Consider the following 72,089-nt stretch of genomic DNA (forward strand, 5'->3'; position numbering starts at 1 on the left):
TTTGTATGAACTTGTACCAATTAATCTCAACTGTTTATTTAAATTGAACAATATTTGCTTTTGTTGTTTATCATGCAGATGTCCTCCCTTTAGTTGTGGGTTTTTTTTTCCTCTTTCTTTTTAAGGTTTTAAGGCTTTTTATTGCTGCCTAATCCCTTTAAACGTACCGTATATCACATTTATGAAATGTATGGGTACCAGAGAGAAGCAGACAACTTTGTTTTTAAACAAAGACCCCAGGATAAGGGGCAATGTTTTTCCCCTCACAGGTGATGGAGTACGTACAAAGAATGCAGCGGATAATGGCAGTCCTGTCCTCTGAACAGATGGTGATGGTCCTGTTGCTAGGATAAGGCCTGAAGAATTTAGTTTTTAATTCCACATTATTTGCCTCAGTGCCATGAATATCCCTAGGTTTCCTCAGGCAAAAATACAACAAATACACAGAAAGAGAAAGAGAAGTGACATGCGGATAGAAAAGGAGACAGAGCACGGGAAAGGACTGGAGCCAGGTCAATAGAAGCTTTTGGGAAAATGTCTGCTCAGCTGTCTGCAATCACCTGGGTTTGAAAGGCAGGCAGGAAGGAAGATTGGTTTGGCATGAGAACGAGGCCTTTGATGCTTTAGATACCACAGAGAAAAATACGCATTTCTTCCCATTAGAAGTCTGTTGACTTTCCTAATTAAGATAAACATGTTTCTGAAGAAGTTAGCTCTCACAGTACTACATTTGTAAAAACAACCATGCTTTTAAAATATATACACAGACAAGGACGTGTGCCAAGAACTAGTGCTGGTGTGGTCTTACAAATCACTTTACAGGAATATTTTTAAATCATTGCTTTATTTAAAAGTGAGCGGATTTCATTCCCTCCAGTCAATTAAATATCTAATTTCAACTCAAGTAGATAATAACCAAAGTATTTTTATATAAATGAATGAACAGTTAGAAAACTGTTAAACACACAGCCCTCAAGCATGAAAAATATATTCGTTTAACTGTTTTATTCTTTTATGACTAATTTACTACAGAGATTTTTGCACTTACATCATTTTCAATTTTGGCACTGGGGGAAAGAAATCTTACTTAAAAAAATTAATTCAGATTGAAATTCTCAAGGATCCCTGTGCCACCTGAATTATTCCATCAACCATATTAAGGATGTGGTTGATGGTGCTGGTGGAGTTGTGATTTTTCCACATTTTTAAGAAAAAAAAAAAAAAAAACTGTGAAAACTTCCAATGATCCAGTTCCCACAACAAAGCACTTGTTAAATATCAAAAAACATGTTGAATTTATAAAGGGACACAATGCCCATAAAATGTACAATATGTGAGGTTTGGGGGATTTATTGCAATATTCTCCCCTTTCTAGGTGCCTGCACAAAGCCAGGCTGTTTAAAGTGATTCAAAGGAGCCCCATATCAAATGCTCTGGGATTGGTTGATTTTCCTGATTCTGGCAATTGGGACATGATCTGTGCTGTCCTTATCACCATTTATCACACAACAATATAGAGAGAAAGAAATTAGATGATGCAAACATCTCATATTTTGTGCTTAAAAATAAGTTGAGGAAAATGTAGATGAGATCATATGGAACAGAAAATGCACTGTGAACTAAAATACATCATATATGTTATTTATATGTGTGTGTTTATGCATATATGTAATTCATGCTTTTGTCCTGAAGAACAGGCAGAATTTAATTTTATCAATAATAGAATTTTATGTTTCAGGAAGAATTTCATAACCAGCTCAACTGGAACAGAAACTTTTCCTGGTCTTCAAGCAGTTTCTATTTTCATTATCTATCCATAAGTATTATGAAATAAAATAAAATGGATCAGGATTTACTGATATTTAATTCTCTGGATATCACATTGTCTTGGAACCTCATAATCACCCAACAGACAAGAAAATAATCACTAACACACTCTCACCAATATATTTTATTTCAAAGCACTCCTTTATTTTCACCTCAATTTTTGGTGAAATTGGTGATCGGTTCATAGAATTCCTTCTCCCTCATCTTCATCAACTTGAAAAATATTTAACCAGCTTGTTGAATATTTGCTTTCTTTCTTGGCACCTATAGGTGCTACCTGGCTGTTCTCAATTCTCAATTTTTCGGGGCATAGTCACTTGTTCTACCACATTCAGAGGATTAATAGAATTTTGCTTAATATTAGATGTTCATCAGAGGGGTGTCTTGGGTGCAGATGACATCTGACTACATACAACTCCAACCTCTACATGTCTTGGTGAGGCTGCTGAGTGGATACATTTTTCAATTCATTGTGCAAAATGATGAGGTGAAATTGGTTCACAGCCCTTTGTGTGTAAATAAATAAAAATACCTCTGGAACTTGATCGGAGATGAAAGAAACCATTTCCGTAGGAGAGAGGGAGAAGTGGTTTCCCAAGCCTTGTGCTTTGGGATTCACACAGAAGCCTTTGTGGCTCATCGTGTTTATCCTTCGTATTCTAAGCAGGAGCCAGACACATGCCTTAAAATGGGATAATGTGTCACTTCTGACATTGCTCTTTTTCTGGAGTTTGTGTTCTTTCCCTAAACACTGGCTGTTCTTTTAGAAGCCCGTTGTGAAGAAAGATGTGTGTGTTATTCTTCACAATTCCTGATTCATAAAGTATCTTACTCTGTGATCCTTTCAGATTATTAGAATGGAATCCAGATTAGAAAATGTTTTATGTTTTAGTCTCTTCACAATGGTACACAGATTTTTCTTAAAAACTGAGTTTTCTTACTTTCTAACCTTAGACCATTTTTTTTAATACAAAAGCAAAAGGTGCCAGTGGCACAGCTACCTCATGTAATGAAACACATAGATTTCTCTTCTACTTATTTTATTTCTCGCATTCATCATTCATATTTAATGCCACAGGCATTTGACTTCTTAATTCCCTATATTGAATTGAAGAGGCATGCACAGCATGCACTCCAGTTTAATGACTTGTAATTCTTCTTCATTGATGACACACTTTTTCACCTGGAAAACTTGTGGTGCCAAACTTCCTCTCACATGTGTGATGCAGTCAGTACCCTTAACAAGGTGGTGATGGCTGGAGAGTGGAATGACTGGAAAGTGTAAGGTCCTAACCTTAAATGCCTCTTGGACTGAGAGAACATTGGCCTAAGGGTTTTTCTGCTGATATATATGTATATATATATATTTTTTTTTCTATAATTGAACTTCACTTGCTGACTTCTCTCTTGCTGAATGTCTAGAACATTCATCTTTGCTTCTTCCTTCTCATTTTGTGAGCCAAATTTCGAGTAATACCCAACTTTCCCACCCTAAGCTAATTAGCATTAATCTACTGAGTGGGTTTGCCAACAATATTTCCAACAGAAAGGTTTCGTAGACTTCAGCAGGACTAGAAGAACATATGAATGATAAATTACAGTGTCTGACGTCAGTATTTTGGACTAAGAGATGATGGACTAAGCATTATCCTGGATGTTATTGCTTGTTTACAGACATCTTATAGGACTGCTGTAGTTAGGGTTAGTTACTTGTAAAAGCTGAAGATTTTGGAATAAAATATTCTGTAGAACGACAAAGCATTCAGGCCATTATGAGAACATTGCACCTTTCCAGGTTTTCAGAGCACTTTAGATGCATTTGCCAACCCTCACAGCGCTGAAACATGGGAAGTCTTATCTTTTATTGATTTCCCAAATGGGTTGACTGAGACATTGAAGGGTTCTGGTTTGCTAACTGTGAGCGCTCTGATAGTCAAATGCAACGTCTGAAGGAAAACAAAAAATGACACTGAATTTCCCCTCCAACTATTGCAGGGAAACCTTTTGGAGAGCTTCCCTCAGGAAAACAGAAGGAAAGGGACAGAGAGGAAGTTGCCTGGTTATTCAGGCAGAGCATTCCTGAATGAGAACAGGAGGATGTGGAGGAATTTTGCAATTAAAGCCAGCTCCAGATTAGAGGAATATCCTTCATTCAAATTTGCTCAAGATGTATGCTCTTCATGAGGATGGGTGGCATGTGGATGGAGGGGGAGAAGATTTTTTGGAAGATGAGGACTAGGTAGGAGAACAAATCCAGTTTGGCTCCTTAAGTTCCAGGAAAGGTGGCTGTTTCTGGTCCTTTTCAATCTAATATCAAGTTTTCAGCAAGCTCCAAGAAGTAAAAGAAGTTATGCTTGAGTGAGTGCAGTGATCACGAGAAAATGGATGTTATTCTGTTCATGAATGGTGATTTAACTGTAGTCTTAGTAATGGCCTTGAAATTTTCCTTTGAAATATATCTTAAAGGATTAAAAAATAAATTAATGGTACATGTTGGGAAAGACCTTCAAACATTTTAGCGTAGAAGTACGAAGCTTATGTCTGGGAGAGATTTCAAAGGTCATCCAGTTCTAACTCTAACATTTGTCCCAAGGCAGGAGCAGCTCTACCTAAAATGTACTTTGGTTGTCAGGTGGTTTTTGGCCTTGAAATTTTCCATTATTTTCATAATTTTCCAATAGTTCTCGCTTCCACCCCCCGCCCTTGAAGATCTCAATGTATTTAGTGTTCTGATTTCTCTTTAGCAGTTAGAAATGTTTCAGAAAGTGGTTATTAATAAATCATTAAAATTTTGCATCTCATTTCATTTCCTTGCTGCTCTACTACTCTTTATTTCCAACCATAGTACAAAATCATTTTGAAAACAGAAGGAAGAATCTTCCACAACTGAGTCAAATCTAAATGATGGGGGTAAACCCAGAGATATTTTTTTTTCCTTTACCTGGAAAACTCTTTGTTATTCAAGTTATTTGCTTGGATTACAGATTTCTTAGCCTGATCTTGCATTATCTGGCATTTCTGGAGAAGAAATGATCTTGCGTGCAAGGCTTTACAAGCTGCATGTCTTGAACATGGAGTCACTTCACCAATAGGGCTTTCCTGGGAATAGGGAATAGCAAGGTTGAATATAAGGCTTGATAACCACAGATATTTTCAGTAGCACCAAAGGAGGTATGGGAAGTGATGAAAAAACTTATGAAAGGTAAACGGACTATAATTCATACTAAATATCTCCCCTTGTGCAGAAGCTCTTTTTAAATTACTCAGATAAATGAGCTCATTTATGGAATATTTTGTACTGCATGAACTTATATGGGCACCTGTCATGTATATATATTTTTAATACTGAACTCATATAGATGGCTTAAAGTCCCCCTTGCCCTTTAGTAAATTTAAATCTCCCACAAAGCTGCTGTACAGTAGTCATAAAGAAACATTTATGGTTCAACATAATTTCCCTTCATTTCTTTTTCTCTTTCTTAAAAAAAAAAAAGGCAGTTTAAAAGTAATAAAGCACTTCCTTCTGTAAATCTTTGATCTTTTTTCTTCCTAAGGGAAGATTAATTTGTAAATATGCTAATGGATTTGTATAATATGAAACCTTCATAAGAAAAACTACATTAGTTCATATGAATGAACACATCTATCTTATTCAATTTATAAACTAATGGCTGAGAGCATCAACAATGCATTCTGCTCAGTCTCGTGTCCAAAATCACTGCCTGTGATTCAAAGACAACACAGAATTTCAAGAAAAAATATAAGTTTGACCAATTTTATTTTTCCTTTTTTTTAAAATTTAATTAATTTGTTTGCAAAAGTGAGATTTGCTGCTGCTCCAACCAGGTGAGTACCCTGCTCTGAAGAAGTCCCGTGTGATGGGAGTTGCATTTCGTGGATTTAATGCACGAAGCTGCATGCCTTCCTGAGGAATGCTGGTGGTTTCCAGCAGGGTGCTGAGCCTGTAAGCACAGTGATCCCCCAGACAGGCACCGCCAGAAGCTGAATGACAGCGAAGTGTCATAGCTGAGAAGCTGAACCTCACCAGCTCCTCGCTGGGATACTGATCCTGCCACTTTCCTTGCAGCTGGAAGCTTTGGAGGACTTTGGCTCCACCACCGGAGGAGATGGATTCAGTGATCCTTCAGGATACTGTGTGCGCTAGTGTCTCTCCACTCCCCCAGACACTGTGGCTGCCCTGGGCACAAAGTGTCCTCTCTATCCCATGGCAGGAGGAGAGGGGACGCGGGCAAGAGCTTCATGGGGGGATTCAACCCAATGCAAGTGCAGCTAAAAGTAGGGCACTGGAAAGTTTTCACACTCTGTTTGTATCCTGAGTGCCTCTAAACAATGCAAAACTCCTTCCTCACACCCCTTTCTCCCCCCAAGCCCACGTCTCACCTCTTCCCGTGTTTTTGCCTTTATTTGATTTATTCTGGTGCTTAGCTCAGCAGCCAGAGAGGGTTGAGGTTTGCTCCAGCCCTGCCTGCCAGTGAGGCTGTGGCACCTCTTCTGGGACAATGGGACTGGCAGTGGAGAACACAGAGAGGCTGGGGCAGAACCTTCTGTGTCCATCGCTTTCTTACTATTTAATTTTTCGCCGTGATCTTTTTCTCTGGGTGTTCCTTTGCCTCTTCAATTTTCTGAGCTAAACAATCCTAATAGAATCTTGACATTATTAAGTGAATGCGAAAAATCAGAGTCTGTGTGTTGACTCAGAGGGTTTGTGCTGTATGACAGCGTGCTCACACCATGGCACCCCAGCCCACAGGGAAATGCTGCTCTTTTTGGTCATGGGCTCATCTCTCTGCCTCTCCACAAGGAAGAAATCCACGTACTTCGGTTTGGTTCCCTTCAATATCTAGCATATTTTAAAATGAAAAGTGGTGGTGGGGAGGATTTAAATCGATTTTGAATGTACCCCTAATTTTTGATCCAATTTTGTTTGCAGAACAGAGCTCAGCGCCGGAGGAGCCTAAGCATTGCCCTTGTACCTCTAAGCACCTCTAAGCTTTATACGGTGATTTTTCAGGCCTGGTTTATTAAGGTAAGCAGAGATATGTCGAACTTCAAGCCAGCATAGCCAATGAAGGATTGTTTGATGTGCTCGGGGTACTCAGCGCTGCCGTCGTTAGCAGCTCCTTTTCCCAAGGGCTGACAGATTTGTGTCCAGCTCCAGCTCGTGGCTTTCATCCTGCTGCCATAAACAAAAGGTGTGCATTTCTCCAGGCGTGGAGCTCACCCAGGCTCCTTCCCTCGTTTGATGCCGTCGTGCTCGGGATAAGAATAGAATTGTAGAATTGTAGAATTGTAATGCGCACCTTGGGGCTGGAGAAAAAGGAGCACAAGGAGGCAACCCACTGCTGATTCCTAATAGGGGTGGGTGGGAAAGAAGTGTCAAATGCTGCTCGGAATAGATGAATATTATACAGGGGTCTGGAAAGATCAGAAATAAGAGAGATTCAGCAGACCTTTTTTTTTTTCCTTTTTCTTTTCTGTCCCAGAAATTCTTTCCAGGGCTTCTCAATAAGAGTGGGGTTGGAGGGTGAGCAGAGGAAAACTGGTGGGAGAGACATCGCTGCTGTAATGAACAGAGCTGAGCCTGCAGTGCCAGAGAGTCTGTTCTCTTAAAAAAAAAAAAAATAAAAAAGGCAGGGGGTGGAGGGAGGTTTAGGCTTTTCTCTAGCAAAGTTTTCTCCCCAACAGTCAAAAATAATAGAAAGTAGACATGGAAGAGATCTGTTAATTGATCTTGTCCATATCTTGCCCAACACAGGGTTATTCCCTGCAGCATATTTACTAGTGCTGAGTTCAGCTTTGTTTTTAAAACCTCCAGTGACAATCTCCCGAGGGAAGTGGTGAAAGCCTGACTCTACAGCCTGCTACATCTCCTTGTCGATCTGCTTTGCAGAGGGAGACTCTCACAAACCAGGAAATATTTTCTGACGTTCAGCCTACACCCCTCAATTTTTTTTTTTTTTCTGTCTTATTAATTCTATTTATACTCCTCTCTATCATGCAAAATAATGTCCTTCCAGGAGCATATCACGAGTTCTAACACCAAAATGTTATGTTCTTGAGAAAGAAGAGCTTTGCCTCATGTTGATTCTTTCTCAATCAAAGTAAATGCATAATTTAATTCCCTGATCCATTGCTGGCTCATAGGTGGCTGTTACACAACTGCAGGTAAAATTTTAGGCAAGCCTCTAAACCCAAGATATTCTGCATGAAAAGGGCAAATAAATCAATAGGATGAATCCTTAGTACTTTTTAAAATTTAATTTCTAGTATCTTTTGTGTTTTTTGTTGCTTCACTTCATCAGTAGAAGACTTTCTGCAAAGCATTCTCATTGCCTTTCCCCCACTCCTAATCTTAGCACTAGAACATGATTTGGTCAAGGTCCTATTTAAATAGTTTTGGGATTGCCAACATGGTGTGTTCTGATATTCAGATCTCATAATCCAATTTTGAAATTAAAGAGCTCGGGGCAAAAACACTAGCACAACTGAAATGCATGTTTTTGAGCACTGTGCCAGTGTTTTCTTAAGAAGACTATACCAAACCTCCTCTTTCTCTTCCCAATTAATACAACAAATGTCACGCACAGAATCTCCCTTTTTAACTCGTGCCCCGTGTGAACAGAGTAAATGTAAGCTGGGCTTATGATTTCAGGGAAGGTATCTGAATTCCAGCTGAATGCAGAAAATATGCAGAAGAGCAACTGATTTATAGTGACTCATTTGCTGTCTTAACAGAACGATGCTCTCTGTATTCCCAACAATAAAAGCAACAGCAAGGAAAAAATAAGTCAGAGTGTCTCCCCCTCCATACCAAGGCTTTTTCTCCCCTCTGCCCAAGTCATTATTTCAAGTTTCTCAGTATTAAATCTAAAGGTTCATCAACTCACATCTTTACAGCTCTGTCTTTCTGTATACAGGACCCTGTCTGCCTGTTTCCTCTATTGCACTATTTTGTTTGTACTACTGTAATCATTTTGCTGGCCCAGATCTGTGTGGGTGTGCTGGCAGCTTTACAACAAAGTTACATGGGAACTGAGTTAAGGTTGAATATTTATTAGAAGAAGCCATCTGGCGTCAGGCTGTCTGTACAGGGGGGCTTATTTCTTTAGTAGTCTCTCCTTTTTCTTTCTAGCTCTTCCTCCCTCTCTCCCCGTTTCTCATTTACGTGCCGCATACATGTGAAAAGTGGAACACACATCTTGACATATTGATTTGATTCTTGATATTTATAGCAATTAACCCCACTCATGTGATTATCCCTGTCGCCTCACCCCATACCTCTCTCTCTCTCTCTCCCCCTCTGTTTTCCCGTGGTGGTGTGGGGGATGCTCGGGGTCTGTTCCCATGGTGGCAGCCCCCCGGATGCTGCAGGGTTCCCACTGCAGCCCCTTCCTCTCTTGTGCTGCTTCCCACAGGCAGCTCCAGTTCTGCTTCAACATCTCTCTCTCTCTCTCTCTCTCCTGCTCCTTCCACACTTTCCCTCCTCCAGCTCGTGAGCTCATAAAGGGAGCGCAGCGCTCCAAAAAACTCCCGACTCACCATGTTAAACAAACTAGCCAGCAGAAGGGTGTCCGTGCTATTTCACCATTTGTGTGACATCGCCAGGCTTCAAAGTGCAGCACTAAATTGCCAAAAGATGTTTACTTTACTTGCTTAAGAGCTCCTCGTAATTCAATTGTTCTCTCTCCCGCTGTAGAAACACACATGCATCCTGAGCTGTGCTCTTGTGAGCTCCCACTAGTTATTTACCCACGGGCTTTTCCTCCGTGTTTTTTTTTTTTTTTACACTGTGCTTGGCTTTTTTCATTTTTTTTTTAGTTTTTTTTTTTTTCCTCAGGGGCCTCTGCCTCAAGATAATTTGTTTTTTCTGGGGTGCTCAACTGCAAAGACCTTGAAACATGCAGCTGTCTGGCTGCCTTTTTTTTTTCCCTTCAGTGATGGACATTTACTGGTTTTTTCCCAAAATAATATTTTTTTTCCTTTTTGTTTTGTTTGTTTTCTTTTGTTTTGTTTTTTTGTTTTTAAACATGCACAAAGTTGGACATCCAAAACTGTTGGTCACCTTGGAAAACCTTGACCTATTTTTCCTAGCAGGCCAGGGAAGCTGATGCAGTCAAGCTGGCAGCCCTTTCCCACCATTCCTGACTTTTGTAAGTTAATATTCCGACCTCACAGCCTTGCATAACCTCCTTGCTCGTCGGTGTGGTGGTTTTGGTGGCGATGCCAGGTGGGAGAAGAGGAGCACTGGGCAGCAGAGATTCTTTCCGCTGACAGAAACAGTGAGTCACCACTGTCCTGTGATTGTTCCCTGGCCTTTTCTTTGCCAAAAGTTGCCTGTGGGGATGAAAGGAAAGTCCTTTCTCCGTGACCTGTGCCGGGGGTTAGCAGCCTCCCAAGCCTCTGGCAAAGCACAGCACGTGGGCTGGTTTTGAGCAGTGCAAAGTGCTGGGATGAGGGCTGGGAGCCTTGGGCTCCAAGGACACAAACTGGGAGGTGTGGTGGTTCCCAGCTCCAGCCTCCCACTGCCTTTCTGCTGGCTGGGTGATTGGCAGCCTGTTGTCTCCTCCCCCAGGTGGTGTCTCTGGGCTTGTTGGTGCCTTTCTGTATGTTTAATCTGGAAAAGAAAAATATAAGCATTTTTCCATGTGTGATAAGAATGGATGAGCAGCAGCCCTGATTGTGGGAAAGTGGTGGGAAGTGAGGCAAGGAGAAGGTTGTGAGGGATGGGTGATGAAGGAGGCTGGAGAGAGGAGCTGCTGAACCCACCTTCCTTCCTCTTTTCTGAGTTTAAATGAAGGAAGTTGCTCATCTTCACTGAAAGAGTGGTTACTCTTTCATCTGTAATATGAAAGGGGGCCAAGACAAGTACTTTGATGAGTGGTCTTAGCTCCTGATGTTCCATCAAAATGGGAGGGAGTGAATCACGCAGGCTTTGTTTTCCATGCCCCATCCACAATGACATGAGTCAGCCCTGGATCTGAAGCCCACCAGAGTTCCATTGCCCAGCAGACCAGAAGGGTTGTGCTTAAATCAGTGGGCAAGAGACATTGACTTTGTTCCTGCTGTTAATTAATTTGTCCTTTGGCAAATGAAGACATCTTAAGCCATCCTGTCTCATTTGTAAAAGCATAATGATGATTGTCTTCTACAAGACTACTGTTGGTAGTAAAATTCTGTGAGATGCTTAGAAGAAAAGTTGTGTCAAGGTGTGTAGCCCAGTTTCCTTTGCCAGGCCTATGAGTTTGGCAGTGATGCTTTCTCACTGATATAAACCCTATTTTATGTGCCAAAAAACAGGCAGAACTTCTCATTTCTGGTGCAAACAAAGTATATAAAAAGAGGGTTGAGTTCAGGTTTGCTTTAAAGCTTTTTGCACTTATCAACTTCCCATGCTCTCTGGACAGAGAGCCTGAGTATTAATCTCTGGTGAAATATGTCAGTGCTTGCCCTGGGCTGGTGTTACACAGACCAGACCAGATAATGCCTGAGCAAGGACAGTGATGAGGCAGCAGCTTCTGACAGGGATGAGAAAGCAGCCCTGAGACGGGATGAGTGCTCAGGATGGAGTAGGACATGGGAGAACCTCAGTGTGCCAGACTGAGTACTTTCAGCAGTTGAGTACTGTCACCAATTAAAATAACCATAAAAAGCCAGACATTCCTCATTGGAATAACTCATAACAGGGCCCCAGCACTGTGTTACCTTTCAGCAGAGCTCTGTGAGGGAGCCCTGGCCTCTGCAATGTGGAGATCTGGTCAGGAGAAGAGGCAGAGAAAAGCTTTTTCCCATCCCAGACCACACCATCTCATTAGTCTCATCTCTGTTGATGGCCCTTCTCAGGTTCTTTCCCCATTTCTAAAACCAGCACAGCTTTTCAGCAATCCCATTTTTTAGTGTCCTCTTCCTTTCTAGGACAGACACTCACAGAGAATAACCCTTCTGGCTGATATGGGGGTAACGCACAAAGCTGCTGATTGGCAGCATTACCTGTCAGCTCTCCTGTCCTACAAAACCACCAACTTTGGCCCACTGTGCTCCAGGCACAGATTGGGAACTCCCCTAGAATAGAGGCAAGGGGAGACAGAAATGCAGACCAAGAGAGCGGGAGCACTGAACCCCCTTAGCCCTTTGTTTAAAAGAAATTACACCCAGAAATCCCCAGAGAAGTTAATCTAATGTTTAAGCACAAAGTAGGGGAGTGTGTGTTTTAATGTGTGCCTTCAAGCTGACAAGCAGCTTGATTTCCAGTACCAGCATTGAGTAAATACTTTGAATTTGTCTGTTCCCACCTTTCCAGGTAGTCATTAAAAAGTTAAGCCTTTTTCTCCATTTGATCAAATTTGCCTGTAGCTAAACTTATTACTTTTGTTTTTAAACACATGAGTATAAAGCTGCTGGCATGCATTTGAATGAAAAATACAAGCCGAATAATAGTAATAATAATAATAACAAGAGCAGCAAAGCAAAATGCAGGCTTCAAAACATGAATGCAAGCACTGTGATTTGTCTTGGAAGAGCTGAGGGTCTGAGCTGTAGTAGGACCACGTGGCCCCTGTGGTGGAGCAAACCCTCCCAGCCCAATGGTTATTCAGGGAGAGAGCCAAGTGACACAGTTAAATAACAACTGTGCTAAAATCCTCATTGCTCTAGTGCTTTGCAGAAAGGGATGAGGTTGTGACAAGAATGCATGTATTTTGAATTTTTGTGTGTGAAGTGTTTTGATACCAAACCCAGGCAATGCAGTATCCACATTCTGTTCTAATGGCTGTTTTTTTTTTTTTTTTTTTTTTTTTTTTTTTTTTTTTCTTTTACAGCAGTGAAGCATCCTTGGGATCCAAAAACTTATTTTTTCAGACATCAGTGTGCCCAAACTGGCCAGCTACAGATAAGACCCTTTTATTAGAGGGACTTTTGCTGCATCCCTCATCCCTCAGAGCACCCTGGCTGCTTCCATGGGGCTGCCTCAGCCCCAGATATTCCACTTATGAAACAGAACACAGTTTAAAACCCAGACACTTCTCTCTGCTGCTCGTTCAGTCCAACAAATTGTGTTTTATTGTTGTTTCTTGACTTTTTCTTTGCAGACACAATTCCTCTGGGCTATTGTTATTTCAACAAAAGAGAGGGGGAGGATAGGCTCAGCAAAGTCACTCTGTGGCTTTCTGGTGAGGAATTAAGAAATACTCTAACAGTTTAATAATGGTAATCTCCAAATAGTTCATAACGGCATTAAGGGTAATTAATGACATTTGAACAGTAAGAGTACTTAATCCCTAGGGAAATGTGATAGCCACAATTTTATTTACATCTGAAGTTGTTTCAAAGGTAAAGGGAAAAGAGTAATCTGTTTTTAAAATGGTTTCGTACTTGCACTCTTTCAGATTTTATCTTAATTTGTTATAAGTGAATAAAAATAATAGCTTTTTTGCCAATAATAAAAACTGCATTCCATGTTAGATCCAGCATTAGGTTAAAAATAAAGAGGAACTCTTATATGTTTCCTGTGGGATTAAGATTTTCTGAAAATTATAAATCACCAGTGATACTGTGGTTTACAAAGAAGGATAAGTTCTTCTAAAAGACCCACATATTTACATTTTAAAAACATTTTTCTTAGCCTTTAGGGCCATTAAAAGAACTTAAATAATTTTGAGGATAAATGCTGTGTGCTTTACCTTTTATGTTTTAGCAGCACTTCTTATTTTCTCTCCACGCAGCTGACCTCCCTAAACCTTTGAAAAATGCTGTTACATCCTTTTTACGTTTTCACAACTTTACAATGAGGGGAAAAATAACTCCTGTGATAGTTTTCGAGATAATACTCGAAGCAGCCCTGATTCAGATGTTTAGCTTTCGAAAGTCAACAGAAGGAAAAGAGTTTGGTTGACCTTGGGTTCTGAGAACAAATAGGATAACACCTGATTCAAGACAGGAAGCTTTAGTTGGGGTAAATATGCAGAGCAAAGCAGAGGGTGTCAATCCAGTTTAGCATTTGAATGCAGCCTCTGCTCTTTTGGTTATGCTCTGGAGCCTGTTTCTACTTTTGGCTCTTAAATTCCACAGAACTTCTGTAAAATCAGCAGGGACAGTGCTAATAAATTTATAATGTTGTTTTGTATTTCTGAACATAGTACCTCAGTAATTAGGTGAAATATTTATGATGAATATAAAACAATGCAAATTCATTTGTTTGCCTGAAAGCCAGCTTGTTATTTATTTAGATTTATCTTTGAATGATTCTTAAATTGAATCACAGTGTGAATGAGGGTGATATTTAAAGCAGAGAAAAATTGCTATAGTGTATTGATGCATTACACTGTATTAGCTAGTGTTAAAGTTATGCAGAGGATGATTAAAAAACCCAGAAAACAAAACAAAAAAACCCAATTCACTTTGATCTGAGAATATTTCCTTTTTTGTCTTATTTTTGGTAAGAATTCCACAAGCTGACTTAATTCCCCATTGCTGAAATCTTTAATAAATCTTCTGTTTCATTATAGCAGCCATACATATGGGAACTGGATCCTGAATTACAGGGCAGGTAGGAGTAGGTTCAGGGTAATGTAATCTAATTTTCACCTCAGCTGGTTATGTTTTCCTTCACGGGCTACTACTTCCAGTATTTTTTGTCATTTACTATTTTCAGTCCTCTAATTCCAATCCAATGGATGTAGTGACCTATGAGAGGAAATGTCTGTGCAAAGTGTCCCTGTGTTGATGATTATGAACTAAATTGTTTACTTCGTTTGGAATTTTTTTTCCTTCCCTAAGTGAAAAATATCTTCCAAAAATAACTTCCTTTGCAAGCATAATAATGTTGTTCTCCTCAGCTTTCTGCTTGACAGTCATCATTTTCATATCATGACTAAAGAAGGTTATCTTAAGGCAAAAAATGAAAAAGGAAAATATATGTATTCAGTTTGAAAAGGGTGATATTGAGTATTCTGAAGTCCTTATGTGAGAAAGTGTATCCACTAATAGGAGCAGCTATAGATTTTTATGATATTTTGTCTAGTTCTGGGTGGACTGCTAATGTGCTGAAAAATTATGGAGGCTCACAGGTGGGAAGACTTCACTGATAAGCACTTTAGCAGTGTGTGATTTGAACATACCTTCTGTTTCTTGCTTGATCCTGGTTTTGTCAAAACAACCCTGCGCAGTCAAAGGTGACCAACTCTTACACAAATTGACCAAGTTCACTTTCCATAAGGTTCTGTCTCCCTGGCAGATCTACAGCCAATACCTGGGAGTTTGGGGAACATATGGCCATTACTTGGGAGCTTTCTTCCTTGGCTTTATCACCATTTTACGTTTATTTTATGAGCATATAAATGGATTTTAAAATGGGTTTGCCACATTATACAACGACATCTAGGCTGTGATGTTCAGACCGAGAGCAGGGCTCCTGGACAAAAGCAGGGAATGAAGTTTCTACCTTATGGTGTCTTATGTTGCCACCAAATGTGCTGCCACCAGAGCACATGGACTGTGATATGTGAGCAGGTGGGGACACAGGAATGAGCTCTGTGTGCCAGTGCTGATCTGCGACATGTTCAGCCCAAGGTGGAGGGAGGCACCTGCGAGGGTTTGCAGGTTGGTTTTTCTATTTTTTGTTGGCTTCTCAATATCTTAAGAGGGAGACAAAAAGAGGACTAGAGAACATTTGGGCCCTCTCCATAAGGAAGTGGGAAATCTGATTACCTGGGATATGGAGAAGGCTGAGCTACTCCAGGATATTTTTTGCCTGAGTTTTCACTGGGAAGTGTTCCATCACACCACCCAGAGCGCAGAAGGCAAAGGCAGGGACGGGGAGAATGGAGAACCACCCATTGAAGATCAGATGTGGGATCATCTGAAGAACAAGAAGCTGCACAAGTTATGGGACCTGAGGAGACACATTTATGTGTCTTGAAGGAACTGATGGATGGAATTGTTAGGCCCCTGTCCATCATGTCTGAGAAGTTATAACAGTCCAGAAAAGATCCCACTGACTGCAAAGGTGAAAAACAGAACCTCCATTTTTAAAAAGAGGGAAAAAGGAAGTTGCTCACCTGTGCCCAGCAAGATGATGAAGGCATCCTCTTGGCAACTGTGCTAATGCACATGGGAAACAAGGAGGTGATTTGTGACAGCCAACAGAGATTCACTACAGGCAAATAGGGCCTGATGTGATATAGTGCTGTGGATAAGTAAAAAGTGACTGACACCATCTACCTAGAATAGTGCAAAGGGCTTGATGCTGTCCTGCAGGACATCCTTGTCTCTAAACTGGAGAGATTTAAAGGACTGCATTTTCAATAAATCATCCATGCCTGCTGCTCACTTTCTGGGCTCTTAAAAATTATCTGAAACATGCTGAAAACATAGAGTAGTGCTCAGTAAATTTAGTTGGCTTGAAATGTGCTACTGCGTGTTACTATGAGAATGCTGTTCGGAGTCTCTTGCTGCCACACGCGTCTTTTTGGAAAACAATTTCCTTTTTGGAAATGCAAATCAGGCACTATGGTTTGATGCCACAGTAGGACTGGGAAGTTTGAGTCTGATACAGAAATATTAATCACAGAAGAGGTGATTTGGTGCTGTGCTGTAACATTGGTTACCGAAGAAATTTCATTTGTGATTCTGCCTTAGAAAATTAAAATCTATACATGATGGGAGGTCCTTGTCCCTTTTCCTGTTCCTACATTAAAAGGTCTTGTTGAAATCTCCTTCTTTACAGGCATTCCCAGGAAAAAGGATGAAGTTGTCAGCTTCAGTAAGTACAGCAATGCTCCTCCTCTTCAAACCTCAGTGGCATGAAATTTTCAGCTTTTTTTTCATTTTTAAGTTATAAAAAATTATTTCTCCTGGTGAGTTGCCCATATGGAGAGATTTAAAGAAATATATGAGGCATATTCATAGCAAAGAACAAGCAAACATTCCCACTCTCTCAATTACTTTTGATTAAAAAGAAAAAAAAAGGTATTTTTTAGCAAATCTCATAATTTTAGGGCTGTCTCAAGGCTGCAGAGCCCTGAGCTGGCAATGGCACAGAGGTGGGAGTGTGTGCTGGGGAATGGTATGGGAGGTGAAGTCCTGTGTTCGTTTCCATCCAGCTCCAGAAAGGAGGCTAAAAAAACCCTCTTTGAAGGAATATTTTGGTTAATGTTTTATTTCCTGATATTCCCGGATCACATGTGCCGCGGAGTCACAAGACTGTTCAAAAATCTAAAAATAGAGCTCAAAATACTCAAAATAGGACTTCAAGTGGTATAAATAACAATTTAAGCCAGGGTGCAGAAATAGCTCGTGCTCAGCTCCTTGTCTCGGTGGCAGGGCAGAGGTGGCAGCAGGGTCCCCCCAGCCCACGCTGTCACTCCTCAGGCTGTGCTCCTCCTCTGGGCTCCACATCCCACTCCAGATCCCAAACTCACCATGACACCCATGGCTGTGGCTGGAATTCACAGAATCATAGCTTGGTTTGGGTTGGAAGGGACCTTAAAAGTTGTCATTGCAACACCCTGCTATGGGCAGGGTCACCTTCCACTATCCCACAGAGCTCCAAGCCCCTTCCAGCCTGGCCTTGGACACTTCCAGGGATCCAGGGACAGCCACAGCTTCTCCGAGCATCTTGTGCTAGATCCTCACTATGGTCATAGTATCTTTTTTCTCTATTATCCAGTCTAAACCTATTCTCCTTCAGTTTGGAGCCATTCCCCCTTGTCCTGTCACTCCAGGCTCCTGTAAATAATCTCTCTCCATCTTTTCTGTAAGTTCCTTTGTGGTTCTGGAAGGCTGGAATTAGGTCACACTGAAGAGTCTCTTCTCCAGGGTGAACATTCCCAAAACTCTCAGCATTTCCTCACAGAAATCCATCCATGGCTCTAATTTTCTCCTCTAGACTCACTCCTACAGCTCCCTGTTCTTCCTGCCCTGGGGACACCAGAGCTGAAGGCAGCACTGCCTGGACTCACCAGGGTGGAGCAGAGGGGCAGGATGACCTCCCTTAACTGTTTGGTCAATATAAATAGTAATAGTTTATTGAGCAGACATACTGAGTTTTTGGCCTTGTTTTGCTGATGTCATTTTAGAAAAGTTGTTGGAAGTGGCCCATGAGAAGTTAAAAGTGCATTTATTCTTAGAAAATAAAATAAAAATAAAAAAAGGAAAATTAACAATTTTTTTTTTATTATTATTATAATGCCTTAAAATGTCAGATGGGTTTTGCTGTTAAACCCTCAGTATGTTTTTAGTTAGGGGACTACTTGTTCTCCCTTCACCCCCACAAGAAACCCACCCCAAACCCACATTTATGTTGTTAATATCATAACTGCCTGAGCCCTAAGATGTGATTCTCTGCTGTGGTTGACAGTGCTGGGGAAATAGCTAGCTAAGTGATTCTTGGATTTTAAACCACAAAATGCTGATCACGAGTCCAACATTCACTTTTCAACTTTGGGAGGAACAGGATTTTGACCTCAGAAAAGGCGCAGTGCCTGTACTCATTAACATCCTTGTGGATATCTTTTTCTTTAAAGGAAGGTCCATAGGAGTAGTGCATAAGACATAAAGAAAATAAAAGTTACAGACTATGGGCTAGTGAAGCCATGGTAGTAACCAAAAATGACAAAGAAGTAAAAATGAGGACTCAGAACCCAAATTTTACCCAGAAATTGAACTGCAGATATTTTCACTGCTCTAACTGGCTTTCTGAAAGCCACTAGTGTTAAGAGTTTTATGTCCAAACATTTAAATGGAGATCAGATACTATACCAGTAGCAAAAATTTGCTTTAATTACAAGATGAAAATAATTTTTAGTGGAAATTGAAGTCGTTTAGGTCTCAATCCTGCAAAGAGTTTCATGCTTGTGTTTAATTAGAGTTAATGTCTCTAAATAGTCCCATGATGAATCCTATTGACAAAAATGGTGCTGCTCAGTTTGGGTACAGCTAAACATAAAAATATGTCTTTGCAGGGTTAAAGGTTTGATTTGCAATTTCACAGACTGATTTTTCACTTGAGCTCTTAAAAAGAAAAGCTTGAATTCTGTGTTACAACTACATTTTGATTTCACTGTTTTATTGCCCTGGTCACTAAGGGAAAGGCTGGACACAGTAACCTGTTGATTCAGGTACTGAGCTACACACAGTCTTTGCTCTTGTTCCTAAGAAAAAGTTTTAAATCTTTACCATTCCCGTGGTCTGATTCCCACCCTCTCTTAGCCTGCCATTGCCACTAATAAAAGTATTTCCACCATCCCTCAGAGTAAAGCAAAGCAAGAGCAAATTATTCAGAGTAGCCACCTGCTTCTGTAGTTTAGATCACGTAATCAAAGGACAAGAGCACTACAGTGAAAGAACATTCATTTCAGATAGCAAATAAATTATCAAATATTGAGAGGAATAGTGTCCTCAGTGTTTTGGGAAACAGTGATCCCTGCTTATCCCTGGTTACCATGAAAAGGTCAAATATTCTGAATTTTTATCACACACTGCATTTGTTGTAACTCAATACTTCTCCCAAATTAAAAAACAATTGAGGCCAGAAGATGTTTGTCCCATTAGCAATGTGTAAGTGAAAGTCTGCAAATAATTAGATATCTAGGATACAGTAAACTGGTAAACATTTTAAATTATTAAAGATATTAATAAGGAGCACTGAGGAGTTATTTTTCCAACGAAGAAATGATTTTATGATGAAAGGGAGGAAAATTATTCTGTGTCAGTGAAAACTTTGTACATGCTGATGCTGAAAAGCCCACGAAATTTAGTAAATTTCCAAGTGATAAAACTTTATTGTCCTGGAAGAACATATATATACATATTATATATATTTGAGAGGCATCTGTTCACAGCTATTCTCATCATCTCTCTCAACATTTTGAATTTCTATTACAATTTTTCTTAAAATTCAGACTATCAAAGAGACTCCTTTCACTAGGAAAATGGGGAAGGCAAACACAAGGTTGAGAAGCTTTGGGTGAGGATGTGTGTCCGTGGCTATTTCATCATGAGCTGTACCAGACTAAAAATAGAGGTTTTGCCTGATGTTCTATTTGCCTTTGTTCTGAACATAAGGAGAGATATTAACTTCCTTACATTAAAAAAAAATGTGTGATATTCTTGTTTTGCTCTTTGATGAAGGCTGGAAAAAGCTTTATTTTATTTTCCTCTTGGCATCTTCCCAGTGCTATTTAACCTATTATTTTGCAAATATTTTGCTATTTTGCCTATTATTTTGTTAATAACCTAATATTCTGTTTTTTCAGTGTTGATTATTTTTAACTACTTGCTTCTCTCTCCTTTCCCTCAACCACATCAACCAAATCTACAGGAGTTCTTCAGAATAAACCCTTTCAAATATAAGCACCATTGTTTCTCTGAGACTCTCCTGACGGACCTGCCCCAAATCTCCTCTGTGGTGAGGAAAATTATTTTCTTTACAAAACTGCAATACTGCCACTGCACTTATTGCCAAAATCTGAAGGCTTCCTTGCTCTTTCTTGGGATTTTACTGTCCCAATGCAGCCTGTGATGGTGCTGGAGAGGAAATGTGGATGAGCTGCAGAAACTATTGCAGATGAAAGGAGAACCGGGTGAAGAAATGGGTGGTGTCTTCATCAACAGAAAGCAAAACATAACTAGAATTTAATGTACATCTGCCATTGATGGTAGAGGCAATGTAAAGTTATGGATCTTGACAAGAGAGATCATGTCCTGCCTTGGCTGGCAGGTGAAGTCACAGAGACAAGAGTTGTACCATCAGCTTTGGTTCAGGTATTTCAATGTAGCTGCTGAAAAGGAAGAGGTGAAACTTCAGTGCTGAAGACAAATAACCTTTCTTACCATCTCTGGTTACTGGTATGTTGGAAAAGAAATTTCTCTTTTAGGTAACTTCATCTGAAGTGTGATGTCATCTGTTACATTTTTTAAAATTTATTTTGTAGTTAGAATAATGTAGTATATTGTAAGCATGAAGCATGTTAGAGCTGCACTTCACTCTGTTGGCTTGTTTTTAAACACTGAGTTAAGTTGAAGAGATCTGTGCTTTTCTTCTAAGTCTCCAGCCAAGATTTTAAGCTGAAATCAATGTTTCAAACCAAGCTTTTACACTTGATTCTTACATTTCAGGTAATAATCAGTGGTTTATGGGCAGTATAGAATAAGTTGCCTGAAAATTGTTTGCCTTAGTTACCAGTTTTCCACAGTTTCTACAAGAATGAAAAAAAAATCAAAGAACATGAGGTTTTTTTTAGTTTTTAATTCCTCTAAGTGGTGAAAATAGTACTCTTTTCATCTAATTTAGAAGGGCATTGAAAAGACAAATATCTTGAGTCTTGCTGGATATTAAAATCCTTCCTTGGGCAAATAACCAGTGTGTCTTCACAGAGGATTTCTGTGAAGGCCTGTGAAAAGGCTTTATCTCTTGATTGCTGCTCTCCTATCACATCCTACACATCCTGTCCTACCTTTGCTGACCACAAGTACTTGAAATGTGTTTTTAAATCCATTGCCTGACCAGTCTTCATTTGCTTGTATTTTTGTGCAAGAAGTCTCCCCACCAAGGGCTGAATTTGGTACTTGGCAAGGTGAAGGATTTGAAGATCCCCTGGTGAGATAATTTCCTTGTGAGCAGAGTGAAAATCAGGAATAATTCTGCCAGAAATTTGGGCTGATTTAAGGAAAAATCTGTGGAGATGAGGAGTGACCACCTCTGGGCTGCAGAGAGACAGAAGGGCAATGAGATGCTTAGGGCAGAGGGGATAAAACATGAAATAACAGGGTCAGAACCATTATATGTCACAAGACTTCATGTTTAGCCAAGCATTGTGGGCTGTGTCTTCTCCAGCACAATGTGTGCCCCCTTCCTTCCCTCACTTGGTGCTCAGCCTTTCCCTGCGATGGTGACTTCACTGCCCCAGATGTCACACACACTGTGGCACCAAACTGGCTCCTGGTCCTGTGACTCCCAGCTCCTCCTGGCTTTATCTCAAGGAGCTCCCTCTGATCTCAATGTCTTCAGCTGTTGTCCTCCACACAGGGCACCCTCGTGTTTGGCAGCCACTGCTGGGTCAGGCCCGTGGAGCTGCTGCCATGGCTCATCTCCTCCAGCTTAGCTCCAGGTTCTCAATCTGGGGATGGAGTCGAAGGGCTTTGATCCCCATGGAGGAGCAGTGCATGTGACAGCTGGAAGGCAGAAGAGGGACCAGGAGATGTTTCACCAGGAAAGGAGCTAAGAAGTAGAGAAGGAAATTGTTGCACTGCTGGTTCTGAGAGAAAAACGCTCTCCAAATGACAAAAAAAAAAAAAAAAAAAAATAGTTCTGTAGTTGATTTATATTTCTATTATAGGCTTATCCTGTTAGCTTGTTCTTAGAGAAGAGCTGGTCCCTGAGGTACAATTTATCCTTTTTAGAAACTCTCCTCCTCCCAAGAAAGTTGCAACAGTGGAAAGAACAAAAGTTGGGACCGTGTTTGAAGGAGGAATCTAAGAAAAGTGATTGAGCAGCTGGATTCAAGGCTGCATGCAAAGGAAAACTCTCCTGGGTGCAGGTACTCAGTGCAAATATTTGGGAAACAGTTGTTTCTCAAAGAGAAGGACTTCATGAGAGTCATAATGGTCATTTTAGAGGTTTCCCCAATGACAACATTTTGCACCAAATGCTTTTCAGGTGGTCTTTTGAGAACTACAAAAAGAAAACCAGGAATGGTTCTGACTAGTCAAGTCCTTCTGGTTTACTGCTTCTCCATGGAAGCCATGGGGAATGCAGAGGATGTAAATGTATCAGGGGATTGGATGGGTGCAAGGGCCATGAAAGATAAAGTGGAGTGAAGAGCTTGCAGAATATAGGAGACCTTTGCATCCATGAAGACACGGCTGCTGAGTCAGGCCCCTGGCTACGTGCACACTCAAGAAATACACATGTGCTGATAGAAAACAGATTTAAAAGGTAATCGTGAAATTGCTTTAGAGCTCTGGATGTGTTTGGAAGTTTGTGACTGGTTGTCAGTGATGTCATAACCATATTTATTATAGCTCATAAATGGATGGGTCTGACTGTTTTCCTTATTTTAATGTATAAATTGCAGTTTATAATGGCAATAAAACACGCCAGGCTGTGCATTTCAGGGTGATTATTGCATTTCTCAGGTGGTTAAAGTTACTCTAACTGCCTTTTAGCTCAGATTTCAATAGTATTTGCCCAGTGTTCAGGCCATTTTTACTTGTACTTTTATGTACAAACCTCAAATTAAAGTGTTTTATTGCTTTTTAATTAAAATGTTGAAGTGTAAAGAAGGAATGGTCACAAGGCAGATAGAGAGGCACAGTAGTAGGTGTTTTGATGTAAGAGGGGAGTGTGTGAGGAGGGAGATGGGGAGAGGAGAGGCTGCAGAGCCTGTCACTGTGTTTGGGTATTTCACAGGTACCCACTACTGGTTCCAGTAAACACAAAGCTGAATGGAAACATTTGTGAGCCAAAGGCATCGGGTGTCTGCCTCGTAAAATCTCAGACTGAGAAATGAGGGATTAAATGGCTGTGAACCCTTAATTAAATGCTCAGCACCAACGTGCCCTCCTGCTGGAGGCTCAGAAGCGCTGGTAGTCCCTGCACAGGAGCTTGTGGGGAGCTCAGGCTCGTGGTGCTCCTGATTTGCAAGGCAGAGGAAAGTCCTGCACTGTCTCTTTTTGAGACACCACCTCATGCGTGGCCAATTCAGAGGGCAGGCTCCAAAATCAGTGACAATGGTGGGTTTTTGGTGGAATGCAGTTATTCTGGGAGAAGTGGATTCCTGCGTATGTGAGTGAATTAATTCACAAGTTTGGGCCATGTGCAAAAGGGTGAAAACTCTGCTCTTGAAATCCTTGTGGGTGATGTCATGTCTAAGGGCCTGCAAAGCCCCAAAGCACTCGTGTCACGTGTGTGTGTGTGTGTGTGTGTGTGGAGTGGTGGCCTCTGTCTCTGTGTGAAGGGAAGGACAGTCCCATCAGGACACTGGGACTGCTCCAGTGATGGATCCACCACCATTCCCTTCCTCCACACCCTTAATGACACAACCACACTCCTCCTCTTACACCGAGCCCTGGACCAGCCCACCAGTGTAAAACTGGCAGTGCCAGGTTGGTCTCAATGATCTAAGGGCTTTTTTTTCCAGCCCGAGTGATCCTGTGATGCTGCGGGATGCTGCCAGTGAGGCCCCTTCCACCTTGGGGACTCTCTCAGAGGGTGTTGAAGATGTGTGGCACAGCAGGTCACAGCATCCACAAGGCTCCTGCTCCTCTGTAAGGCGTCAAATCTGAGAAAAAAATATGGATATGTCTCAGGTTTGTGGTTATATTTCAGTTTTAGTAGTTTCCTGCTTGAGGCAGGGCTGCTGTAACACTTTGGGTGTGTTGCTTTTTGCAGTCCAGGATAGGTGAGGGGGTTGTACGTAGATGTTCGGAATCATTTAGGCTGGAAAAGATTTCCAAAACCATTGAATCCAGCCTGTGACTAATCCTCACCTTGTCACCCTGACCAGAATGCTGTGTCCCTTGGGCATCTTCAGGGATGGGGACTCCTCCACCATCTCCCTGGAAAACCCCTTGCAATGCTTGAATGCCACACACAGTCCAAGCTCTTTAATTGGGATCTCTTCTGGTGCATCTTTACAGGAACGAGTGTCAGAGGGCTCTAGTTTGTATCATATTGGTACAATTTTAAATAAAAAATAAAATCATGACTATTCACGTGGTAAAGGCATGAATATTATAAATTTAAATTAGGGATTGAGCCTTTCATTAATGAGAAAAAGCCCCTCCACCCGAACAGACCAAAACCCAACTGGTCTTGCTGCCTAATTTTACACAAAAAATGTACATAAAATAATTTTTTCAAGGCAGGGATTTTTTCCCCCCCATTGTTTCCCCATCTTTATTTCTATTTCTCCTGTGCAAAATATCCCTCTTGCATACCTCCCCTCTCTTCTCATGCAAGAATGGAAGAAAATGCTTAATGGGAACCAAAGCACATTAGGAATATAAGGAAAAATTACAGTATATACACTATGAAATGAAATGCATCTTTTGTGAATAAATCCCCCCAGAAATCTTATATTTCCAGGCATCCACTTACATACCTTCATGTAACAACTTATACATTCGTAAAACATTCATTGAAAGCAGCTCTGCAGTTTTATAGAAAACAACATGCCAGGGATGCAAGAATCTTGCCAGTTCTGTGAAAAATGACACCAATTAAAGCTTAAATTGCTTGTTTTCTCATAAGGTACATATTTTCATAACTTTGAAATCAAATAATTGCTGCTTTTATATTAAATACAATAAAACAAAAAGGATGCTAGTTTAGAGGAACTGCTACAAGCATTTTAATATAATTTTCCCACCATTTAAAGTCACAAAATATGGAAAACAAGTCAAGTATGCAAAGTTCCAAGGAGATAGAGAAACTCCTTCAGATTATTACATCATTTGTCTTTTGTGTCAGGAAATGTGTATGTGATTTCATTGTTTGATTAAATGCCAAAAAAAAAGGCATATTGCACTTATCTAACTGATTACAGATTTTATTCATCTGAAAAAGTATTTGTTCGTACTTTGACATTAGAAGGCAATATTTTTTTTTAATGCTCCAAACAAGCATTTTCAAAAAAAAAAAAATTATAATCCTAACTTCCCAGGCTTGCTTTTTATTTTGTATTAACAATGCACTGTACTAAAATTTCCCATACTGGAACACAGTCCCTAGTGGTTTTCAAGCTATAAACTGAGTAAACAGTCCCTTTCTTATTGAGTGTCTGTGTGAGTGCATGTTGTTTCTGGAATACATCATATTCATTTGCAGAAACCCCGTGTACGGATCTTTAACACTTTTATTCCCCCTCTTTTTTGTTTTTTCTTTTTTTTTTTTTTTTCCAAGGTACCTCAAATAATAGCTTTTTAAGACAGTAATATAGCCGTGTGACTTGTGGGGAAAAGCACACTGTGGCTCACAATCTGAATTAAAACGTGTGTCATTGAGGGTAAGTTTCATTTAAAATACCTATTTCTGCTAATTATTCAAAATGCTAATGTTGTGCTGCCGTACTAGCTCTGATTTGTGTTAGCGTGTTTCTGGCAATGCTGCGCTAAGAATATAAGAAAAATCAACTAAAAATATTTCCATATTGAGTTCCTTGGGGTTTTTTTAGTAAGAGCATCGAAAGGTGGCACTTATTGGTGACATTTTTTTGGACTCTCACCATATCAGGGTTGACAAACTAAGCTTTACATAATGAAGAAACCTTAAAAAACCTCAACAGAAATAATTTGAGGAGAAACACGAAGCTTCATCTGGGGACTTCAAGGTCAGATACCATTGGCCTGGCCTCCATTAACCCCCACAGGAAATCTTCCAGAATCCTTATTTTATCTTGAGTGGGTGTTCCCAAACTATCAGTCTTTTTCTTCTTCTTTTTTTTTTTTTTTTCTCCACCAAAATAGAGACACAGTTTCCTTTAAAAGACATGAATTTCATCTGGTAGAGCATTTTAACAATGTTTACATGCCACGGAGAAATTTGCAGGGAGAATGGTGATATTTTAAATTGCTCTATTAACAAAACTCTGCCTAAATTTGGAAGAGGGGAAAAAGATTTGAAAACTTAGTAAGCGATTAATAGTAAGATATTAAAAGACAGCTAAGTGTTCTCAGTCACTGGGGAAAATAATCTGGGATGGTATAATGAGATCCCTACAGTCTTGTGATCAATCCAAAGTAGCAAGAATGTAATACCAACGGGTTAACTAATTATTAGAATATATTTAAAAAGTCTCTCAGTAGTCTGAATCGTGTCCAGTGTGAATGCTGAGGATTACATGATCTATTATTAACCCATTAGTACTGTGCTTTCGATGTTCTTGGCAAGGAAAAAATCCAGCAGGAATAAACTGTCAAAAATATGTGTCTTTTTAATAAAGTGGACTTTTTTTTTTTTTTGGTGGGTAGGGAAGAGTGTATCATATTTATAGTGTCATTTTAAACTCAAGTTACAACGTCTTGGATTTAAGAGACAGGCCAGCAATGCAGGCAAGGGTGTCTCCTGCAAGGAGACAGAGATTAATGCCATGTGTACTGATGATTCTCCACCACAATTTAGGATTCTGGTGGCGCCATGACGCCCGTTTTTTATGGTGGTTTGCCAAGAGAAAATTACTTAAACCAATTGTGAATGCATTCCTGTTATACTTTTACACAACCACATTTCTGTACATAAATAGCATAATGAGTATTTTTTAAATGATCTCTCGTTCCAGATTCACCTACTTTGCATAAAACGTCAAGCACAGGAAGGAGGGGAGTTGAGGTTTTGTTTGTGTTTTTCTTCTTTTTTTCTCTTTTCCCTAACTGAGAAAGGTTTTCACATGGGAATATACTTTTCCCCCCCCTCCTTCTTTCTCCATGACAACTGACCACAATTGAAGCAGATTCTTCTTAACATAGTGTAATGTGAGAATTTTCTTCAGCTGGAGGGTGTTTTAGTCCCTAAATTGAAAGCTGTTCCACATCACTGCATAAAATGTGAACATGAATGTTAGGATCAGTCCCTTTGCCAGGTAAGAGCTGGGACAGGGACAGCTTGAAGGCCCTCAAAACCAGAAGTTTTTAAGACTTTACACCTCTGAGGATGAGAAGAGTTTGTAAGCTGAAATGTTCTAAGCCCAACATGACATACTGATATCAAGCAGAGTGTACGTCAGGCAAGCAGAATATTTTAAAGTTTTTTTTTTGCTAACTTCACAATTGGTTTTTTATCAATTTACTTGTTTCAAAATTTTGCAAAGAATGCAATTTATACTTAAATTTATACTTCTTTTGCCTCAGTCTATGAAGAAGGGTTTGTGAAGCTGTCTATTTTATGGTGTTATTTTTGTGAGCTTGCTGTAGGTCAATAAAGCAAGATTTATTAGTGGCTTTTAGAAATGTTGGTATTCTAATCATTGCTATATTTTTAGGAGTGAGTCTCTTTGTTGCCTGAGCCACTTAATCTGTCTCCACGAGTTTGATTCTTGGTTGTGTTCCTATTTGAAGGCAATTCTCAAGTGCAAGTTGTGTTCATGCTGGGTGAGGGAGCTCACAGAGCTGCTCTGTCCCTCTGAGGGTTTTGAGAACTCAAAATGAAATGAAGTATCTAGTGTGATATTTAATGGGAGGAGAGGATGATGGGCTTGGAGGCCGCCTTTGCTTCTGGTTTTGCTGTGCTCTGAAAGATTTGTAATTCTTTTAAAGTCAGTGGCTTCCTACTGTGACTGTGAGAACTATGGTAATCAAGCCTGGAGCATTTGAATGACAATGTTGTCATGTTTAAATATTAATCTGACTGGAGCAGATAGAGATATGATGCTGGGAGAGAATAATGTGTGTTTATAAATAAGGTCTTTGTCCAAGGCCAAAGGGAGCACTCTCCCTTCATCCTTAGGCATAGAAAGTTCTTCCTGGTCTGACAGAAGACTTGGAGAGGTCTGATTAAAAAAATCTTTAGTCAGAGTTGTAGTTTTCACGAAGAAAACATCAATGTATGTGCTGAGGAGAGAGGGTTCTGCTTCCTTTCTTTCAACAATTGCAACAAATAACAGGGAGTTCACACAAAACACAGCAAAGCACCTGATCTGTCCATATTTTCAGTTTTATGGTGCTCATGGCAGAGAGGTGTTTATTAAGCAGACCTCTCCAGAAAAAAAAAAAAAAAAAGGCTGTCTTCAGTACGTCTCTATGTGTTCATTAACATAATATTTTGGTTAGGAAATTAGAGATTGACTTAAAATTGCAGCACTTGAAAAATAATTTCCTCTTGATGTGCAATTAAGTTCAGTGTTTAAGTATAACTTCAGTGTCAGAATAACAGATTTCTAGTGCTCTGTGTGGTTCCTGCAGTTAATACATCCAGTTGTATCAATATTAGCTGGTACACTGGTGCAAATGCACGGGGTGATCTTGGAAGTACAATTGCTCTGAAAACTGGAGAAATATTCCAGGGAAAATGAAGAAGAGGGGCTAGGAGATTAACCAGCTTGGCAGTCAGGCCAGAAGAGGAGGTTTTCTGGCAATTTAGGGGCAATTACAGTCTGGAAATTATGAAGGTCTAGCAGTGTGGAAGGAGAGAGAGAGAGAAAGAGAAAGGACTTTGGAAAAGAGATGGAAGGGCCAAGTACACAGGACAGAGAGGTCAAGAGGAAGATTGGCAGGACAGCCAAAGAGTTTGCCTCCAGAGAGAAGCAGAGAGGGATGACTTCCTAAAATAGAAAGTCCAAAGAGTATCATCAAAGGATTCAGCTGTGGGAAACCTGTCCAGCTAAAGAGGCAGCAAGCCTCAGATGTTTATTATTTTTTTTGGAAAGCTGCAAGATGTAAAGCAGTCAATTTCAATTAAAATAAAAACATGTTTAGATTCAGACGAACAAATTTGCCTTTCAGACTTTTTTCAGAAAACTTCTGCTGCAGTTCAAAAAGCCCCAAGTTATCTCAGGGTTCTAACATGTCAGAAACTGCCCAGCTATTTGAAGCACAGTTGAAAATGGGGGTAGGGGATTGCTTTGCAGAAATATGAAGTCTTATAATAAGAAAAAGTTGGAAATTAAATTCTCTAATATAAAGTGTAGCTCAATGTGACTCTTATCACTGGGTGACATTTTCAGACTTATTCCTTTTTTAGCTGCTCAAGTACCTTTATGATCACCTGTCATATATATGTCACTACTTTTGTCAGCTTGAAAAGTCAGGGCTTGCTGATAGAATTTTGCTAGCAACAAATAATATCTGTTACCTTTGTCAAGTGTATGAGTTAGTACAGGGTACACCACCTGCTGCTGATGGAGAAACATTGACTGGTGATGTAGCTGTGCTTGATAGCTTAATTATTCTCTGCTTTGTTACTTTTTGCTTTTACAAAATTGGTTCCTGTCAGGTTTGAAGTATGTCAGCTCAAGACCCAAACATGGATCATACTTGCAAAGTCAGCTGTACAGAAGTCCTCACTTAATGAACACGTTTACTTTACTTTTGTGCTTCTATAAATAATGTATAGTGTAAATTTCTAAGGTCCAGGGTCCCTTTCCCAGGGGAGGTAGTTCTGGTGCAGGAATTGAGAAAGTTAAATCGTTGCTGCTTCTGCTGAAGGCTCTGCAGCTTTATATGAGAAGTTCTCAAGAACACCTTATTCAAGGAAACCTCCACTTTTGGGTTCCAAATTTATGGAGAGGGAACATATATAATAAGGCAAGGGTTGGGTGTTTGTGGAAGTTATACCCATGCTTATCACAAAGAATTTTTCTACAGGCCTCTACCTTGTGCCCTGCTTTAAGGGGAAACTAAAAAATTCTACCTCTAATGCACAAATGTTTGTTTGACACTTGTCATGTTATCAGGGTAGCCCCATAAAAACTTGATGCTATGGTTTTAATCAATTTTATATCCAGAACCAAGAGGAAAAATTATTGTTTTGTCAAAATACACACTTAAATCTTCAGCCTTTTGGTGAGAGTTGTGACATTTCAACTCTGGTACGTAAGAAGGAAAGAAATTCAAAATGCCCTTGTAAGGAAGCAGCTGTTTGCTAATGATGCTTGGCTATCCCAAAGTCAGCCCTGTGTACTGAGCTGATTATAACAGGATTTCAGAGGAAGAGAGGCGGAAGGTTTTGGATGAATTTACACGAATTTAACAGAAGCAAATTTTAGTAGTGAAGACTGGTGTGTGTCTGAGTTTCTGGGAGCTGCATGAAAACTGTGCTGTAGAGGAATAATCCTAGAATAGTGATACCTAGGTTGCTTCAGTGGGACCAAAGTGCATATTTGCTTAATTAATCTACTAACTAACTGTGAGGTTTTGGACACCATCTCCCCACCAATCCAATGCAGGTGTTAACCATAAGCATTGGTTATTTCTTGTTTGAGGAGCAGAACTTTCAGGGAGGGCTCTGGGAAAGGAACAACCAAGCCACATTGTCATGTTCAGCTGACACAGCTGTTTATTGTCCAACCTCTCCTCCCTGCTTGGACCTTTGCCATGGATGATTAAGTGTTTTTGGAGTCCTGCTGGGTGCAGGAGCCTTGCTGGGCCGTCTCTACTGGGACCAGTGACAGGAGAGGGCATCAGTCGTGCTCGCTGCTTGGCAAACCCATGCAACGCCAGGAGTGAGGAAATTAAAATCTAATGCTCTTCAAATGGGCAGCCTGACACATAATGGAGCTGGGGCAGCGAGCCTGGGTATGTCAGGAACATCATTTTAACCCAACAAGACACATGTAACCAGGCATGACACGCCACCGTGCTGACACGGGGACGGGTGCATCTGAAACAAAAACAGTTTGCTGAAAATCTGATTCCCCCTCACCCTAAACAAATTCAGTTTGCAGGATTGTATGATTTCTAGGTTTCTAGGATATTTACAACTTTCTGGGGAGAGAGCCTTTTTTTAAAAAAAATTTTTTTTGGTAAGAAATAAGTTAAATGGAACACACACATTGCCTTTGAAATGTAGCCATAGGAAGGTCATATATTTAGGTGTTACATATTAAAATATTGATTTTTTTAGGATATAAAACCCCTGCTTACAATAAATACAATGCAAGTCATAACCTTATTATAAAAATATTCCAGTGTTCCACAGTAAAGGATCATTAACATTGGTATACTGTAGCATTTGATCATTACTGGAGGATACTATGTTTTGTTTTTAATCAGGCACTGATTTATATAGAAACTTATTAAGAACCAAGATATGGCTCATTTCTGATCTCTGTTTAAAAGATGTTGCAAATTAAGGGATTGATCCTGTAGATCTCTGATAGGAAGAAATGCCAATAAGCAGAGTGCTTGCTCTGTCACTGGCCTGGCCTCGCACATCAGTAGATGTGCAGCACGTGCTGGGGGAAACTGAGATGCTAAAGCTGTCCTGATCCCAGCCATTCCAAAGTCCCTGCACTTTAGGGGAGTGAAGTACGTGATTCTTTCTTTTATTTTAACTCTGGATGAAGGGTGAGTGTTGCTTTTCCTTTGAAGTGGAGAAAGTCTCACCCCTAAGAGTGCATTGGGATGTTTTCATTTGAGGTGTTGGCTTGCATCCCCTAGTACTCAGCCATCCTCTGGTGTGTGGGCAGACTTGAGGAAAGGGACATCTGGGGAATGGAGAGCTTTGTGAAGGGCTGATGGTGAGCAAGGGGCTGGGGGCTTGGCTGAGAAGCTGAGATGCAGCAGGGAGATAATGTCCATCACACAAAGATTCTCCAGCTCCTCATGGAGAGGGCATGAGCTCATAAGCCTCTTTAGTGGAGAAAATGGACTTCGTATGGGGTTCTTCCAACTCAATGATATCCTGTGATTCTCAGTGCTGAAAATTCAGCCCCACAGTGACAAGGGGAGTTCACACGAACAGCTTTATGTGGTAAATTATCATGCTTTCAGTTAATTAATTTGAATAGTTGAGGCTGCATTGCACCAGTCTCCTGGAGTAGTTCAGCCTGAAGGTTTGTGCTGGGTTACTCTTGGCTCCTGTCAGCATCACCAGTGCTCACAGAGCCACTCTCAGTGATAAGATAATAATGTCCTCTACCTATGGCACAGACCACCTTCCTGGCACGTGGATCTGCCTGGGACGGGCATTGCTGAGGCCTTTGGGATGGCAATAGCAGAGCCAAAGGTGCGGAAGGGAGAGGGAAATGCCACATGGCAATTAAAATTACTGCTGGAAATGGAGAGTTCCTAGCAGAAAAAACACTTGCCTTCATGTAAGTGCCTTTATGTGAGGAAATCTGTGAGCAGTGTGATGTCGAATGTTACCCAAGAAAATTTCATAGAGAGGAGCAAAATCTTCCTGTGCCAGAATGATCCTGCTACACATGCATTACTTATTAATGCGGGGGGAGTTTGGTTTGAAGGGCTTTTTAAATTTTTCTTTTTGGTTTTTTTTTTTAGGTAGTGAATGTTTTCCATTATTTTAATTGGGGAAAAGCCTGATAAAAGCAAATGTACACTTCACGTGTCGAAGAACCCGCTACAGCATTTTTATTCACATGTGAAACCTGCTCATATGTCACTTTATATGATTTTCTTTTTAAATTTTATTAGCTGAGTTTTAGTGCTCTTTAAGTAAAAGTGATAGCAACCAGGTGCATTATGGGGTAGATGACACAACCTTGCCAACACACCTACGTGAACAATTCCCACATTTCCAGGCTCTGCATTTGTGCAGGAGCAGACAGATGTTTTGTGTTGTTAATACACAGAAGGCTCTCAGGCAGACACCAGCAGTCTGATTTTGAGAACTATAATTATAAACATAAACTATATTTCATTCCCCCAAAGTGAAATATAATTAATTAAAAAAAATCTTCACTGATTTTACATTTTTGTTCACATGTTTCTCTAATGTTTTTCAGTTCTGATGAGAATTTAAAAAGTTAAACAATATATCAAGCCCCTCTACTTTACTTGTTTTCATCCATTTGAAGCCTTCCCATGGCTATCCAAAGTAGAGAGAATTCCAGTTTGTCTCTTGAACAACCAGTAATAAATATACAAATTTTTGAGGACTGTGAGAAACACAGTCATTGTTGCCTGTACCCATACCAGCCTGTTACTGCTTAAAATTTTACATGGTTATTTCTTTTTAAACACCTCAGCAGATTGAAGCAAAGGCTTTTGCAACCTGAGTTTAAAGAAAAAAAAAAAAAAAGAAAAAAAAAAAAAAAAGAGGAAAAAAAATAACCCAGGATAAGCCTTATATTCTTTTTTTCTTCTCCTTTGATCCTGGCTCTCCAGTCGTGGGAACCAGGAGAAGTCATCTCCTGTGAACTGTGAGTAGGAAGCTGCGAGGGAATCAGCAGATGAGTTTGAAGGTTAGGCCTTGTTTATGCTGGGGATTAAGTCATTTGTGGTCAGTACCCAAGGCAGCTGGGCTGCTGCAGGCTCCCATCAGATGACATTCCTGCAGGGACAATCAGGGGCATTCCACTCCCCACCAGAGCGGGCTGAATCCAGACCTGTTCCTGGTCCTGCTGTTCCCAATATGTTGGATGGGAGCAGCACTGCTTGAAGGTGAAGGGAAAACATCAGGGAATGAAAGGGTCCTGGAAGGGATTGATCAAAACCATAATTTTATGGGTGTAGCAATAAACAGCCAAGCCAAGCCTGAGCTGCAGAAAAGCTCAGTGGCTGCTACTCCATGATCCTCGGAGGTCCTAAGGAAAAAAAAAAAAAAGACAACCAGCAGATAAGGAAGTGAAGGGGGAAAAAAATTGCTGCAATGCTCTGTCTGTGGGACCACTTCAAATATCTGCCTGCATTTGGGGATATCCTGGCTTGTGCTCTGAAAGCTGAAGACTTTTTCCAAAGGTGGTTTTATTGTCAACCACTATTAGGGTAGATTTATTTTTTTCTAGCAGGCACATGGTTAACATCTTTCTGTGCTTCTAATATAAACTGGCTGCTCAGTAGTATGATCCAGGTCTCATTCCTCCTCCATTTCTCTTCCTTTTTTTCTGTTCCTCTCCCTCTTTCTCCCTCTGTCACTGTGGATTTGATGAGGCTCCAAGTTACGACTGGATGCTGTGAGGATGGATTGCTGATGAGATCTGTGCCGAGTTGCACCAACACTCTCTATAAAGTTTTACTTTCGTGGAGTGCTATACAGTGACTTTTATGTGTCTAAGAAATGGAAACATTTTGTCTCGTATAAAAAAAAAAAAAAAAAGAATATTTTTATACTGTGCTCCATTCACAGACCACATCAGAGGTATTCTAAGAATAGAATAGATCAAATATATTTTATGGAAATATAATGAGAAAAGGATGTGTTCCCAAAACTCACTCTGAACAAAGGAATGCAACATAGTCAGGAATACTTTAATGCGCCTAACAATTTTCTCATGTGAAAGGCTGAAGGAACAGTCTTGGTTTGAAGAAATCTTCCAATTCTCCCCAGGCACCCTGAACTTGAAATCAGAACTAGGAAAGCTATATATTACAAAAAAAGAAAATGTATGGAAAAAGTGACTGAGGGCATTAACCATAAAAGACGTTTTGAAAAGAAAAATAACATCAATATGAAACATTTTGTCATGTTTCATTTCATTGATCATATATTTATTTTATGTGCTCTGGAGCACTGAAGCTTAGATGTAACTACATTTCAGGAGCCTCATATTAGAGCTGTCATTTCTTTGTGGTGAAAACTAAATAGCAAGGAAAAAAATATAAAATAGATTGCAATTATTAGATTTGGGTTGGATTCCATTGGATTCTGCTTAAAAACTTCAAAAAAATGGAGCTTGGAAAAAGACATTACATTAACAGCTATTAAAGGCACTGCCTGTGTGACAGATAGAGAAGTAGGAGGTACACCTACAATGTAAAATAATGCATCTTTTCCACGGTAATGCAATATGTTCACCTTAAATAGGCTTGTAATTAAACCTGCCACTGTTGATTAGATCAACCATGCAGGAAAGATGCATTTGTATTAGTTCTAATTAAATCTATTTAAACAAGTTGGAGTTAGGGATTGGTTTTTCCACTTCCCAATACAATAGCATGCATTTCAGATGCTGCACGTGGCTACCCTGGAGTGGATCTCTGCTTAAAAGCCTTTTCTGTAGCTGCTGTCTGATTCCAGGTTTCTTCTGCCTCAGGTCTGAACTTCCTTTCTAGGCAAAACCCTCAATGATTTAAAATTTAAGTTGTTACAGGAACACCATGGATAGAATCAGGCCAGCGCGAGCACAATAAGAAATTTGGTTTTAGTGTTGGTAAGGAAAGATATTTATTATAGCTCAGGCTTTTGAGTCTTAATGTGTTTTCCAATAAAGATAAGGTTGGTTTAGATGTTCCTAGTGGAGAGAAGTGGGGTAGGGAAGGCCTGAGCTGGAGGAGCTCTGGCAGGTTCTGGCACATTATTGCCACTTTCCCCAGTGGTGGGTGGCATTACTCACACTCAGCATCTTAGAACGTTGCTGGTGTAAAGCCCTGTGAGATCCACTGTGTTCTCATAACCCACTGCTAGAGTCTGACACCCTGTTAGAGATAAGTTATACTCTCCTTGGATTGTCTGCAGTGGGCATTTTGGCCCTAAGTGGAAATTTTCAGGTTTATCAAGCAATGCAATCTATAAATGCTAACAATGCTACACTGTGGGGGTAATTTAACTTATTTGGGGCCATTTTGTGCAGTTTGGGGCCTCTGAGCAGGCTTTCAAAGGTGTAACTCCAGGGGAATACCAGCAGCCTTTCCCTCAGCACATCATCCCTCCTCTCAGTGCACAGCAGGTTGTAGGTACACAGTGAAAATGAAAGGATTGGAGACTTCAACTCCTTTCTGGTGCTGAACCTGTTGGGCTTTTGGGCTTTCTCCTTGTCATGGTCCTAGTGGCTTTGTGTGGGCACAGGCCAACTCCCTTTTTCCTAGGCAGGGTGTATCTGGAGTACAGAAATCCATCCCTGGGACTGTCCCCAGGATAGGATGGTGGCCAAAGATGCTGATTCACCTCTGGGCACAGTGTGGCTCTGCCTCTTTGGGCTCCTCCTTTGCTACCAGCAGCCAAGTGGGTCAGGAATTGTGATCGTGGCTCTGTGAATGCCTAACTTTATTTCTGAAACAACCCAAGTGCACTGAAAACCTTCAGGAACTGAGAGGTACTCTGTTTCGCATTGTAACACAACTGGAAAAAAAAATAACTTCTGCTACGTTTTCATATTGATTTTCCTTCTCTTGGTGCAGCATTTTCAATTTAAATGGCAGCAGACTGAGGCACAGAATGGGAAGGAATGTTTTGAGCTCTGCAACTGGGAAAAGAGCCTGGTTTTCTGATTTTGTGTCCGTGTTATCCAATTAAATTTTGTCACTGTCCTGTGATTTCATGTCCAGTGCAGTATTGCTTCCACAGAAAAGCTAATTATGGAATAAGATAAGTATGAAAGTGCCCATATTTAATTACTACTATATAGTATATTCAGGAAGAAGGTTTTTTGGGTTTTTTTTGTTGTTTTTTTTTTCCTAAAATTGTTTTAATTAAAATGAAGGAAAAGTTTATACTGATTTTTATTGCCATAAGATAAAAAGAAAATTATTTCATGCTACCGTTGAACTATATTTAACTTCCATCATTCTATCTACAACAGAAAACTTGAAAATTATTTTGTTAGATTTTATTGCTCCTTTTTATCTCATAAATGTTTTCTTCAAGTACTATTAAATAATGATACAATTTTTAGAACATCAGTTATCAGATGGTAAGAGTTTAATTTTTGTTTGTAAGTTGTGGGTTTTGTCCTTTTTATATTTCTTATCTGAGGGGGAAATCATCTACCTTCCAGAAACCTGATATTTTGGACCAGATCCCTGTCTGAACAGGTTGTATGCTGCCCTTTTCAAAATCAAGCTATCAGAGGATGCCCTTCAGCAGAAGTGTTAAGAGGACTTGGTGAGCTTAACATGTTTCGCCTGCTTAATTTAATTTGGAAAAATTCAACCAGAAAATGAAGTTATTAACAGGTTGGTACATTCAGAGATAAGATGATGTCACAGGAAAGCAGTCAAGTGGGCAGCTTGTCAAAATATAAAATATGTATCTGTCAGAATCAAATGATAGATAAGCTGTGGCTGGGTGTGGGATGCAGTGAAAATAGTGTGCTAAAAATTGAAGCCGAATCCCACCAGTCTGGAGCACAAGCTTTTAGTAACTATTGTGGTGAGCAGAAATACAACAATCCTGGGGACATGAACTTGTGCTTCTGAAACAGGGTGTGTGCAATTTCTGGCCAGTAGCCAGAAGCATGTTCATCACCATGAGACCTCCAAGGGACAGCAGAGACCTTGTGGCTGTTCCAACAGATGGGGAAATCAGCTATGGGGTCCCCAATGTGAGAGGATGTGGAGCTGCTGGAGAGAGTCCAGAGGAATCCATGGACAAGCTCCAGGGCTGGAGCCCCTCTGGAGCCAGGCTGGGAGAGCTGGGAATGTTCCCCTGGAGAAGAGAGGGATCCAGGGAGAGCTCAGAGTCCCCTCTAGGACCTAAAGGGGCTCTAGGAGAGCTGGAGAGGGATTTGAGACAAGAGATGGAGGGACAGGACACAGGGAATGGCTTCCCACTACCAGAGGGCAGGGCTGGATGGGAGATCGGGAAGGAATTCCTGGCTGGGAGGGTGGGGGGGTGCTGGACTGGAATTCCCAGAGAAGCCCTGGCTGTGCCTGGATCCCTGGAAGTATTTAAAGCCAGTTGGATGGAGCTTGGAGAACCCTGGTCCAGTGAAGTTGTCCCTGCCCATAGCAGGAGGGTTGGAAGAGGATGATCCTTGATGGCCCCTTCCCACCCAAACCATTCAATGGTTCTGTAACTAAGATTGGGGCACCCCATTAGCTCACCTATGCCAAAATGAACATAAGTAAATATTTCCCTGTGTAACTTGGAATTTTTTTTAAAGCCTTAAAATGTGAAAATAATCTGTCTGGCCAACATAATGAGCATTTCTGTGTTTGAGAGGTCAGATGAAATAGAGGAGTCTCCATGTATTCTCCAAGAACATGTACATGTCGTGTTCCATCACAGTGCCCTTCCTGCCTTCTGGCTTGTCATCTCAAACAGCTGGCAGCAGGAGGTTAAAGTTGGGAATTTTAAATGGCAATTTGTAGTCTTGTATGAGCAGAACAGAATAGGCCACTTAGCAAGGAATGCAGTCGAACTCCCAAATATTGTGATGGCAAAATGAAAGAAATAGCATTATAATAAAAGTCAGTATCGTGCTATCATTGAATTTGGGAAAATTATCCCGTTTGTGTGGAACTTCATTCACTGCAAGTTGCAAAACTGAGCTTAAAGGCTGTAAACTCTTGAGGACAGCTCATGAAATGTGTCTGTTTGCTCGGTTTCTTCCGTGATGCAGAGTTTAACTGTGATGGAAATTCTCAGGACTAACAGAACATAAAGAATAGAAGCCCTAAATAAAATGCTGCTCTTACATTTAAAGGTCAGAAGGAACTGATCTGACCCCTTGATCTACAGGCCATAGTGCTTTGTTCACTAATATCACCATGATCTTTACAAATTTTTCTTCACCTTAAATAGTTCCTAAAGACTCAGCTTGAGATATATTCTTCCTTGGGAAAATAATAAAATTAATATGTTGTTCTATTGTAAATTTTTTCAGTATAGAAAATCTTTATTGCTTAAATTTCTTTAGCCTTGTGACCCTCAGAATTTGATTTTTATTATTATGCCTGAACAAATTTAACTTTTATTAAAATCCTTCTCTTTCTTAAATGAAACAGGTGGAATCTAAATCTGTAATGGCTCTTAAAAACTTGTCATTTTGGGTTTTTTTTCTCCCCTGAGTTAATTCCAGCAAGTTTGCCAGGGCATTTTATTGTGCTATTTGCAGAACTGAGTGTTTTTGAGTGTAGTTGGTGAGGATATTTTTTTTGTTTCTAATGGTTTCCCCCTGTGCTAAGGGAGATGTACTGAGGAGACAGCAATACTCTGCTGTTGTTATCCTCCATTTTATGTACTCAAGGATCACATCTCCCTTTCGAACTTCAGCCTGTTGGCATTTTATGTGCTATATTTAGTCTATATCATGTTCATTTTTTATTCAGCAATAATTGTGATGGTGATATAGAATGATCTATAGTGCTGCTGTACAAATTTAAAACATCACAGATATGTATCAACTCTTAAAGTGGAACATATCATGCATTTTTTTGGTTAAAATCTGAGAATAAATCACGAATCTCCCAGCATGAGGAGCTCTGTTTTTAGACTTGTCTAACGACAATGCTTTCGTAATTGAAAGAAAAAAGAAAAAGGAAATTTGGGAGACTGTTAGTCTACATGTGGCATACTTTTTTTTTCCCTTGAATTGAAAATAAAAAAAAATAAAAAAAAATCCATTGACACATTTGGACTGAAAAACTCTTTGCTGCACATGTTTTATATATGTGGGTTTATTACACAGATCATGTGTCTTAATTAGGTAATTTATATTGTGTTATCCAAAGAAGATGTTCTTGTTCAATTGGATACACAATGAAAGTTTCAAGAAAACTCATTAATCCTGTGTTTACAGAGATCAGGGCATGGCCATGGAATAAAAACAACTACAAATATATCTCTGTATGCTGAGGGAGTTACCTACCAGGTCGTGTTCCCTGGATAATTGTGTTTGCAAATATAGACATATACACAGTATGGGTAGGGATGAGTTATATTTTTTGTGGGATTCCTGCTTTCCAATTCTCTTCCTGAAATTAAATATATTAGATATATCCATTGTGCATCTTTTGAAGAAAAAATTAATGCAAAATCAAACTGATCTCCATGAGGAAAGTTCAGTCATTTTTGTTATCTCGGACAGCTTGAGCACTGATGTTTAAGAGAGGTAATGGCAACTTGAATTTGAGCTCTCCTGACCTTTTTTTCCTCCTTCCCACAGAACCTTGATATTTCCTAAATGAGTGTTTTGTTTCCTTGTATTAATCTGACACTGTTCACCCAGAAACTGAATCTAGTTATCGCTGGTTAGGCTAATTAAGATTTCTTGGTTTCTCTCTCCCTTTGTCATTAAACTGGATTTGAGCTTCACATACCCTTGCAATTACTTTGAAATTCCAAGTCTCCTTGCAAGTACTTTGAGAAATCTGAAAGCTAAATGGTTCCCAAGTTTAAAATAGGATGTTCCCTAGTTGAAAGGCAAAAAAGCAATATTGTTATATTTGTATTCTGATGAAATTCATTATGTACAATATAATTTGTGTCTCCATAACAATCCACTCTTCTTCAATTAGGGATTAAGCCAGATACTGTATTTTTTCTAGATCTTTTTAGTAAATTTTTTTTTCATAGAAAATACAGAAGGAATTTGAAGTGTTTGTTACTGGCAGTAAAATATATGTTTGCAGAGTTTTTCTTCTGTTTATTGTAAATCAGCTGCAGAACAGCAATCCATGGCATCAGTCCAGGAAACTGAGATTATGAAGTTAGTCAGTAAAAAGATGAACAAAATATCATGTTTGTAAATCTCGATGAACATTGTCCTTACTATGCAGTGAAGACCTGCTCCAGCTCCCTTTGAAGTCAACAAAAAACTGCCACCAACTTCCAGTGGGATTTGGCTCCAACCTGATTTCCCACATTTGTGTCCAGTTTGGGGTGGGATGCTCCCAAGAGGGAGTGCAGGCAGAGAACTGGAACTGATGGGGTTGGTGCAAGGACCTCGGATGCAGTGGGGAAGGAAGGTGAGGAGATAAAGTCATTTATCACACCAGTTCCATTATCCATGGGAACTCGAGCACTGGAAATGGCGTCATATTGATGGCCAATTTGTTGATATGCTGCAAGCCCTCACTGCTGTCCACAACTCCAGTCCCCTGAAGAACATCTGAAGTGTAACCTAGGAGAAATCTGTTGTAATTTGCTCTCCTGCTCTCTGTATTTATAAGCCTACAATATTGTGAGTTTTTACTGTGGGTGGACAAGCAACATCCACTCATATCAAAGAAGATACAAGTACAGATAAATATAACTTTATACATTCATTTTTATATAACTTATGCAAATATATGCACAAGTTAGTCACAGTCTCCAGGCTGGCAGCAGATCTGATGTGGCCATTGTTGTAGCTCATTTCGGACACCAGTGTGGCTGGACAATCCTGCTGCCTCCAAGCAGAGCTTTGCATGTGTAAGTTTGTCTCCTAGAGTGAAGTCTGGCTGGATGGAGGTGGCAGGATGGGACTTAGAGAGGCAAAGTTCTTCATCTCTCCAGCCAAGGTGTGCCTTAGGCAACCTGTGAGTGGAGGATCACTGTTTTTTTCTCTTGAGGGCATTAGCAAGAAGGGTTGAAGTCAGACAACTGAGGGACAAGGAGCTGGCTTGTGCATGGGCTGCAGCCCTCAATGGCATTTGTATATTCACAGAAATAATTTGGCTAAAGATCTTCTCACTGTACACTCTGCTATAGGCAGGGACATCTTTCACTAGACCAGGTTTCTCTGAGCCCCATCCAACCACCTCCTTGCTCAGCCTCATCTTCTCTTTAGCCACCTCCTGTGACAGCTGGAGTGTTGTTCTCCACCTTTTAAATTAAATAAAAAAATGTCTTTTACCCCATCACACCACTGGTTGCTCCAGAAAAGTATAATTTTCTTTAGCGCTTGCTGCTGAGTACTAACTGACCATCTTAAAAAACAAATCAACGGCTATAGACACAGCAGCTCATTGTTCTTTTCTGTGTGAACTTATCTGTTCCCCAAAGACTAAACAGAACAAAAGGGACATTTTTGGTATGCGGGGTTCAATTGTCAAAATTAGTATTCTTAATATTCTTCCTTATTTTAAACACCCATGAATAACTTGGTCCCTACTGCTTAGATTATAGATTTTAGTGTATGAATTTTAATAATTCTAATTAATGGTGCTATCTTTATTATATTACTTTGTACTTGGGTTCACTCTTTCATCACAAGATCTCAAAGCACTCTATTAAGCTGCACCAAATCTTTGTAAAGTAGATGAATTTTAGCCTATTGAGTTTATGTATTGGATAAGTGTAGTAAAGGGAATGAACAGCTTTTCCAAAGTTCATTTCAGAGCTTTGCATTGATTCTCTGCAATATTTAAACACTGGGAAAATTAGGCTCCAGAAAACTTGACTCCCACTTCTACCCGCTAAATTATGGATCTCTTTACTTCCTATTTTGAATTTCAAGTAACCTTGAAAAAAAATTTGTATTAGTGATTCTTCAAATATGAATACTGATAATTTTATCAATATTATTAATATGCACTATTAAAAGAAATAAATCTACATTTGCAAAGCTTTGATGTGCTTACAAAAACTGAACTTTTAAATTAAAGTGTGTTTTTAAATCACGTATGTATTACAGAAATCTGTTAAGACAGTCTCACAAAAATCTGCATATGCTAGGAGCAATAATTCACACGCTCCTGCAGCTCTGCCCTGGGACCATCAGAGAGATCTGATGCAACAGACCTGCTCAGGACCTCTCAGGTGTTTTTTTCAAACCAGATTTGTTGTTCTTCCTCCTATTTGTTAATTATGGTAATTTTAAAAAAATCTCTTTGGGGTGTGTGTGTGTGTGTATATTTGTATGTGAATTTTATGGTGCTGTAGTTCTGTGCTGGGAGAATTACCACAAGAAGAATCTGTCTGTTAAATCCACACCAGATCTCTGTGGTCGACTGTAATCTCTGATGATCTCACCTTTCAAATCCACCAAATATTGCAGGTACTGTAGTACTTTTCTTAAAAGTTCTTCCTCTCCTTTCCCATTGCTTTACACCAAGCTGAGAGCTGGTCATTCACCACATGAATTTCCTTCTTCTAAAGGATTTTCATTTTTAAGACTTGTTAAATAGCTCAAACTGCTACATCATTACTCTTTCTTTCCCATTTGGACATTTTAAGACACTTACTTAGCTGGTTTAAAAATAATAAAAATTGTGACCTTTAGTTGCCATTCCAAGCTCGTGTTTTGAAGACTGTGCTTATATTTTGAGGTTGCTGCCTAGGCAAATCAAGACTAACTGAACTGACTAATTCTGAGTGCTTACCTCCTTTCAGTGCTTTTTTTGGGAGGGGAGAGTTTTAGTCTAAAGGAGCATGTTTAGAACCAGTCTCTGCCCAGGCTGCTGAAGGCAGAAAGTGCCTGAGAGTGAAGCAAAAATGTTTCAAAGAGTAGAATTGGACTCCTTGTCTCTTCTGCACTAACCACCAACAGCTGGAGAACAGTCTGCAACAGGCAAGAGGATCACATCTCATGGACACATGAGCAAAGGCTTGAGGCTTTGCAAAGTTTCCAGGGGAAAGGTACAGGTTTTTTGTTGATCAAGCCTTTGATTGTTTTTAAATGGAATGGAAGTTTTTAAATGCTAGTAGAGGTCATTGAAAAATATATGAATTGTAGTGCATGAACTTTCTGTATCAGGTTAGTGTAGCAATATGTGGTGTTGTGGGATTGTTTTGTTTTGTTTTTGGTTTGTTTTGGTTTTTTTAATTTATAGCTATTTTTACCAAACTGCTGAACAATACAAACAGCATTGTTTGCAGCTAAACAGCGACAGGGGGAGGACTTAGGTGGGAGCGGGAGGTAAGAAAAGTTGGGGGAAAGACAAAAGGTCGCCAAAGAGTCTTCAGACTTTTGCATTATGACTTCAAACCCCAAGATCAGTGGATTCCACCTATTTCAGCAGAAGTTTTGGTCAGGGCAGCAGAGTATGGGAGGATGTCCAATTGCAACTTATGGTTCTCAGTAGTGATGGCACAGTGCCTGTACCTATCTGGTTCCAGATCATATGTGGTTAGAACATGTTTGATCTCCTCCAGAAGACAAGGAGTATCCCACAGCCACCTTAATTTCATCCGCTCTGGCATCTGCTGAAACATCTGGTGGTGGCTGGTGTTGGAGACATTACAGTGGATGTGTTGGGAAACCCATCTGGCTCAGGATGAGAGTTTTTCTGCTCCTCTGTGCTGCACAGCATTGGGGGATCTGGAAGTCCTTCACGCTCTGACCTTTAGGAAGTTGAAATACTCGGTGCAGGGCCGCAATTGAAAAAAACAGCATTTCCTGCTAAAAACTTTGTGAGGCATATTTTTATTTTAATTGTGTACTTATAACCACTGGTTAAAAATGGGGTCTTTTTAACTGTTACCTTACCATTGTATTTTAGTGTAAAGACCCACTCTTTGTTTCTCAATCATACTCTTGTGGAATGCAGTTATGTGGGAAGAGTGTTGATTAGTAATTATTTACTTGGTCAGACAGATTAGTTTTCCTTCAAACTGTGCATTTCATTTTAGCAGTGGTGTCTTAAATAGCTATTTAGAGAAGAGCTGCAGAAGATAGAAACTTCACAGAGGAGGGGAAGAAAAAAAAAATTGAAGTAAAAAAAATAAAATAAAAAACAACAAACCACCACACACAAGTTGGAAGGGCTTAGAATAAATTATTGCATGTCATTCTGTGGGAAAAATCTTCCCGTACGGATGCTGTGTTGTTCACAATGTGAGTGCCAGATCCACTCAGCTCTGCTTTGCACTTCTGTCACCCTTATCACTCATGAGACGATCCTCTTCCACTGTAAGTGCTACCCCCAGCGGCATGTACTCATTTATAGGACTTGCATGCTTCTGCTGAAGTCAGGCACCCAAGAGGCACGGGATGAATTGACAGTATAGGCAGATGCTTTCAGCAAAGGAACCAGGATGTTAAAAGAGCTTTAGCGTGGTTATTGTTTTGCCAGGCAAATCCATGTACTTGTCATCAAGGTGTTCAGGAGTATTTCAGCCTCGTCGTACAAGCTTGAATACAAGAGCTGTAATCAAGAGTTACATCATTTGGTGAGACAAGACCTTGAGGAATACAGCAAAGGGAAATGTGCATAATTAGAACAGTTCAGTTACAAGGGAAAGGGGCTTTGATAGTGTTAGAAATGCAGCTGAAACATGCAGCCTCCATTGCCCTGTCATCAGGCATTAGATGGTAGATGTCAGTGGGCCAGAGGGATCTTGGGATCCAGTGAAGGAGTGTGGGGTTCCCTCTTTGAACCTTTCCACCCCTCAGGAAAACATCTAAGGTGACCATCTGCTGAGCCACAAAGTCTTCATTTGTGGATGAACACCAAACCAGAGATTAAAAAATCCCGAGCCACTAGCTAAAAAAAAAAAAAAAAAAAAAAAAAAAAAAAAAAAAAAAAAAAAAAAAAAAAAAAAAAAGCAGTTTGTTTTCATAGTTTTTTCTCAGAAAAGAATGCTGAGAAATAGGAGCATGACCAATTCCTCTGCCACCTCAAAATTCCTGTAAAGGAAGAGGCTGACATGAAGAGGGGCCAGACGTGGTGACAGGGAACACGTCGTAGGTCGTCAAACGCCTTGGGGCCAATGCGCTTCCCATGGTGATTTCCACACTAACAAAGTTGCCAAAATCCTTCCTAGAAATTTCACTTGGGGGAATAAAAAAATCCCCCAACTTTAGCGACACCCGTTCTAAGTATGCAACATCCAGCCTGCTTTATTTAGATTTTTCACAAAATATTTATCACTGCCATAGTGATATCTCTCCTAAAAAAAGAGACGATGTTTCAAAGCAATTTGACCTTCTCTAGACCCGATCCAGAGCCATCTCTATTCTTACACGTGTATTATTGGCAAATGTTTTGAATTTTTGAGTTTGTAGAGGAAAATGCTCAACATCTCAGGGATTCTTGAGCCATGGGAGACTGCTTTCCACCCACCACTGAGACAATACTCAATGTTTAGATATCAAATATGTTGTAACTATCCCTGGATGTGAAGTGAATTATTTACATTGCTCCTCTTTGCCTTTTCATCATTCTGTTTATTATAAGGCAAAGCTTGATGATGGTACAGTGTGCCAGTGGGGCACTTCTAAGGAACACCACTCAGGGGGCACTGGAGGAAGGATTTCAGCACTGATGCTCTTCCAAGACATCAGCACCAACTGGCATCACTGACATTCATCTTTTGGGTGAGGCTATGGCTGGAATCCTTTCTCCCAAAGCAAACACTGCAGCAGCACACTGCAGGTGAGTTCTTCAGAAATTAATTGATTTCGCAATGGTATAAAACTCAAGGTTAGACATTTTTTCCTTGAGGCTGCTGGCTGGGCCCTGCTGGGTGCTATGGAACGCTGGCAGTGCTATGAATATCAGGAATGCTAATAATGGGGTCCCATTTCTAACTTGGGAACAAAGGTTTCATTGCGTGCACATAACTTCCACGGGCAAGCATTCCTCTTGTCTTGCTGGGTGTGGGGTGTGGCACTGCATGAATAACCCCAGTCCTTTAAAAGAGTACTGGAAGACAGTCAAAGAATTGTTTCTTTGCCAATAATCGTAGTGTGGGGAGGCGCCAGGCTCAGGTTTTAATCCTGCAAATGATTCCAGTGCAGGGAAGGAGGTAAATATAGAGTGCAATCTGAGATCTAGATCTTCGTTGAGTTTGGAGGTCTGTTTACTGGGAGTTTTATTGCTGCGCTCTTGGGATTGCTTTAAATTTCAATATTTTTAGCAGTTTAATTAATTTATTCTAATTTTCTCTGGACAATTCATACTGCTGCTTGTTACTAATTGACTCCAGAGTGTTTAATGTGTTTAAGGCAATAGCAGAGGTCAGGGGAACGGTATCTAAAGACTGCACAGAGAGCATCTGCATATTTGATCTTGTTTGCACCAGATTCCTGGCTCTCGCTGTCTTAGGGACACCCAAGAGGGTCACAGTTGTCATAAGCATGTCTTAAGTGGGTGCTTCAGAATTGTCCTGGACTGGTATCGAGCCAATCCAGCAGCTTCCTCGAGCGAAGTATGCGCAGCGGAAGAGGGAGCAAGGGAGGAGGAATGCGTGGCATTCCCCTCCGTCTCTCTGGCACAATTGTCCTGGTGGTCCTGTTTCAGCTGGTGGAATCCAGAACAGCCTTGTGGCTGTGCTGGGGCACGTGAAGCTCCTTTTTCTGACCCTTAAATGGCACAGGATTGCAGCACGACTGGCAGGGTGGGTTTGCAGCTCCTTCTCCTCTCTGCTCAGTCACAACGAGCCTGAACGTGACGTGTTGAGGAGTCTGGCCCCTACATTTCCAAACTCCATGCAAATATGGTAATAATAGCTAAACTGACATTTGCTTTCGCTTCTGTATAGTATGTCTTTAATATGATCACTACCCTTAACATTTAAAGGAACTTTGACAGTTATGTAATCCCTTCAACATTTAAGTACAACAGGAATTTATTATTAAGTGCAGTGGCTGGAAATGGAGCACTTTTTTTCATTCACACTATAAACAGTTATGTTGGATTAGTAATCCTGCTTGTCAGAGTTGTTCACTGTTTGATATTAATCAGTGGGTTTATGAAAGGTGCAATAGAAGGCAGAAATGAGCAGTGAAGAAGTTGTAAACCTTGGTTCCATAAAATCAGACTCTATGTATTGCTCAGGTTCACAACATTCCTTGCAGTGACCTCAGGCTGAGGAGAAAGGAAGTGCTGCATTATGGTAGTGGTGCCTCTATCTTTCAATAAACGTATATTTAGTTTCTCACTATATAAATGCAGTAGCTGGTAGTGATGAAAGCCCAGACTTTCGAAAACATTTTTAGGTTGTTTTGTAAAGAATATGTTTTTCAAATTGTTGTGTAGATCGAGCATGATACAACCCAGCAAAACACTTAATGATCAAATATTACATGACAAAATGAATACCATCTCCTTTTGGTGCTTATCCACTATTAAAATCATGTGCAAATCACTTCACCTGAATATTTCTACCTAATTTGTGGGTTGTTATCTTTGAGCTACATAATTAATTTCTGTATCTTGCAAACACTGTTGTACTGCAGGTTTATTGTTGATTTTTTCCCTTTTTTTAAACACTTCTGAGTCTCTAGTACATATTCATACATCACGTACAGAGGAGCCAGGTCCTCTGGTTGGAAATGTCATCCTGTGAGATCTTTAGATGATCAAAGTGACAATGACACTGTTGTAATGCAACATGTCTTCAAAGAGTTCATAATAAATTGCCATGATTGGTTAATGAACATGCATGATTAATGAAACAAAATATAGACATATAATAAAGGCTTTTCTTGTAAATGTCAGTCATCTTCCTTCTTCAAATGCTTCTGGATATGTGCCTTATACACCTTGAAGAGTAGTTGGCACATATATGTATGTAGATACACAGTAGTGAAATCAAAATACAATACATAATCCTTCCACTAGAAGTGAAGTTAAACTTGAATAGCATACTTGACAGGTTTCAATACCTAAGTTTATTTATAGTTAATTTTTCCCCCTTATTTCTGAAATCTTGCTTATTACAGCTTTGTTTTGGCATTGAAAAAATCTTCATTGAATAACATTGGACTTCGTTAAACTATGAATATCTTTCACTGATCACTTTTTAAAGCAACGTGGCATTAGCTTTGTAAATTCTTGGGGCTAAATTTAGCGTTTGCTTGCGGTAGGATCAAAAGTGTCAAAAATCTGCATCACTGCCTCATTATCAATCACCGGGATATTTTGGGAGAAGCAGTTTGATTTGCATCGTCGGACCTCCTACCTCGCATCACAGAAGGCTGTGCATCAACAAAATTAACTTTTGTCACTCAAACCAAATCGGGCTGAGGCGCCCCTGCCAGAACAGCTCATGTGCGTGCGCGGAGCGCGGCTGATCCCGGAAACGCTCCAACTATGTTTGGGGAAGGCAGAATAAAATAATTCATCCACTTTCTGTGTTGTCCCACAACTTTCTTTATGTCTCAAAAGAAATCCATCAGGAAGGGGTTAGAGCCTCCTCTCACAGAGACAGAAAAATGAAAGGTCTGGATGCAAGCAGCACAGCAATGGGCTGGACCAGACCCGGCCTGCTCCATCCCGGTGTGCAGAGCCCTGCCCAGCTGTGCCTCACCTGTGGAAGCCTCGGAGCTGTGATTTACAGTGCAGCCACCCTTTGCTCAGCTCCCCGTTGCTCTGGAGGAAGTTGCTGCAGCTCTTTGCAGAGCACAACGTACCTCTCATCTCCTGCCAGCCCTGCAGAGCAGAGCAGTTCCCGGCGGCAGGATCACCACCCTCGTCGCCTCCTCCATCGCTCGCCAAGCGGGAGACGCTGCTCTTCCAACATCTGGAGGTCTGGTCTGCAGCGTGGGGTGCCTGGGGTTCACACGCTCCCCTTCTCCATGGATCTGGTTCCAGCCATGCTGGGAGACTTTCCCAGTGAAGCCCAGCATGGCTGGCTGTCCTGGCTGCCAGCGGGCCACGGCAGCAAGGCAATAAAAAGACAAGAAGTCGCAGCCTTCCTACAACAGCTATTATTTTTTTGCTGGAGGTTGTGTGAGCCAGAGTGGAGGGAGGTGAATGTCTCCTGCCTGGCTGCATCCTGCCTTGCAGCCAACCCACGCAAGAGATAGAGCTGACTTTTTTTCTTGGGCCTCATTTTGGCAAAAGAAACAATTCTGTTAAGTCTTATCACTTCTGAAACACTTTGTTTTAAGATAAAAATGTGTATATGTTCTTACAAATCAGTTTCTAAATAACTGATGATTCAGTAGTTGCCTTTTTTCACCTCTCCTCTCTCAAATTTGTTTCAGGTGCTCAGCGCTGTGCTGTAATTTCACATGATATTAGCTGCTAAAGATATGTCTGTGGTACATCCAGTCCTCCTTCCTCCTGTGAATCCATCCATAGCCCATTGATATGGTCCTCATCCATGTTTACTGATAGATTTTGTTATTCTTTGAATTCATGATGAAGAGTGGTAGTTTCCTGTGTTTGTGGGGTTTTGGTTGGTTTGTTTGGGATTTAAGCTGTTCCCTAGCTGCAGTTTACCCCAGGAACTGAAGAAACCACTGAGCTTTTTATCCCCTCAGGAAAAAGGTAACAATTTATGGAGAGACTGCAAAAAGGCAGGATTAGGGGATTTTAGAAAATGTAAACCTTTTCCTTTTCTTGTTGTACAGGCCTTTTTCCAAGATGTCATCCCTAAGGAAAATGTGCTACTGTAGTGTAGATGGATGAAAAGTTTAAATTTGAGTTTGAACAAAATCAGTACATGTGCACTCTTCATCATTTAAATAATTGTTTCAGTATTGTCTGTGAAACAAATATTTAGACTCTCATCTACTTTTAAAGACAGATAGTTCTTGAAAATTTTTCTAAGCATTTTCCCCATTTCCTGAGCCAAGGAAATGTTTTTTCAAAGCCTAACTAAGCATGCTTTATCTCAGAGGAAATAAGGTTATTTTAATGTACCTGGTAGGGCCAACTGAAATATTAAGAAACCTCAAATGCTTTCTTTTGTGCAAAGATTTCTGAAAAGGGTAAATGCAAACAGGACAAAATAATTTCTTTTAAACCCTTAAGCAAATGAAATGTACAGATTTGCACTGTCCTTTCAATAGTATTCTTCAAATTCTAATTAACAAGTAAACCAGGCCACATGCAAATTCAAATGAAATTTTATTAAATTTTATCAAATTAATGGTATGGGACATGAAAGGAAATAATCTTAAAAATATCAGCAGAACACTCACTGGTAATAATGCTAATTGACTTCTCTTTGCTCTACACTACTGTGGGGGCTTGGACAAATCAGTCAGAGAGAAGGAGATGGACTTGTATGAATTGCACTCCGTGCTGGGTGAGAAATAGCTTCAAGAGGCTGAATTATTTTGTGGCAAGATCTGAGCCAAAATATTAAGAATGGCAGCAATTTGGTAAATCAGCTTTCACCTTTTCAATGCTTATAACAATCAAGCTTCAGTTTGATATTACCATAAAAAAAAGTATTTTTTCCAATCTTTTTGAAATTTAAAATTGTTTTTAATTGCTGGAAGAAAAGTGGGATGTTTCATTTAAAAAACCTGTTCACCTATGACATGCGTGGTCCTGGTCATTTTGACTAATCATGGGATGAGCTCTGCTGGTGTTTGGAACAAGTTTCAAAGATGAATTAGTGGCATCACTTGGAAACAGATTTTACAACTGAAAGTAAATAAACTGCGAAAAATCTAATCCAGAAGACAAAATTAATTAGTATGGGAGCAATCTATCAAAGCATCTATAAAAATAGAAAAGCTACCACTTGTTTAAAGCAAACAGTCCCTTCCTTTCCCTTCACTGTTTACCCTTTAAAATAGAAGGTAATTTCTAATATTTGCACGGTGTATTTTTTTCCCTCTAAATTTATTCCTTTGTAACTGAGTCTAAGCAGTATCTCTATCTGAAAGGCATTTTTAACACCACTTAATTTCTTTCTAGTTTCTTCAAGATTAAGAATATCCATAGGTATCCATTCAGGGCATATTTACTCAAAGGTTAGAAAGTACACCAAACTGTTGTCTAGTGTAGACTTTATTTTAGGAGCAAACATAAACACGAAGAAACTATAATCCTGGTGTAATGTAGGAATCTAATTAAGACTAATGAGGCAACATTAAATTTAATGTATGATGCATTTTATATGCCTTACCATTAGAGCTGCAGCAAGCTGTTCATCAGAGCGTCGAACTTTGGTGAATAAGCCCCTCAAGGCATTGTTAAACAATCTGGGCTCAGGCCTTCTCCTGCCCATTAGGTTATGCTGGGCTTGGAAAAATCTAGGTAGAAATGGAAATTTGGGGTAGGGGGGAAGCCTCAAGAAGTTCTGCCCATCTTTGAATGGCTCAGCAAGCTGATAAAAAGGGAAGATAAATGGATGGCTGCATGTGACACCCTCGAGGAGGTATCAGGCTGGGACAGAAGGGAGGAGGGCCAAGTGTAATGTGTGAACTGCTGTTTGAGAGGCACCTATAGCAACGGGAGTGGGGAAAGGCTGGGATTTAAGTGACACAGTTTATCAAGAAGAATGGGCATGGTGGTCATTGCTTAACAGCTAATTAACAGTGCAGTTTATTTTTTTTTTTTAATTCTTAATAATTTCAGGAAGTTCAATAGGTTCTTACATATATTTAACAGTACAGAAAAATAGGAGTATAGCTCCAGATGTGGATTTCACTCTCCAGAATCCTTCCCCCAGCACAAATGGAAGACTCTTCCAACAATAAAAACAAAACTTTTAACAATGATTTATCACACAACCATTTACAGACTCTTCCTTACTGGAGGGATTTAAGGCTTTTAGATGTGGCAGTTGGGGACATGGGTTAGTGTTGGGCTTGGCAGTGATGGGCTAAAAGTTCAGCCTGATGATCTTAGAGGACTTTCCTAGCCAAAATGATTTTATATTTGCCTTAATGTGCATGGAAGCATACAGGATACAATGAGGGTAAAGATGAGTCTGAATGAAGATTGGGTGAGAAGGAATGGGGAGATTTTTTGAGGAGCATGTAATGAGTTGACTTCATGGGTTTGCAGTATAAACTGATACTATGGTGATGGGTTGGAAGTGCATGCTGAGCTGTAGCTTGGACAAGTTCATGGGCTCTGGTGTTAATTGGTGATTGCCAGCTGCTGTGAGACAGGGCCAGCCATGAGAAGAAGGTGAGGTAAGGAGGATTTAGTTGGCGTGGGGAGAGGAGATGGGGAGGGTCAGTGTCAAAGTGCACTTCAACCCTGCTGCTCCAAAAGCTGAGTTTCAGCCTACTACATCCTGGAAATTCATTCCAGTTTATATTATTGCATGTGTTAGTGATGGCTTAAGTGTTTGAGACTTTGAAGTATTTGATCTACACATGAAATTGGAATTTTTTTTTTTTCTGTGGAATATAGCCATGGAAACCTGTAGTCTGTGCTGGAAAATAAATGACTGGAAATGTTCCTCAGTGACTAACTTGCTACAAGACGTTACTGTAAGTGCAAGCACCAAGTTATACTTTTGACAACAAACAAATGTCACGTGCTGGGTTGGAATTAGGGATTCTGCAGTGAGGCTGGTCTGAGGAAAAGGATGCTGTCAGGATGACTGTGAGAGGTGCTATAGGAAGATTGCAAAGGTACCTCTTGCACAGGTTTGGGCTGGGGGAATGAGTTATTCCTTTCAGGAACATCAGGGAGCACCATGAAAGCTCAGCTGGGGGCAGAAAAGAAAACAATGCTGCCAGAGGGGCTTCAGGGGGGTGGGAAGGAGCAACACTTGTGTTCACAAGTGTTTGGGGATTGACCTCACTCAGCTGCTATGGAAGTGTGGGTGGGGGGGACGACTTCAAGGCAAGCAGATGTAGGCTGATGCTGAGAGTTTTTACAGTCCCCTGGTGTGTGGGGGACATGCTGGGACCACCCCATCGTACCTGACCCGGCTGCCTGAGAGATGGAGAGAAAAAGAACATGCAAATGGGGGTGGTTTTCCCACCACAGCCTGCTCTGCTTTCCCCTCCCAAAAGGAATGACTGTGTGCCTCTCTACCTGTACAAACCCAAGTGAGGTTTATGCTGTTGTGTCTGCTCCTTGTTCAGTGCTGAACTGAAGGTAGGTGGAGAATAAATTCAGACAGGGAGATGTGAAGGTCACAACTCCTGCGACCTCCATTCCTCATCCCCTTGTGCTCTGTCTTCATCTACCCCTTAAAAAAAGCCCCTGCAAACCACAGAAATTGCACATTTATTGCTGAGGGAGTTATTAACTTATTTTAATTTTATTTTTCCTTCTCGAACATCCTTTATTAATACCAACTCCTGATCTTTCTTTTGACTGAGTTAAAAGTGTGCATGCTTTTCAAAGCACAGGTATAGGTCATGTATTTTCCCTTTAAGATTTTGTCTTTTCCTTGAACACAGCACACTCTGCTCAGCTTTTGCCAGCTGGATGCTCTCTTCCTCTGTTTGGATCCTGTGGATCACAGTTTTGGGATGTCCTCCCAGCTTGGCCTCACTGATCTGGCCCCCAGGGCAGCCTGTGCCCCTCTGGGGTTTGTAACACACGGGTTTAAACACATATTGCAACCAAAGCAATCAGGGCTAAGACATTTGCAAGGCTCCTTAAATCCCACCACTTGGTGTTTGGCCCAGTTCTGGGGAAAATGTGATAGATAAACCTACCTGCCTTTCCTTTTTGTGTATGAGTGTTGTTTGGATTTAGGTCAAATTCCTTGAATGAGATAAACATCCTTTTTATCTCAGCGTCCTGTTGCAAATGGCTTTTCCTTTAGGAATGGATTCTCACCCTCCTCTGCAGCCAACTTCCTTCTGCTTTCCCACTGAAACAACCTTGGTATTACCATATCCTGGGATTTCTGTCTGGGATGTTAGGACAAACAAGAATGGCGTAAACCTTGGGAAGTGTTTGGTCTGCTAGAAAAGAGCTCAGATGAGCTCCAAATAGGATTTATAAATTGTACAAGGTTCTGGTGGTTGTCAGAAGTCCTTAGTTCTATTTACTGCCAACGTGGCCACGATGCAGTGGGAACTGCTAACTTTCCTGGTGCAGTGTTTTTTCCTGCTGGGGTGTGGGTTGTGTTCTCAAAATCCATCTGGCCATTACTCGTTTCTCCATCACAACAAGCAGTCAAGGTGGTTTTTACATAACCAGCCTTCTGAAGAAAAGAGGTGATTCTTGCCCGAAATTGTTACAGGGCTTCCTCCATCCCTGCCTCTTTGGCAGTGCTCAGCTCCTGCAGGCACTGAACTGGCTTTGGGAAGGGTTAGCTCTGTCTGCTCCCTTGAACCTCTTCCCTCTGTAGGGAGCCTCTTTTAAACAGTAAATCACCAGCGATGATCTGGGAGAGACTGATCCTCCTCACCTCTTCAATAGGTAAATTGCCCTTTTAGAAGAGTGATCCATGCTCCCGTCCTCATTTTTCATATCTCACTTAAAAAAAAGCAGAAAAGAAAAAAATAATCTTCAAGGGACTTTGACTTAAGCAAAGGCACTTTAGAGTCTTTTTCTAATGTCATTCTAAAGTTAAAAAACAATTTGACTTCAAGGGAGATACAGCCCAATTTTTTAAAAACTTAATAGGATTAGTCATGGGAACTATTTTTAGCAAAAGTTCAACTTTATCCATGTATTTTAATGTGGGAAAAGTGTGTCCTTTTCCCTCTGCTAATGTTTGATGTATTCCAGCCCTCCTGCGAGTGTGTTTGAGTATCTTAGGGGCTCTGGAGTGGAGGAGAACTTCCTCTCGGATTCTCTCTGTTTTCTTTCGTGAAAATGACATTCCTAAGCTGTTTCACTTTCTGACAGGAAATGGAGCCTTGCCAAAAATGATTAAAGTCCAAGAAAGCATAACAGTTCCAAAGCTGCAGCAGTTCTTTAGGAGTCCCGAGTTTGACATTGTGTCAAACAAATGTGAAATATTGTTTAATAAATTTGAATAATACAGGGAAAGGGAAAAATGGTTCTTGGCTTATAATGCTGGTGCTCTTTATTAAGTCTGTAAAGGCCTGCCTAGCTCTAATAAATTGAAATATATACATAAATATACTTGTGCATGGATAACAGTTTAATATTGTAATATATAATGAACGGCACACATACACCCCCCACATGCAGACATTGATTTATTCGTGCTATGACCATATATATATTGATATGTGTGTGTAGACTCCCTCACAAGTTTGTATATATTTATACACGGAATTACCATTCGCAGGCAACTCCTGTGCCTGCTTCATATAAGAAATATTATAAGTGTTATTTATAAGGTGTGATGTGACATTATGATTTTATAAAAATACTAATCTAATGCTAGATAAAATACAATTGTTAACGGTTTCTCAATGGGTTTTAATTCAGTGTTTGTTTAAAGGAATTATTTTGAGGCCTTTGCTTATGCCAAATGACACCTTATCATGTAATTCCAGCGTTACTAGAAGGGTTGTGCCGAGGCTCAGGAAAGGAGGGGGAATTCTGTGGCACCCAAGAGCCTGGCTCTGCCACCTCGTCCCATTTAACAATTCTCTCTGCCAGGAGGGCTTCCAACCACTGAGAGTTTGACAGTTTTCAATACTAGGGTATTAACGCAACAGCTCTATCAAAATGAGCCAGATTTCTATGAAATTCCAGCGCTGTCAAACCCAAGTGTGAAAAAGTCCTGCCAGGCTCCAGTAGTCCTAAGGTTACTTCTCAGAATCCACAAACACCCTTCAGCGTTTGTAAGTTGGCTTCCAATTTTAATTTGGACTTTGGTCGTACTGTGTTCACGAAAATCACGTTTTTAAGTTGCTTCTCTGGCCATGAGACCAAGAATTTCTTCTTTTCTTTTTCTTCTTGATTTTAATATAAAAGCTGGATTACATCATCACTGGATTCCAAGAGCTCTGAATTTTAAAATTAGTCTAACTACTTAAGGCTCAGTAAAATTGGGACAGTTGGCAGCTTTTCTAGAAAACATGAAGAGTTGCTTTGTTGGTTCTTGCAAGAAAACTTCACTTGTTTCTCCTCTGTCAGATACATTACTCCTCCACCAAAATATATCAAATATTCAGGAACTTATAAAATAATAAAAATGTTCTCCTGACATGGTCTTGAAGGCAAAACATTCTTTAAGTGAGGTGCGTTTCAAAGCAAAGCTGTGGGACAAGTTTCTATTTTTCATCCTTTGTGTGGAACTGCCGTGCCATTTGATTAAAAGGAGCATCCTCTAATAGTTTTTCTAATGGCATTTGAGATTTCACATCGGTGAAGTCGAGCCGGGACCATTGGTGCCGTCATTCAACAAGGACAGCGATTCGCGGCTACTTTTCAGACGAGCTAAATTGATCAGACAAGTCAGTCAATGTCATTGAGCACTATTTGTCACTTCATAAGCAGCTACAATCTGCTGCTCCATAAATGCAGAAGGACCGTCGAATAAATCACATCAACCAGTGGGAGTAGATAGTATCCCTTCATCCATAATTGGAGCGGCCCTCTCCTGTCACATCCGCTCATTCCACGCGATTCTGGCACGGATTGACACTGACAAAGAAAGAGCAGCCGCTGTCAGAGGAGCTGGAGTCTGCCTGCTGCTCTGCTCTCCCCACTAATAGATATCTATCATAATATTGTATTAACATCACAAAAAGAATCAGAGTTATAGCTCCACTATCTGGGTGTATCGATGACATATGTAGGGGTTTCTCCCGGGGAAGGCGGATTGAAGCAAGAGGAAAGCTCCTGATTAAAACCACTTACCAAGTCTTTCAGCCACAGGAGTATTTGCTGCCCTGTGTGCTGCTGATTTCACAGACAAAAATATGATTAAAAAATAAATAACATAATGAGAACACGATATGCTGCTAACAGACCCTCTAGAAATTTGTTATTTTTTGGCGCAGGGATGCATCCTTAATTTATTCCTATGAAGTGTTTTTATGGTTATATATTTACCAAAATAATTAAGAAAATGTAACACCTTGAAAAAGTATTATTGTCTCTTTAGCAAAAAAATGCACAAAAAGCCCCCAAAACTTCTCTCTGATGCCTGCTTTGACAAATATGTATTTTCTAAGTGTACAGATTAAATCAGAAGAGAGTATTTATTACAAAGGTATGCCAGTCTAGGAACTTTTTTCCTGGAGAAATGCTGGATAGTTTCTACCAGGAATATGTTAGATTAATCAGCTCTCTCAGTACTGGAGAGAAATCACAGTGGAATACCCAAACTGCTGTGTAGTCACATGTAAATCTCTCTGACAACCTGGAGGCACGGATCATTTGTTCAGCGTTTGGTTCCAACAACAAGCTCGTGGAGGAAAATACCTTGTTTGCTTATAAAAAGATTGCAGCTGAATATGTAATTGCTGAGAAGAGAGCATTGGGTTCCCAGGCCTCCAGGATGAGGATCTGGATCCTTTCTCTTTATTTTGGGGGAGAAAAAACCTTAAATCAGTTTGTCTGTGTGTAAACAAAGCCTCACGTTGCACATCTTGTAGGAAACCAGTGAAACATTTTCTTTTTAAAGGTGCTCGGTGTAAATGTCATGTTCCTGGCTGGAGTCTTTGCTGGGCCCAAAGGCAAAGCATAATATCAAATGACTGCTAAAATTTTCAGTCTGGGACGTCTCTTGACCCGTGTGCACACATGATGAACATTTTCTCCTTTCTGGGTTGGCTTCTTTGCCTCTTGGTGCAAAAGTTGTCCTGAAAACATGCCAGGAACCTAAATCATAGGTAAGCAATAAGAAATGATTTTAGTTATAAAACTCAATTCTGTTAATAGTCACATAAATTCTGCTAGAAGTACAGTTCAAAACAAAACTCAAAGCAGTAGATCATAAAAGTATTCATCATTAAATACAAGACTTTGACTTGTTTTTAGATTGAAATAATAGAAATGTTATGCTTAAAACCAAAAAGTGAGACAAATCCACGTGCATTGGAGAACTGAACAGCATCCAGAGGAGGCAGCTTACACAGGAGTGCATTCATTGTCAACATCTGATATTGAAAAGGTCAATAGTTAATTAAATAATCCATCACCTTAGGATAGAGAGCCGTCCTCACTTCTGACAATCAATGGCAGAAATATTAAAAGGTCAGAAAATGAGTTACTATATATTGTGTTTTCTTACTGTGTGTTATAAAGATGTGGCTTGTGTTGAGTGGTGTGGGCATGAAGACAGGTGGGAAGAAATATTAGCTGTTGCCCAAATATTTTCTTAGATGCTCTTTTACCAGGCTTCTTTATGTGTGTGGGCTTCTGAATCGATGGACCTCAAAGATGTAGTAAACTTTTACAATGACAATTTGAGACTGTATCACAGAATTTATAACACACTTTCTTTAATTATCAGTGCATTTTCAGAAGCATTTTTCTTCCTGTGCTGCTTGAGGTTATACTGGGATAAACTGGGTGAGTGTGCTGATATTCAGCTTTTGTTTAGATATGGGGCAGAGTTATTTTGGGACCCCAAGAGGCAATTTTTTGATGCTTATTTCCTAGATCTGATGGATATAGCAGCGCAAACAAAGTCCACTCAATGACTCCTGATTGCGTTGTTCTGCCAGGGAATGGTGTGTACCTGGTTCCAAGGTTATCCTTATGAATAAATGTATCACTTACTGGAAGGTAATGTTTTTGAACACCAAGTGTTTATAAATAGCTTAAATTAATTACAATAACAGTGCTGACATAAATATGTTTTTGCTTTTTCTGGGAGTCTTTTGCAAAAACCTTTCCCTCCCTGGTTGTGGGGCTACTCCTGCGTTGTGTTTGTCAGAATATGAGTGTGGGTGACATGGTGCATTTTTCCATTCCTTTCTCAGGATAGGCTGAAGTTTCCTTGTTTTCTGAATGGAAACTTGTTGGAAAGTTGTTTTCCATATGAAGGAAAATCACTGACTGATGTTTCTGTGCCCAACTCCTTTGAGTGATGTCCTTCTCACCCTCTCCAACAGCCCCTTTATGTTGGGACTCTATAAAATAAAGTAAGGGCTACAAATGCACTTGAACAGGGATGTGCTTCCCTCTTCTCCCACACTGCAGAAACAATATATATTTATTAATCCTCTCTCTTCTTCTAAATTTTCTTAATTTCACTTTCCTGGTGCTTAGCTTCTTTACCCTGAGTGTAAAAGTCATGGCTCTGAATTTCAGTGAGCGTTATATGATTATTTTATCTCTCTCTATAAAGAGTTTCAAAAGACTTTGTATGAGGGGCAACATAAAAACAAATTGAATTGAACTACGGCTTCACCTCCCCACTCTTTTAGTGCAGAAACCTTTAGAGCAAAAACTGCAATATAAGGACAAAGGAGGAGAATAAGACAGTGTCATGAAAGAGGTGATGCTGGGTGACAGGTCCGACCCTGCCTGAGCAGTTTGGTGGGTTTGCAGTCAGCTGTGTATTAATTAGATTTTAGGCATGTTCACAACTGGGGAAAAGCCTTGTTTGTATTTTTAGTGGGGAGGTTATTTTAAGCCATGAGAAAGGTATTAGGTATTATCTACTGTGGTGCTTTTGTATAAACAAAGGTCTACCTGATGGCTGTGCAAACATCTGTTCTGTTCTTACCCAGCATTGCACGGTTCATTAACACTTACCCTGTTGGCCTCTGAAAGGCCAGTTCTGGAAACATGTAATCTTACTTACAGATCCACAGTTGAAATAATTTGACTTTTAAAAGAAAATATTCTTAGCTTGAGGTAACGAGTTTTGTGGGGTTTTTTTCTGTTTTTTGTTTGTTTGTTTAGTGTGTGTGCATCCCACAGTAAAAATATGATTTTATGTTTTACAATGCCAGCTCAATAAATTACATTAATAAATGACTCCTGGTTCATGAGAAGTGCTGTATTTTGACAATACCAGCCAACCTTACCATTTGTTTAAGCAGGAAAAGTGGGGAGCCAAAATAAAGCTGTTACAGAAGAAATCTCAAGAATGTTTATGAAACTTTGCTCTAGCTACATTTATTAGGAGTAGAAGCGTAGTCTTAATTTGTCATGAAGAATTCCAGGGGAGTGAGTAATTTCTAGAGCTTCTCTAAATGCCAGGACTTAATATTTTTTCTGCAGCAATTTGTTTGTAAACACGGAGTAAGCTGTATAGGTTGCAATGTGACAAAAAGGTATCTAGGATTTGTCATCTTCTGCTAACAGCTGTTGGGTTTATTTTATAGCATCTCATGGGGTTTTTTGGATAAATGCTCTGCTGATGGCAAGCAAAAGCACCCTGAGGATCTCCAATGGTGGGCATACACAAAGTTTAACTGTAATAAGCAGTTTGTCAGGGATTTGATCTCCAATGGATCTGCTCCCCTGGGTCTCAGCAATTCCCACCAGGGTGTCCATGTGTCACCTTCAGAGAAACCCACACTGAACAGGAGGCAAACTCCAGGCAAGATGGTAATCTCCCTTCTGGCAGGGAGAATTTTATGATGTGAAGAGGGGAATCAGGGCTTCCTAAGGAGGGTTTTTAAGGGAATGGAGTTCATGAATTTTACTTGCCAGTTTCCCTGCTGCTACAGGAACCCAGGATAATTTTTTTTTGTCACCCCCACCTCACTTTCTAATCTTGTGACACACTATAGTTGTAGACTTTGGTCTTTTATTTGGTAGTCTGAGACAACATCTTTGTTTGTGATGTACCTGCAGAGCTGGGCTCATGGTTGGCCTCAATGACCTTAGAGGTCTTTCCCAACCCTAATGATCCTAGTGGGCAGTTAAGATGGAGCTGATGCTGAGGGCCTCAAATCTACTAGATTGTTTTTTTGGGGGTAGCCTTGGACTGAGACTGGTGTGGTCCCATGGACTGACTCCCTGGCACTGATGGGCTGCTTTGGGTTTGCCCTTGTGTGCCCCAGCATTGCAGTGCCATTCCAAGGGCACCCAGCAAGTGCTTTCCAGACAGATTTTTTTGCAGTGAGATGGGACTGGGAGATGTCCTTCAGCAGTTCACTCCCGACTCAATAGAAAAATCCTGCAGAAACTCACACCTGAACCTTAGACAATGTTTTGTGGCATTCCCTTACACAGCACGATGAGCTGTGTTCTGAAAACTCTTCAATGATAGATGTTTTTAGCTTATTTAAAATCATTCCCATGCCCTCACTCAGTCTCTGTGCAGAAGGCAGGTGAATGTGCCACCATAGGTGCCACCAGTGCACCCTTAGGCTGAATGTCAGCACAGCAGAAACCTCAGTGAATTCATGGAAACCACATTTTAGGCAGGTTATTACCTCGGGAGGGAGATGGGGCTGGCTGTGCTAGACATGTGCTTTCTTGAATCCTTACAGAGGTTTTTCATATTTGAGTAATGTGGCAGTGACTGAAGCAGCACAGCAGTTCTCATGGTCCTCTGCTCCCCAGATCGATTACACCCTGTCACACCAGCACAGCAGAAGTCATCGTCTGAGGGGAAAACCCACTCTTTTCTCACTGCATTCCCAACTGCTTCAGAACCTCTGCCAGAGCATGTTATCCCTGATAACATTTTAAGATAGTGCTCTGCTGAAATGAAAGCCTTGCTTGCAAGGCCACGCTGTCCAAAGTTCTCCCATCCCTCATTTAAATCCAGCCTAATTAGCCCAACTGCAGACCTTGTTGTTATACATGCTGAAGTATAATGGCTGCTATTATGGCAGCCTGCAGCAGCAAAGATATATGATTTTGAACGATATGTCAAGGAAAAATAAACATGTTTCATTTCTTCATTAGATAATGTTTATTTATAGCACAATATATATCTACCTCCACTGTACCATTAAAGTTTTGACTGCTTTTTAACTATAAAATTTGATATTGTTGTGGCAGCTGCACTACTCAAATGATTGCTATAGTACAGCTGTTATCAAAGAGTAAGATTTATAGCTACCCTACATGGTGTAAAGATATGTGCATATTTACTTTGTGTTTTACTACTTGTGTCCTATATTTTAATGACACAAGGTGAGATGAAATAGTGAAATAATAAACTCTTTTTTGCTGCCGCAAAAGCAAATGGCACTATTTGTTTAAAGTTTGGTGTTAAATTATCTATTGTGCCATGATAGTTTTTTTTTCCTCTCTGCTATTTTGGTTTATTTAAATACATTTTATATGTTAGTAGCAATCGTAGGGGTGTTTTTTTACTGGTTTTACTTTTCAAAGGAGTGTCCTGGAACTGGAGTGAGAACGACATGCTTGATGAAACATGTCAAGCTACATTATATTGTAGGTAAGGATCAATATTTTAACCCTAGGATATATTCTTAGAGCACAGTGAGCAGCAGCTTCCCTCATTGGTGATTTTCTAGGAAAATTAGTGAATGTGTGAATAGGACACCAATATCCACATTTATGAGGCTGCTGTCCCACATGACTCTATTGCAGCAAGTCCCTGAGCAAGACACCATGTATCAAAAGAGGCTCAGAAAATGTCTTCGTAAAAGAAGGAGTGAGAAATTCTGTCCAGCTCAATGGCGAGATCCTGACCATCAGCATTTTATCATTTATATTAATTTATATCCAGTGTTGAGCTCTCCTGCCCAAACCCACGTCTGGTTTCCACGGGATTCAAATTTTCTAATCACAGCATTTGCAAAGTGGGCTCCTTTGGCTGCTGTTTTGATTTTGTTAGTGACCAATGTCTTTTTACATCTCCTTTTTAATCCCGCTGTTTGGATCTCACTCAACAAGGACTGCCTAATCAAAAGGGCCTGTAAACAGGATTGGGTTATTTCATGAAGGCTGAGGTCCTTCAGCAGAAATGTGACATAGATCGAGTGCAGTAGATAGTCCTGTGTATAAGAAGAGAATTCAAATGTTCTCTGAAACTCCAAAACCAGAAGGAAACAAAAAGAGAAATCAAGCTACAGAGGAGAGGTGAGTGATAGACATTACATTCTTATTTAATTTTTATGACCTGCTTATGCACCTTTACTTGGTTGATGTCAATCGATCCTGTTCACCAATCCTGTCTCTGTAAAATTTAATTTTCTTGCATTTTTATTCGAGTGGGGAAGAAGGGACACTGTTTTCCCCTTAAGATAATCCATAAGGCAATATTCCTCACTCTAGTCTGTGTGGAGTCAGTTCTGTATTTGTGTTTCCTACCAAACTCTTTTATGTATTAAATCTATTACATTTATATTTTTCCTGCAATTTTTCTTTTTTTTTTTGAAACAGGAAAACATTACCTACAGCAGCTTATCTGCTCTCTTTTGAACTCACTTGTGTCTGTTGCCTTGAACATTTCCTATGCCTGTAGTAGGTACTTTTACCTCTTCACCATATTTTTAATATATTTGAATGAAACTAAGAGAATGTTTGAGATAGCTCAAGCTGGAAGAGCTGAGCACTGGACAATTCAATATTCACGGGTTCTTGCTGAAGATGCAAGCTGCATATCATGGACTGGAATGTCAGGACTCTGCAGGGTTCTAATGCATGCTATCATATCTTTGACTTGGTAGGAAAAATGACTCTTCATGATTTTTAGTTTTTTAGCATTTTTTACCTTTTTTTGCCACTGCGTACACCTTGAAAACCATGTAAAAATGTAGCGAAAACAGGCTTTCTCATGAAGTCACCTTTCCTTCCTAGATTTTCTCATGTCCTAAACCCAAGAATAAACTTTTTTTTTTTTTTTTTTTTTTTCTTTCTGGCACAGACCAAAAGTCTATGACAAATTAAAAAAGAAAAAAAATTAAAGAAGAAAAATGAGAACTTCACATCTTGTAAAAGATTTGGCTCTATGTTTGAGAAAAGCTCCATGCTTCTTATTATTTTACTCAGCCATTCCTACCACGAGATTACTTTGCCTTAGGGTGATGGCTTGTAGGATTTATTCAAGCATCACTTCTTATCAAAACTTTGACCAGCAACTTGGTGATCACTGGAGTCCCCAAGCACAGATTCTACAGGGAACTTACAGGCTCAGTTAAAATGCAAATTACTGTTAATTAGGCAAACATACTACCAGTAAAGCAGATACAGCAAGTGAGTTGACATTAGGTAAAGCAGAAGTGATAATTAATAACCCAACAATTTGGATGGGTCATTGGCTCAGCTCTGCTCGATCAATAGCTGCTGTCTCTGTGCATTTTGGCTGAGGCTGCACCTAGGAAAAAAGGGCACTTTTGTGAAAACCACTCTGCCCAGGCCAGACAGATGTGCTACACCACATCTGTCCAACCAAATCCTGCAGCTTTTTGCAGAGGTAGGGCTCTCCCAATGTAGGGGCCAGCTCCATAGGTATGGAGACTGGTATTTTGGATTAATTCACCTTAAATGAGCTTAGTATTAGTTTTCAGTCCTTTCACTGCTTTTTTTCCCTAAACCCCTGCCAGATATTACTGAAGATCAGATTTTGCAATTACAGAGTAACCACATCCTAATCCTGGGTTTTCCTGCTAATCAGAAACAATTTTTCTCTTGTTGGTTGTGTTCCCTTAATTCATTTTGTCTTAACTCTTTCACTACACTTAACAGAAGATAGATGCCTAAAATTTTCACCTCTGCTTGTATGGGGAGCTTTTACACTGACCAGACAGCAACAGTAACTTTAATGTTATGTTATAAAAATATTCTTTGAGCATCTTAAACACATGATCCTTCCAGGTTCAGGAAACAGGAATGAAAACCAGTAGCTCTGCTATAAAGACCTCTGCATCATCTGTTGAGTCCATTTTCCTTATTTAAAGTAGAAAGAGAGAGGGAAAAAAAAAAAAAAAAAAAAGAGAACCATAAAGAAGATAGAAAATAAGTAGCTGAAAAACCCACTGAAAAAACACACCCACTAAAATAATGAAGTCATAAACACAGGGAAAATTTGTGTTAAGGCTACAAAAATACTTTACCTCAGTTCCCTTGGGGCTAGTCTTTACAAGACACATGGCCCTTTTCACTTTATGAGAAGAATCCAAGACGCTCAGCTGTATTTCCAAGGCTGGGCAATACTTTAAGAAAATACTGTAAGATTGCTATGTCTGGTCTGACCCAGGACCCGGTTTGAAAAAGCTTTACAAATGTGCAGGAGCAGAGGCTTGACTTGAAGTATATCTGCCATCAGCTGGTGGTGCACCCTGGCCTGTTAACTGATTAATTATAGAGCCCTCCTTAATGAGGGACCATCATCCCAGAGGACTCCTTTCAAAACTCAAATGTTGAGTATCTCAACTGAGTTACTCTATTTTTGAGGCTGAACAAAAGCCAAATTCATTGAGCAGCAATTTGTTTATCCTTTCTCAGGCACCGTGTCAGCGTTTTGTGCTTCACAAATATGTTCCTATCAGAGAAAGTTTTGGGTTGGAAAAGACCTTAAAGATCATCTAAAATAAGATCTCCATCATTTTCTCTATGATCTCTTTGCTTCTGCATATTTTCCAAGGGATACAAGTCTACCTCTTGCTCCCACATGCTGATGAGGTGATGCAAAAGTATTTGAAGAACTAACAGTGACTCTGGTTTGCATCCACTGAAGCTGCAGTGATCCAGTCCTAGATAGCTCTGTCTTTGCAATATTTATGCCATGGTTGTCTCCAAGGTCTTAGAAGTCCTTCCCAGTGTCACACAAAATTAGCATTTCCTGTGACCAGAGTCAATAAAATTACTTATGTGAGTAAATACTGCTGATTATGAAAAGCAATTGTTTATTTTAGTGATTTTGACAATATTTTGACCAGAAGTATTTCGACACTTCAGCCAAGTGCCAGATTTTCAGCAGGGTTTGTAACTCAGTGCCTTTGATCTGAAATCTTGTGGCCAGGTTTTTATGTATGTATGTATATATATATATGTATGTTTGTATGTATGTATGTGTTTATTTATTTTTAATTGTGGTGGACACCCAAAAAGCTCTGGGAATGCTGAGCTCTGTGCTGGGAAACCCTGCTCTGCCTTGGGCAGCCTGGCACTGGCTGCTGGGGTGGTTCCTGCCCAGGCTCCAGCCCTGCAGTGCGTGAGAGCCACGCTCAGCTCTGTCCTCCAGCAATGACTGCACGTGTGGGTGGCACAAAGGGGAGCTTGGAATGTTTTTGGGGAAGTTTCCTCTTTCTTCATGTGTCACGTTGGACAGGGTTGCAGCGTTATCTGATGAAGCAAATCTCAGCATCTCTTTGAAGAAAATGCTTCTGTGAGAGGGTTTTTGGAGATGCATAAAGCTGGGTTTGTGTTTGAAACCACAAAGAGGGGGCTGGACACAGTTGTAGAGGTTACACAGAGCTGATTTCATAAGGGCTCCATCTCCCCTTCTATGTGACAGTCAGGGTGTGTTGCACCAACAACATCCCTGTCCTCTTTCCCCCTGAAAATGTTTCCCCTTTTCACGACCTCATGGCAGGAAAGAACCTTTTTGTTCTTAGAAAATATTCACTAGGGCAGTGGTTCTCCTTAGAAATTCCAAATGAAAATAATTTTGCCTTTTTAATCGCCTTTTACCAGTGTAGCAAAGCCATTACTAAGCTGACCTGAAATTATTTTCTTATGGTCATATAAAAGAGGAGAAAAGTGTTCATATTGTGTCTGGACACTCTTGCTTTAGTGACAATATTGAATATATACCATTATGAAAAGACATTTATAATCTCTTAAATTTACTCTTTCTCTATCTGATCTGGCATTTGCTGCCTCTATGCTGGTGACCATATGTGTGTACTGTAGATCAGTGTGCATGTGTTGCATGGAAGGAGGAAGAGGGCTGACCAACTAAATCCATCAGAAACAAATATGATACAGCACTGATCTGCTACAGTGCTTTTCTCTGTGTCCAGAAACTCTCCTTTCCATCAGGGCCTCTCAGTTCTGCTGCATTTCTCCAAAGCTCCCTTTCCACCCTGACAGAAGGGTTGATGTAACATGAAATGGACTTTGTCAAAGCTGGTTGGGAAATACTTGGGGTATAAAGTTTAATTTTCTGTGAAGCCTCTGGTTTTGCCTTTTTTTGTTTGCTTGTTTGTGGGTTCTGTGTTGTTATGATTTTCTTCCATAGGTGAAGCAGGACAGGAATTCTGTCTCAGACATGGGAAGTGTCCTTTTCCAAGCACATAAGGAAGGAAGTCTGTTTTGCAGCAGCAGGTAAGCTGATCCACTGCCTGACACTGCAGAGGGTTATCCAGTATCACACAGGTCAAGGGGCCGTGTGTCCAACTTGTAAAATTTCTCATCTGCTCCTTTTTGCTCTGGAGGGGAAGGGAGTTGGTGTCCATTGCCCCTTCTTACTCTTTGGGATTTCTGCTAGAGATTTAAAATATGCAACTTCTCTCCTGCAGCAAAGTCCAGTGCAAATCCTATCTCAGAGATGTCTTCTGCAAAAAATAAATGAGTAAAAACCCCTGTTATAAATGAAAATCTCTTCCTAACACATAGAGTTGGTTGCATTTTCTTTACTGTTTCACTCTGATATATTCCTATCTGGAGTGGTCACTCAAGCTGCTGTGTAAAAACCCCAAGAAATCACATTTGTGTCAGTTTTCTGACTTGCTGTTCAGTGGTCTGCAGCTTTTTCACAGCACCTGGAGATAATTTAAGATGCTGGTAATTTCCAGTAGGTGCAGGAAGTGTGTGTCAGTTGTCAGCATCTGTTGCTCTGTTATGTACAAATATCCAATTTCTGGGCATAGAAAATTCCCAGCAGTTTTTTTGTTTGTTTGTTTGTTTTTCTTGGTGAGATAGAGGTGAAATCATGGAATCATTAAGAGGGGAAAAGACCTTGAAGACCTTTAACTCCAATCATCAGCCCAGCACCACCAGCACGTTCTTCACTAAACCATTTCCCCTGGTGCAATATCCACATTAGTTTTGAAATCTCCAAGGATGATGATTCCATCACTTCCCTGGGAATCCTGTTCCAATACTTTTCCACCATTCCCATGAAAAACATTCTCCGAATACCCAACCTAAACCTCACCTGGTGCAATTTGAGGCTGTTTTGTCCTGTCCCTTGTTACCTTAGAGAGGAAATTGAGCCCACCCCACCAAAACTTCCTTTCATAGAAATCTAGAGAGATATAAATGTCCCCCTGAGCCTCCTTTTCTGCAGCCTAAATATCCCCAGCTCCTCATCAGACTTGGGCTCCAGACCCAAACCCTACTGTTTTACTACTGAATTAACATGGGGGGGATGGGGGGGGGGGGGGGGGGAAGGAATTACCTACGTTTTCACAGTAGCTATCATTTATTTAAAAAGCACACAATTTTCTAAATATTTCATGTGATTTCTCATTCCAAATCGACTGTTAATCAGGAGGATGGAATTTAAAATGAACTGTTTCCTGGTTTTGCTGGGCTGTTTTAATGTTCCTGGTCATGTGAGTTGCAGGGAATATGTAAACTGGAATTTGAAGCAAGGATGGCATAATGCATTTCAGGATACACCTTGACAGAGGCATTAATTCACTGCAGGTTTGCTCCACATGGAATCTCTGTATTTTTATGACATGTACAGTTGGTTGTAATGCCATACTGGGTATCATGTATAACATCAAAGAGCTAAGTAAGTATAAAGGCATGTTGTATTTCTTCAGTTCATGTCAACAAAATCCTTTTCAACCTTGGATACCTCTTGCTTAAAATCTTTAGCTCGTCCTGCACTTTTATTTGCAGCGTTTCTGTCCAAAAATAATATTTGTAACAGGAAAATGGAACGACTAGGATAACTTCTTTTTTGTTGTTTTTGTTATAGTCTTAAATTATTTAACTCTTAGGTGTCCTTGGAAAGAGGACAAAAGTCTACCAAATAAAGTTAAGTTCTTGGAGTATCATCAGCTTGCTTTCCACGCTGTCATGAAATTGTTTTCTCAAATTGGGCTGCTTCCCAAACGAAATTTTCCTCTACTGAGATAACGTCCCACAGCAGATTTTTCTGAAGCCTTCAGAGATTATTCCTGGGCCAGGACTGCAGGCTTTGCTGAGTGAAAGGCAGAGGGTTTTTAGTGGATGGGACCAAGCAAGGCAGAGAAAAGCCAGGTGTGACCTGGAAGCTGTGCACTTGCTTTTCAGGTTTTACCTGAACCCAGGCTGACAGATCATCCTGAGGAGGAGGGATTGCTCCCAGTGGCATCCTCTGAGCAGTTTTTAACCTGGGTAGAATCATATAATCACAGAGTGGTTTGGGTTGGAAGGGAACTTAAAGCTCATCTTGTTCCAACCCCTGTGTGGGCAGGAACACCTTCCACCAGACCAGGCTGCTCCATCCCTGTCCAACCTGGCCTTGGTAGGCTGAGTCTCTGAATCCTTTAAGAAGGTTGCCTAAACCTTCTTAGTAGGAATGGGAAAACCCTACTGAGCTGATGTTTGCTGAGCTGAGGTGTGCATTTATGAGAAAGGTGTGGACGGGCCTGGATCAAACCTCTGTATCCTCTACTTCCTTTGGAGGTGACCCTAAAATTCCCCAGACAGAGGAATGATCAGGCTGCCCTCCCCAAAAGGAGACAAAGGGAATGATTGTCCAACCTTTGCCCGTGCTGATGAGTAGTTACCATTAGCTGGCAAAATGTGTCAGGAGCTGGAAGAGATTTTGTTTGACCAAACAGTTTAAAATAGGGATTGGAATTGAAACCAGCTGCTGCAGATACTGGCCTTTGCAGTAATGCAATTACAACAGTCTTTACACTTTCTATATTGCTGCTTTTAGCAAGGCAAATGACTTTCAGGGATTTATTTTTGTACAGAGTATCTGAAAAGTGCCCATCTCTGAGGTGGACAGATGCCAGTGGGGACATCACGTATCGTGTAACATATTTCAGCTCGAGGCTCAGAAATGTCACAGGATCCACAGAATCCTTGAAGAACAGAGAGGACCTGAGCTTCTGATGTGTCACTCAAAAGGAGAGGTTGTACATGACACATAGGTTGCTTTATACCACTCTGTAACTTGGTGTGCTTATGCAAAGAAGTGCATGTGGGATCGATGGCATATGGTATATTAAGAAAGAATAACACCAGATTTTTTAAAAAATGTATTCACCCATTAAATGGTGTAAATTAAAGTAAGCTGTCAAAATGACAGCACAATAATGCCATCTTTGCAATAGCACATACTGCAGCACAGTTAAATCATATCACTTTTGGGGAAGAATTACAGATGAGATCCAAGAAAAAATTGCTTTTGAAATGCAATTCTTTGTTAGTTAAGGATCATCATTGCTAGCCAGGATCCCCTATAAACACATAAAGCACAGAGTCACTGTAATAAATCATGATAATTTATATCACAGCTAATTCTGGGGAAGTAGCATCAGGGGTTATACTTCAGATGCACTTCATATTACTCAAACTGTAATTATTTTCATTAAAATATAAAATTGCTTACAGCCAAGTTACTTGAAACACACAGCATTGCACATTTAACCATGTACACAACAGGGCCACAAGAGTTCAAAATAAGTAAAGTCAAGTGTTAAATAACAGCACTTATACTTTTTAATTGCATATCTTTGCAGACACAATCAATGCACTTTTAATATTCCTTTTCAGTGAAACGTTGGGCTGGCTTTTTCAATCATCGTCATGTTGATTAAAAGTCAATGTCAAAATAAACTTGAGAAAATACTGTTAGGTGCTTGTAAGCACAGCCTCTCTAATGGTTTGTGCATGTCAAGAGGGCAAATCTTATTCCAGGAGGAGAAAGGGAAATGCTTCAAGTTTGTGCGAAGGCAAGCAGTGGAAGGCTGAAGAGTTTGAACGTTTTCAAGTGTAATAATTTTTAACACCACTCGTTCTCTAGTGCCTTTCTCTAACAATCTCAATGGGTTCTACAAACAGTAATTAATTACAGCCTCCAACACCTCTGAGAGGTAAATACAGGCAGTGTGAGGTGCTCTTCATCTGTCCATGGAGCAGAGCAACCCTACAAACCTCTGGAATTTGCAGGGGATGCAGGAGGCCTCCCTCCTTAGCAGAACCCAGACACCTCAGATATATCTGTCTTTATTAAATTGAGGGTCAAAAAATGAGTAATGAAATGCATCTTAAAACCTGGGGTTTTTTTTCATTTTTTTGGCTTTTTGCTCCTCAAAGATCATCCCCTGTTCTTTATAAAGCATGGGTTTGACTGCAGGGGAGAATCAAAGCTGAGAGCTAAAAATGTCTTCACCTGTTTGTTTCAAAAGTTAGGTGACAATGGTGAATGATGCACAGAATTCCAGAAAAAGAAAGGAGGAGTGGGTTTTCAGGTGTGCAAATGGCCCTTGAAATCAATGTGAGTATGCAGAACCTGACTCTAGCCCCAGTTTTCAATAATTTAATTAGAAAATAATTGCATAAATCTCCTGGTGAACATTTCTTGTTGCAGGCCTCATTCATTGCTGCAGAAGCCATCAAGATCCTGGAAACGTGTGGCACAGCTGAACCTTTTATGTCTGTAAGAAAACTCTGTATTTGGACTGGAGGAGGGGCCCAGGCAGGTCGACCCAGGATTCTTCTCTTGGAGGAGTTTT

The 72,089-nt window shown here is 40.3% G+C and overlaps 2 long non-coding RNA genes across 2 annotated transcripts; both read left to right on the forward strand.

Moving 5' to 3' along the window:
- Positions 1 to 12,647: 12,647 nt before the first annotated feature.
- On the forward strand, positions 12,648 to 51,393 carry LOC136363869 (uncharacterized). The gene is made up of 10 exons (XR_010744074.1): positions 12,648 to 13,013; positions 14,349 to 14,389; positions 16,568 to 16,603; positions 20,165 to 20,248; positions 22,243 to 22,379; positions 22,499 to 22,777; positions 25,745 to 25,847; positions 37,170 to 37,276; positions 46,216 to 46,417; positions 51,216 to 51,393. It is a non-coding gene; the product is annotated as an uncharacterized lncRNA (long non-coding RNA).
- An 11,992-nt stretch (positions 51,394 to 63,385) lies between these two features.
- On the forward strand, positions 63,386 to 71,818 carry LOC136363870 (uncharacterized). The gene is made up of 3 exons (XR_010744075.1): positions 63,386 to 63,537; positions 67,643 to 67,728; positions 71,767 to 71,818. It is a non-coding gene; the product is annotated as an uncharacterized lncRNA (long non-coding RNA).
- Positions 71,819 to 72,089: the final 271 nt, after the last annotated feature.

This window comes from Sylvia atricapilla, chromosome 7 (assembly GCF_009819655.1).
Source record: "Sylvia atricapilla isolate bSylAtr1 chromosome 7, bSylAtr1.pri, whole genome shotgun sequence".
NCBI classification, from domain to species: domain Eukaryota; kingdom Metazoa; phylum Chordata; class Aves; order Passeriformes; family Sylviidae; genus Sylvia; species Sylvia atricapilla.